This window comes from Pituophis catenifer, unplaced genomic scaffold (assembly GCF_029215685.1).
Source record: "Pituophis catenifer annectens isolate HBS135680 unplaced genomic scaffold, rPitCat1.0.hap2 SCAF_1, whole genome shotgun sequence".
NCBI lineage: Eukaryota > Metazoa > Chordata > Lepidosauria > Squamata > Colubridae > Pituophis > Pituophis catenifer.
The window spans coordinates 30,103,497-30,175,585 of NW_027256881.1; positions in this window are offsets into that span (position 1 = coordinate 30,103,497).

The following is a 72,089-nucleotide window of genomic DNA, read 5'->3' on the forward strand; positions in this document are numbered from 1 at the left end:
TCTTGGTCTTCACTAAGGTTTTAGGGCTAGGATATTAATGGAGCTTGGTCTGTGTTTGGTTTGGCTTCATTGAGGAATTATTTCCTGGTGTTGTTATTATTATTTTATTGTTTACTCTGTATATATTTTAAAGCTTGTATTCCACCTGGAGTTGATTGCAAGATGGGCAGCCATATAAATTTGCATTATAAATAAATAAGCCACTGCATTTAGTGTCATTGGGTTTTCATTGTGCTGTACTTTAGGGGAAGATATACATGCTGTAGATTTGTCTGTAGATTTGGCCACACAATATTGAAATCCAGTAAATAAAACAAAATCTTTTCATTACCCTATACATATGCATGTGTTTCCATGTATAGATATGTGGATGCATGCTAAGAGGCACTGATAAATAGCTACAGTAGTTTATTTTTTAAAAAAATAAACACAGGTTGGCATATCTTTCAGCAGTACATCTGGCATAATTGGATGGTATTTCCCAGGAAATAGTCCAATGATAGGATGCCAAAACACTAACAGAAGAAGTACTTGTGTTTTATGTCAATCATTTATTACCAGACAGTTCAATCAACATTGTTTTTGTGATGGGTTTCAACCAGATCAGTGCCAGAGACGGATATCAGTAAGGCTTCCACACAGTATTTGAAAAGAGAGATCTGCAACTCCAATATGGATGCTGCCAAGTGTTGCTTAGCAATGTGCTGTTCGTAGGCCAGAGCCAAGCCACAAAGGGAATGACATTCACACCTTCATTGAAAAGGCTTCATTCAGTCAATTAGGAGCTACAGCAAGAACAAGGCTGGGGTTGCCAGAAACTCAGTGTGCATCTTCCAGCTTTTAAATAATCGCTCTTCAGCCATCGTTTTATCCTGAAGCACAATATAAAGAAGATATTCAGATGAGTGTGGTCCAGGGTTTTCTTTGTAGATGTGAACTTTGAAAACCTGCTGATCAGGTTGTTCATAAGAAAATTCAGACTGTGTTCTTTTTCAGCTGGTGTGAAAAATGAGAAAACCAGCCCATCTGGAGAGCCTCAGATTAGGGAAGTTGATATACCGGTAATATAAAGAGCTGTAGTGCTGCAATATTTAGAATACAGTATTGCATACTAATTATGCTGACTGCCATGAGTTCAATTCTGACCGGCTCAGGGTTGACTCAGCCTTCCATCCTTCCAAGATCAGTAAAATGAGGACCCAGATTGTTAGGGGCAATATGCTGACTCTGTAAGCCACTTAGAGCGGGCCGTAAAGCACTATGAAGCAGTAAATAAGTCTAGGTGCTATTGCTATTACTATAATCAGATCATACAGTATATCAGAGGGGTTCCCAGCCCCCAGTCCATGGACTGGCACTGGTCCATGGCATGCCAGAAACCAGTCCATGCAAACAGACGAAGCTACATTTAATATGTTTTAAATTGTTTTTAAGTTTATGGATATATGTTGTTTGATTGTAGCTGTGCACCGCCCTGAGTCCTTTGGGAGAAGGGCGGTATAAAAATTTAAATAATAAATAATAATCCGAGGGATGCAGGCAGCACACAAAACCATGCCCTGTCTGGTCCTTGGAAAAACCTCTCTCCATGGAACTAGTCCCTGGTTGTTGTGGCTCCGACCCCCGAACCCATCTTATCGGAGGAAGAAGGCTCCAAACGTGAAGGAGAGGAGCCGGCCAGGCCTCCCTCTCCAGGCCCCTCCTCTCTGGCAATGCCTCAGGTGTCTGCTGAGGGAGAGGAGATTGACCAGGAGCCAGGTGTCTCCGATGACAGCGATGAGGGTGATAAGTTGTTCCTGGATCCACGCCAACGAAGGCGAGATAAACGTTTGCAGCAGATGAGGAGGCATGCCAGGGATTAAGCTGAGTCACTGGACCACACCCCACAGGCTATATAAGAGAGTGTGGTGGCCATTTAGACTCTGTGATGGACAAAGCTAACTTCTGGCTAGTCACTTTGTACAATGCCGAATCTGCTGAAGGTTTCATGTTTGAGCTGGACTGTTTTGAAAACTGTGTGTATTCGTTGGTGTTATCTGGTGGAGGAACACTCCCTCTTCTTGTAGTAAAGCACTTGGCAGACGGTTATCGTATTGCTGCCAAGTTCCTGATAACGAACCTTGTGTGTGCCAAGTACTTCTTTAACCTCCGGCTGGCTGTTTGTGTGTGTGGGGGGACAGGGACAGAACACTGGTGCCCAAAAGGTTGGGGGCCACTGATGTATCACATTGCCTTCGGCTCATATATTCCACCCAGCAAATCACATCTCTGTCTGTCTGTCTCATCATTCAACCAATTAACTATATGACTGCCCACTTACCAAGTGACTTTGAATGGCTAATAAGAGTTAAAAACAATGCAGCGTGAAACAAAACATATAATTAAAATTGGCTTATACATCATCCTGGTCCTGTGCCTTCAAGAAAAAACAGGTTTTCTGGGACCTTTCAAAGGCTAGCAGGGGTTGTTTGAAGTCTTGGGATGGGGGAAATTCTGTTCTATAGGCAGGCACTGCAACAGAAGGGCATATCTGCTGGTTCCATGATATGACATTGTTCACAAGATGGGACTTGGAACATCTTGGAAGTTGTAGAATGAGCAAAAATAATCAGAGACAAACTGTCTTGCAAATATCCTGGGACTCTTCCATGTATTGGTGATCACTAACACTTTGAATTACACATTAGAGCATACCAGTAGTTCATACCCAATTTTACCCATAGCTCTTCCCACTAACATGTTCTGAGCCTTTTGTATGATCTTCAAAGGCATCCAATGTAAAACAAATTGCAATAGTCCAAATGAGAGGTAACTAAGGTATATGTGATTAGAACAGGGTCTCTTAATCCAGAAATGAGCACAACAGACACATAAAATAATTTTATGCAAATCTCCTCTTAGTCACACTCCAACTCTTTAAGCAGTGGGATTTAAGAAACCTGGAAATTGCACAACAGTTCTCTCTGGGGAAGTATAGCCTTATCTAGAACTAGTGTTGAAAAATCTGATAAATAGATATAAGGAAAAATTGATAAATAGATATAAGGCATACCACTCACGATAATTTTACACAGAATAGCACAAAAGACTGATTTCTACGAGTCAAATCAGTTCCTGTTTTCACGTCTTTGCTATTTGCCTCTTTACTTTTCAGTTATTTTGCCATGGGGTGGTTCCAAGGTAACAAATACATTAAACTAATGAAAGATAATATATAATAATCTAATATAATGTAGGGTTAATACAATCCCATATATATAATAGTTTTGAACCTTACTAAATGGTTATAAAAACTACTACTGCTGCTGCTGCTGCTACTACTACTACTTTCATCACGGTAACCTGTATAGTCTTGTGGTACTCTCTTTAGGAATTCTGAGGAGCAGACCCCCAGGTCTTGGTGAGGAATATATATTATCTTCCAACCTCAGATTATGTATTTGGGCAAAATATGATGATAACACAAACTACTGCAGGAGAAACATTTTCTTGGCAAATTTAACTTGTTCCATTCTGTAAATAAGGAGGAAGGAAGACAGATCAATTGGTTGTCTGTTGATAGATAATTTCAAAGTTCCACAGCATCACCTGAAGATTCCTATTTTTGAAGCTACATAGGTCTCAATCCACACTGGGTGGAAGGGAATTGGCCAAGTTCAAATCTAAGTAGCTACTAATCCTGATGATGACTATGATGATATCTAAGGCATAGGTAGCTATGAATAGAGGCATAGGTGTAAGCATGCATGGAGTATGCTTTCCTCATTTGTTTGGGCCTTCCCAGAGATGTTCAGTTGCCCAGTTTGGCAAACAAGGTGCTTGATCTTGTAAATTTTTATTTCAATTTAACAGGATTTTTCCATGGTGGTTTTTTTTTTTTTTTGGTAGTTCTGATTATTTTTTTATTGCCTTGATTTCTGTCATAGAGAGAAAATGGTATACAAGTGTAATAAAGTGTTCACTTGCTGATGGACTAAGCTTATTTACATGCACACAAGGTGGAAGTTAAAGACACAGAAGTTCAAATACATCAACATTCCAATATCTGCTTATGAAGGTATTCCACAGAGAAAGGGCTGTGAATTCCATCTGTGCATTAGAGCCCTGCCTTGTTAATTGGCATTACCTCAGATTCCCAGCTTCATTCTAAGAATGGACTTCAGGAATTTTAAAATCATTACGTGGGTGAGGGACTTAAAACAAATCCTTAAGGCCTAGAAGTGACAGAGAGGGAATAACTGTAAGAGAAGCCCTGGTTTCCAGCCAATTGGATAAAAGAGAAACATTTGACTGAGGAAGGCTCACCAGGAAAGGTCAGTAATGGAGCTCTGGGTGCCTCTGCCTGTGAACATTATGAATCTCATAAAATACAGTTAGAGCAATTTAATTTAACAGCTCTGATTAGTGATGAGCTGCTCATAGGAGCCTTCTAGTTGCGCTACTGCAAAGCACAGAAGAAAAAGGCAGATTGAGGGCCAGTTTTGAAGAAATAAGTAGATTGTACTTTGATTGTACAGAATAGAATACAGGTAAAACCTGTAACATGGCAAGTAGATTTACATCATTGAACCGTGAGGGACTTGCCAAAATCCATTGCTGTTCTCTTGACCAGCATTACATGTTTTTATTGTGTTTTGTGCAATTTTAGTACAATATCCTGATGGAAGAATAAAGAATAAGTTACAGCTATTAATAAACACAACAGAAAAATAACAAAGGAAAGCAAATAAGTAAATTATGGTGCAGAGAGATCAAACTAGAATTTGATCAAATTACAAACACCGAGTGCCCCTAAGATATAAATTCTGTTCTGGGAAATGTTGGATTTAGAGAAAGGCACCTTAAATTACTTGAGAAAATGGGATATGAATCTAACAAATATATAAGTAAACCTGCTGAATAATCTGCCTAAATGAAGCATACTTTTCTTTTCTCCAGTGGTCTTGTTTATTTGGATATCTTGAATCCAAGGAAGCTGTAATTCAGTGCTACAACACTTGATTTCTTTTTTTTTTATTTAAAAAGTTTTACAAATACATTTTCTCCCCAATTTCCCCCCCCAACCCTCCCTTACCCTCCCTAATCCTCCCCCCATGACTTCCTCAGAATATAGTCCAAATCAAAATCACATTTTATAAAACTTGAACCCTTCCATCCCCTGTATATTATTCAAATCTTCATAAAAATTCAATTATTCTATCCCTATATAGTACATTCAGTTAAAAGCTATCTGATATTTCCTAGTTTGATATTTATTCTGCACATAATCTATCCATTTTTTCCACTCCCATACATAAGTCTCTTGAGTCCGATCTTTTAGATATGCTGAGATCTTCGCCATTTCTGCAAAACTGGCTATCTTCATAATCCATTCTTCAATAGTAGGCATAACATCATTTTTCCAATATTGACCTATCAATAATCTCGCTGCTGTCACCATATACAGTATGAACTTTGTTTCATCCAATGTGAAACCCTTAACTATACCCAATAAAAACAATTGTGGAGAAAACTGTAGTTTTTTCTTCAAAACATTTTGCATAACCCACCAAATTTTTATCCAAAAAGCCTTCACTTTCTTACAAGTCCACCACATATGGTAATATGTGGCATCTAAGCAGTCACATCTCCAGCATTTTGGTTGAACATTAGGATACATACACGATAATTTCTTAGGATCTAAGTGCCACCTATAAAACATTTTATAAAAATTTTGCCTCAAATTCTGCGACTGTGTAAATTTAACATTCTGGACCCATATTTTTTCCCATGTTTCCAACATCACTGGCTCTGCAAAATTTTGCGCCCACTTTATTATACAATCTTTAACCAATTCATTTTCCGAATCTCTTTCTAACAAGACATTATAAACCCTCTTAATATGCATTGGACCTTTCTCTTTTATATGTCTAACCAATTCTTCTTCATGCATCATTATATCGGTTTTTTGGTCTTCTTTCCATCTCAGTTGAAGTTGATTATACTGTAAACAAGTTAAATTAGTCCCTTCTTCCAACAGTGTTTCTAATGTCTTTAATTGCCATCTGCCCCCATCCATAAAAATAACTTCTTTATATAAAACCCCCCCGAGTGACATTATATTTATATTCCACATGATATGACCAAGATCCAGCCATAACGGTATTTTATAATCCCACTTGATTTCTTGATTTGAGTCTCTGAAACTAAGTTTCTACAGTCTTTATTTCAGGGCTAAAACAACGATAAAGGGTAATATTATTTTTTCTTCTTTTCCTACTTTCATTGTGTATTCCTATCACCAGAAAGACAATTTGCTTCTTCAAATTATTTTTTTCTAGAACTGCAGCTGATAAATTAATCCTTATCAATGCCCTACTCCATAATGGATGGAAAGTTTTAATATTTTACTATAACATGCTTATTTTATTAGGACATATTCTACACATATAAATATACACACTGAAAATATCTATCAAAAAGGAAGCTCTAAATAATTCCAATTGATGATTGGTTCTGTAGTCTCCATTTGGAATAAAAATAATCTATACATAACATAACCTTTCATTTTTATATCATCCTATTCTAAAGGTGGTATAGTCATACTTCTATATCAGTGGAGTCCATATGAAAATTCATTTCCTGAACATTTCTTATGTGTTTATTTTTATGTACTTTTAAAGTGTGCATTTTTATAAGTGGTTTTTCACAATGTAATGTGCTTTATGCATGCTTATCATAATATACACACTCTTTTGTATGCACTCAAATTCTATCTCAAAAGCCAAAATAGCTCTTTACCATTCCTGGTTATCTGAAGGTATAATCTATCTGAAAGGTTGTGCAGTTCAAATCGAGATGAATGTTAAAACAAAAACAAACTAGAAAGAGAATATAGCGGTTGTACTTTAATTTCATGTTGTACTTCAAGAATTAGCATTGGACAGCAGACAGAGCAGATGTACACATCTTCTGAGTTCCAGAGATGTATTTCAATTCTATTTAAAGTATGCCAATTACTTCTAAAGACATATATACATCCAAATTAGCATAGGAACATTTTCTGAAAATCTGTGTCCTCTTTTATCCTCTTCCTTGGTGAGTTATTTCTTCTTTTTCTGTAATGTGTAAATGGCCTCTCTAAGTACAGCAATTTGACAAAACAAGCATGTAAATAAATTACTAAAATTTTGTTCTCTTTTCCTGCAATATATAGTGAAAAATCTACTGCAGTCTTCTGTATGAACTTATTCTTGTGAACTCATAATATATCTAAAAAGAGGAGAGAAAAAGCAAAGTTTCATTACTGTCTTTGATTCATACTGCAGAGATATTTATGCCCATTTGAGTCGAATACAAATATTCATGGTCAGATTCCATGATTTCAGGATATGGATCCTAAATTCACTCTGATCCATGTTTGGAACATCTATTTTAAATTGTGGATAGGACTTTTTTATAACTGTGATCCTAACCTTTCTTCAACATAGAATGTCTGAGAAATAGTTCATATATATTTGATACTCCATTATAGCACAAAAGTTCAGGCAGTAACCAAGAAGAATTACAAGTAATAAGAAAATGATTTGGAAATTTCATTTAATCCACAATGGATTCCAAAGTTACAAATTTGGTTCAGGTGATATCAGAATTAAGAATACTAATTTATCCATATATAAGCCACTTTAGTCTACAACAGGTGTGTCAAACTTTTGAGAGCTGGATCAGCATTGTAGTTCTCCTCCATGAGCTGGCTGGGGGGAGAGACAGGATGCAGCACCCTGCCGGCCAAAACGGGCAACGTGCACAGCCCCCCATGCCCTGTTTTGGCTGGCAGGATGCTGGAGGACATCCAGGCCAAAAATGGGGTGGGGGAACGTGTGTGGCGTGTGGCTCCCTTGTGCCCTGTTTTGGCTGCCAGAGGCACTGTGGGCTTGTTCTTTGCTATTTCCAGGCTGGCCCCATAGGCCAGATTTAAGCACCCTGTGGACCGGATGCAGCCCGCAAGCCTTGAGTTTGACACCCCTCATCTACAAAGTCTCCAAACAGTATAAATAACAGCAACATAGTATAGCAGAGTTCTCAAAACCTTTTTGGCTTTGTGGACTGGTGGTGTGGTGGAAAGGGGATGGTTCTGCACATGCAGTGGGCAAGCAGTGCACACATTCAACTTCATTTGCAAGGGTAGCGGGTGCTTACACCCACCGCTTGTGCAAATGAAGCACATTGTGCCTGCACTCACCCATTGTTCATGGGAGTGGGAATGTGCATGTGCTCGCCCACGACTTCCATGGTCTGGTTCTGAAAGATTCAAGACTGGGAAGTGGGCCGCAGCTGGGGTTTGGGGACCCCTGTAATAGAGTATCATAAAACTAAAAACACGATCAAAATCGTGTTTTTAAAAATACGATCAAAATATTTTAAATAACAATTACAAATTGTCAAATCATTAATTTAATTTAATTTAATTTAATTTCCAATTTATATACCGCCCTTCTCCCTGAGGACTCAGGGCGGTGTACAGCCAAGATAAAAAACATAGAATACAAATATTAAAACATTTAAAAATATATATAAATTTTGGCCCGAAAGTTAAGAATCACAAACTAATTAAAAGAATTTAAAAATTTCTTCTAAGCCAACCCGGCTTGCTGAAAAAGATGGGTTTTCAGGGAACGATGGAAAGCATTGAGGTCATGGATTCTTCTTATCTCCGGGGGCAACTGATTCCAGAGGGTGGGAGCCCCCACAGAGAAGGCCCTCCCCCTGGGGGCCACCAGCCTACATTGTTTGGCTGATGGCACCCTGAGGAGGCCCTCTCTGTGGGAGCGCACGGGTCGATGGGAGGTCGTCGGTAGCAGCAGGCGGTCTCGGAGATAGCTAGGCCCTATGCCATGGAGTGCTTTAAAGGTGATAACCAACACCTTGAAGCGCACTCGGAAGACCACCGGGAGCCAGTGCAGCTCGCGCAGGAGCGGTGTTACATGGGAGCGCCATGTTGCCCCCATCACTACCCGCGCTGCTGCATTCTGGACCAGCTGGAGCCTCCGGGTGCTCTTCAAGTGGAGCCCCATGTAGAGAGCGTTGCAGTAGTCAAGGCGAGAGGTGACGAGGGCGTGAGTGACTGTGCACAAGGAATCCCGATCAAGAAAGGGCCGCAACTGGCGAATCAGGCGAACCTGATAAAAGGTCCCCCTGGTAACAGCCGTTAGATGTTCCTCCAAAGACAGCTGCCTATCCAGGAGGACTCCCAGATTGCGAGCCCTTTCTGTGGGGGCCAAAGACTCGCCCCCAATAGTCAGCGATGGAGTCAACTGACTATATCGGGATGCCCGGAGCCACAGCCACTCAGTCTTGGAAGGGTTGAGCCTGAGCCTGTTCCTCCCCATCCATATCCACACAGCCTCCAGGCACTGGGACATCACTTCAAGGGCATCGTTGGGGTGGCCTGGGGTGGAGATGTACAGCTGGGTGTCATCAGCGTACTGGTGGTATCTCACTCCAAAGCCACGGATGATCTCGCCCAGCGGCTTCACATAAATGTTGAACAGAAGGGGCAAGAGGACCGATCCCTGCGGCACTCCACAGATGAGAGGCCTCAAGGCCGACCTCTGCCCCCCTGCCAACACAAACTGCGACTGGTCGGAGAGAAAGGAGGAGAACCACCGCAACACAGTGCCTCCCACCCCCAACTCTTCCAGCTGGTGCAGCATGATACCATGGTCGATGGTATCAAAAGCCGCTGAGAGATCTAATAGGACCAGAACAGAGGAATAACCCCTGTCCCGAGCCCTCCAGAGATCATCCACCAACGCGACCAATGCCGTTTCCGTGCTGTGCCCAGACCTGAAACCCGACTGGAACGGATCTAGATAGGGTGTTTCCTCCAGGAATTGCGGAAACTGTTGTGCGACCACACTCTCAACAACCTTCGCAATGAAGCGAAGGTTGGAAACAGGACGATAGTTGGCCAATATTGCTGGATCCAGGGACGGCTTCTTGAGGAGAGGCCTCACCACCGCCTCTTTCAGGGCAGCGGGGAAGTGACCCTCACTCAACGAAGCATTAATGACGCCCTGGAGCCAGCCTCGTGTAACCTCCCGGGAAGCCAGTACCAACCAGGAGGGACACGGGTCCAGTAAACATGTGGCCGCACTAAGTCTCCCCAAAATCCTGTCCACATCATCGGGAGTCACAGCATCAAACTCTTCCCAGATAACATTCTCAAGACTGTTCCTCGTCACCCTGCCCTGATCTACCCAGTCAGAGTCCAGATCCCCCCGGGATCTGAGCGATTTTGTCATACAGGTATTGTCCAAAATCCTCCGCCCTGCCTTCTAAGGGATCCTCCCGCACTCCTTGATGGAGCAGGGCGCAGGTCACCCTAAACAGGGCGGCCGGACGATTCCCTGATGACGCAATAGAGGCGGAAAAGTAGTTAGACTTTGCCGTCTTTATCCCCACTAGGTAGGCCTTAATATGCGACCTTACCAGTGTTCGATCAGATTCAGCGAGACTGGCCCTCCAACCGCTCTCCAGGCGTCTTTTCCGGTGCTTCATTTCCCTCAGCTCCTCAGTAAACCAAGGAGCCACACGAGATCGGCATCGGGTCAGAGGCCGCAAAGGCACAACTCGGTCCAAGGCCCCACCAGCCGCCCGATCCCAGGCGGCTACCAGGTCCTCGGCCGAGTCATGTGCTAGATCCTCAGGAAATGGCCCAAGCTCCGTCTGGAACCTATCAGGATCCATCAGGCGCCTGGGGCGGATCCATCTAATTGGGTCCGCCTCCCTGCGGCGAGGGGTCGCGGTTCGAAGATCTAGGCGAAGGAGTGAGTGGTCAGTCCATGACAAGGGTTCCATGTCTATATCCCCTATAACAAGACCACTCAACCACTGGCCAGAGACAAAAATCAAATCCAGAGTGTGACCTCCCCTGTGAGTAGGGCCATGAACTAACTGGGTCAGGTCCATGGCCGTCATGGAAGCCATGAACTCCCGAGCCACCTCGGACGTTTCACCAATGGATGGCAAGTTGAAATCACCCATGACTAAAAGCCTGGGTGTATCTACTGCCACCGTGGCTATCACGTCGAGTAGCTCGGGTAGGGCTGTTGCCACGTGGCAGGGAGCCAGGTACGTAAGCAACAAGCCCATCTGAACCCCACGGCCCCACCTCACAAGGAGGGACTCACATCTGGCTATCTGAGGCACAGTGGTCTCCCTCGGACCCAGATCCTCGTTAATAATAACCGCCACCCCCCCGCCCCTCCCCTGGGCCCTCGGTTGATGGAATGCTCTGAAGCCTGGTGGGCACATTTCAACCAGAGGGACGCCACCCTCCGGGCCCAACCAGGTCTCTGTAATACCTGCCAGGTCCGCTCCTCCCTCTTGTATAAGATGGTGAATGAGGGAGGCCTTATTGACCACGGACCTGGCATTGCACAGCATCAGCCGAAGGCCCAGCTCCTGAGTATCTAAGCCACCTAGTATCCGAGCAGAGCCTCGGGGACCGGGGCAAGCAATTGCTCTCAGATAGCAAGTGCGAGCCCCCAACACCTGATGTGGTCCCCTGCTCCCGCCATATCTGCCCCTATTCAGATAATTAATTATTTATTTGGGTTTTTGTGTTCTTTGAGTTTTATTATTTTCTTGAAGATATTTAATTACTTGTCTAGAGAATGTGGTTTGTTGACTGCTTAAGGAATCTTGTGCATCCAGTCTTGATGGGGGTATGGCTTCATCCTATCATTTCTTGATTAGAATGTTGTTTCTTGATTATCTGGATATTGGATCCTGAAGGGATGTATTCTAGACTGTTTCCTCCCTTTCTAGGGTTTTAATTGTGTCTTTAAAATGCTATGTAAATAGGATTTATCTCCATGAGTCTACTGATGGCTTATTTGTCTGAATGCCAGGCATCCAAAAATTCCCTAGTATTTTTCAATTTGGTCTGATCTAAAATGTTGTTTGCCAGTTGAAACAATGGCTGACTCTATTCATATATTATGAGATTAAATAATTTTTATCATATCTTTTGACCAATTGTTGTTTTTTTTTTTGGATGCAGACTGTTAGTTTTCTACCTGATTGTCCTACATAGAGCTTGTTACTAACTTTACCTTATATATTGTGGATGTCTCCTGTTTTCTCTTTAGTTACTGGGTTTGCTTAAAATGTTTTGGGAGGATTTTGAAGATGGACAGTTTGTATTCCAACCATTGGAGAAGGCAGATGTTTCAATTCCACTTTAAATATTCTTCAGGGCTAGTTTTGGAACAGAATCACAGAGTTCATAAAAGCATGCTCCAATTGAGAGATAATCTTTTAAAGCATCATTTTTCCATTTTAAGCTTCATTTGATAAACCAATTGTTATATAGAAATGACTTTAATTTTCACTTCTATATAATTTAATTAAAGCAAGAGAAGAATTTCATGGCTTAACTTTGGACAAATGCTTTACTATTTTTTCCCCCAACCAATAATTATGCAGAATTTGACAGCCAATGCCAATAAGAACCTTGACTCCAAAAGAGTTCACCAGTCTCTTACTATTATTCCCATTCATTATGGTGGAGCCAAGTCAGTTTAGTACATCATAGATCCAATTATGAGACAGGTATAGGATCGGGAAGCAGGGTTTTTTCAACTTTTGAGGTTCAGTCCCCATAGTATCTTTTCTGACTTCCATAAATTCCTTTTAAATCCTTGGATTGACTGAAAATTTCATTTTTTTCAAAGATATCTTGATGGGCTTCAGAGCACAACTATGAGACTATGAGAAGTTGTGCCTTATACTTAGAGATATGTTCAAGTAATATCCTGAGGATAAGAGACTTCTAAGGCACATGTTACATCCTCACCTGAGAGTTGTAACATTGAGCTAAACTCCCAAATGAGATGAATGGGGAACTTTACTGTCACTTCTACAGGATTTCTTGAAAGGTCCCTTTCAGAGAAAAATCAAACTCTTGTCCTCATTACCACCACCCCTTTTAAGGCTATTTTGCAGAATGTTCTACAAATATTTGCTGTTATTTTCTGCAAAGTAGAAATGTCTTCCTCACAATAAACAAAGGCATTGAGGTTTTATGCAAAATGCAAAATGGTGGTCAGTAGATATGTACTAAATTATAGCAACAATGAATATATATCATATTTTTTGGACTATAAGATACTCCAGACTATAAGATGCACTTAGATTTTGGGGAGGAAAAAAAAAATCTGCCACTGCCTCCCAGCATCCATCCGGTATTCATATGGTCCATTTGCTGCTGCCTGTTTGCCACTGCCCATTTGCTGTCACAGCCTGTTCGCCACTGTGGCCCATTTGCCGCCACAGCCTGTTCACCCCCGCAGTCTGTCCACCCCATGACCTGTTTGCCCTCACGGCCCATTCACCAGGGCCCGTTTGCCATGGCCCGTTTGCCGCCATAGCCCATTCTAGAACAGCTGATCAGTCCCGCACCAACCCTCTCCCCCCACCACAATATTCACTGTATAAGACGCACAGACATTTCCACCCATTTTTTTTGGGCAGGGGAAGTAAAAAATATGGTGTTTGTAAGGAGATCGGTTAATGTCCAGTAGAATTAAGAAACTCAGTCTGCACATTTCATGGAAGATGTAGCTGCCTATTTTCTTTTTTAATCATTTAGTTTTAAATCTCTCCCCTCAACCCCTCCCATTTCTGTTTCCCACTTCAGTGGGAAAAAAGCAACGAATGGGTAAAATACTGTAGTACAGTTTGATTTATTTCTGCTATTTCACAAACATTATTTACAATAAGAAATCAGATATACTGGAACCTTCTCATTGCCACAAATGAATGACACAAAAGTTTGGGCTGAAAAATTAGCTCACAAGAATCATACAGTATAATGAAAATCTATCATTATGTTTCTTTCAGAGAGGAAAAAAAAGATAGTTTTGTTTAGCATTTGGGCTGAAAATGATATATGAGTACATCATAAAACACTTATATTAAAAACAAAAAGAACCCCTTTCTTTGAATGCAACATATATATTGTATTGTCTTATCATTCAGACATTTTATAGTGAATGTTAAATATCCATTGTGCGATACTAGTCTAGGATTTCATATCAAATTGCTGATATATTCTTCTAATAATTTTATTTAAAAGACCTATTATTCAGCACTGTATATCAAGCTACTCATTTTACTACTGAAAATGGAAATGTTTCAAGTAGATTTGGTTCTTCTATGGGTATATGCACTTTGCTAATAATTTAAGTCCAAAGAAAAAAGGAACTCATAATAGTTTAATCCTCTTCTTTCTTATGGATATGGCCCAAGTCTCCAATGAAACTTTGTTTTGCTCTCATGTTAGTTAAAAGTTCCTTCAAACTCTTTTGTCACATCCTGATTTAAGCATCCTTTACTGGCAGACACTTCATCTGACAACATTCTAATATCTTTTGCCCTTATTTACAGGGGCGTTCAAGAAAATTCAGAGAGGATACTGAACTTCGCAATTATTGACAGCATATCTTAAATACCATTTGATATGTGTAACAACTATAGAAAAATCTCCACCTTGTGATATATCTGGTTGTGGACTGTGTTACATAGGATAGTGGATAGGATCCAGGAAGATTCTTATATTTTTAATAGTGTGAGCAGACATATTTTCATATGTTTTCTATATTCATTTTTGTTTAATGATTACAATTTTGCAGTGCAATATCCCAAAGCAATTGAACTAGATGTGGAGCATAGTGGAGATGCAAACTCTGTCAGACACATGTACAGATAAATGAAACTTTGCTTTGCCTAGTGCTTATGACAATTTCCTCCCACACTTGAACTACTGGAAAATTGTTTCACTCAACATTTCTTTGCCTATAAACAGGGTGAAAAACTGAAAGATGGCCTTGTTACCCAGGTTTAACCTGCAAAGAAACAGCAAGAGGAATAGGTTCTTGAAATTTAGATTTTGCAGGTTTTGTTTTAGCATTTTTTTTAAAAAAATATGTATTTGTAAGTATTGTAAACTATCCAGAGTTTTTCTAAAGTTTGTGTGTGGGTGTCTCAAAATCAAATCAAATCAAATCAAATCAAATCAAATCAAATCAAATCAAATCAAATCAAATCAATCAATCAATCATAGAATTACTTGAAAGGGTTTTTGAACTGAATATTTTTCCAAATATATAAACAGAGGTGGACAACTTTCCAATAGATGAATGCTCAAATGGACACAGCAGGCAAGGCAGAGGGAACAAATAACAAAAGAAACCTGAAAAAAGAAAGAAATGCAAAGGTTTTTTTTAACATTAAAGAATCAGTAAGATTGTAGTATGCTTCAGTCCAGACTCTTCTGGAATGGGCAGCCATAGTGAATCGAATACATTAAATTAATTTAAATTTCCAATTCTTCGTTGTGAGCATAGGGGATCCTAGGTAAACGACTGCATGTGACCTATGAGTGACCATTTATTCATGCTTAAATAAAGCATGTGATGCTATGTGATAGACTTTTTGTATACCCAATGCTGTGCTGCATCAGTAGGAATGAAATAGGAATTGATCACCTCCAGCGCTCTCTGCTTGGAACCTTTCTAGAAGAATCTGGTTTGCTATTATTGGAAACCAAATGCTTGATTGGATGCCATGCTATTTTGCCATGGCCACTTCTTACACTCTTACTTGCAGATTAGATGCATCTAACCAGCATCTAATAAGAGAATTTCAAGAAAACTGGATGCTAATGGAGACTCTCAGGCTTTGTTCAAATACTATAGTTAGAACAGACAAATATTAAGATTTACTATTTAGGGTTTAGGTCAAGAATGAGTTCTATTTAGATAGTTATTTGTTTGATGATATCACTTCTTTTTCAGAGGTGGCTACCTTCAGGTGGTCCAGACTATAAAAATTAAAAGACAGTCATTTAGGGGAAGTAGTGTACAAGTAAGTTCTTCTCCAGTTACTGATTATTTCTTTAATGTGAACATGCTGTTATTTGTGTGATGTGATTGAGCGAATAGAATAAAAATAGAATTCATCTATTTTTCCCCACCATCACAAATCCATTCAAGTTGAAGGGCTTGCAAAGTGAATAGAAGACAAGGAACAATGAAGCTACATCTGGAATGTCACCCTTTGCATACTTTCTTCATTGTGAATAAGTTATTTGTGACCATAAGAGTTCATATTCCAGGTGTTCGGTTTCAAGGTTGCAGGCATGCATACAGTTAGTCAGAAGTTGAGGTATTTAGGCAGATAACAGCAGACAAGATCATAATCCAAACACCTAGTTAAGAGTACATGCCTGAAAAGTGCCAATTACAATCCAAGAAGCAAAAAGAGTAGTCCAAATATGGCCCAATAGTCACAGAATGCTAAATCAGGTAGTCAGCTTGTCAAAGGGTCACAAATAAAAGAACAAGAGTTATGAGTTGGAATACCAAGCACTGTTTCAGGCTGAAGGCAAAGCAGCTATATAATATCTCTCAGGAGGCAACAGGAAATTGGCTTTCATTCTAAGAGATAGCCTTGCCAAGCCTGGTCTCATGGAATGGCAAAGAAGATACTCATGACCTCATGGTCAAGGAAACATAAGAACAAGGAAGAAAAGGTATGTTGTAATGGTGATTCCCTACTGAGAAGAACAGTTATTTCAAGGTGCAGATTTGATGTGTCGTTGCTAGAAATGTTTATTTTTACAGATGCCATTGCCAGGATGTGATTTATAGGCTGCTAATACCTATCTTCAGCCCTCCCATGACTGATGTCAGGTCACCTTGCTCCAGGTACAGTGGTATCTGATGAGCTATCTGGAAAGGTCTCCTGGACAGTCTCCATCGGCTATTCTAGAACACACACATACACACACATACCCAAACTGATTCACTGCCTAATTTGCTGGGTACACATCCCACCTCTGCCCAGGTTCCTGGCATTTCTGTCAATAAATACATATGACAAATAAGAAAACCATGTACATGCATGAATGTGAATGTGCAGCATCTTTTTTTTTTTTTTTACTTAAGGCCTTATTAGTGGAAATAGAGGGTCTAGCCATTGCTTTGATAGCAATCTCAATTATGTGACTCCCTTCTTAGGGAGGTTGAATTAGCCCCTGCCCCTTTCATTGCTCATCTTCCACTGGGCAATAATAACATTGCTGTTCTGCTTAACCTTTGATAGTTTGTAATTAGAAGCTAATGTTGGTTTACTTTATTACATACTGAAATTTTGTTGACCTGTTTTTAACTGGATGGATACTAGAAAAATATTTCAGTATTTATTTTATATACTATCTTAATGGCTGAATATCTGAAGAACACAAATATTACAATGAAACAAGATAAAAATAATATCTTAATAAACCATTCAGAGTCACTGTGAATGGCAAGATGCAGCAAATAGATTTGATAATAATAAAAATGATGATAATAGTAAGTACCCAAATAATAAACAGAATTGTAGAAGGATTTTCTGCTATTAACTATAATTGAATTATCACTTTACTAAGAGTGTCATTTATTATGTGCAGAATGAAACAATAAATCTCATTTTCAATAGAAATAAGGTAAAACTTGGCCAATTCCAAGAATGGGGAAGAGATACCATGAGACTGTACACAGTAATGTACAATCTGATATATTTGAATGAAAAGGGGGTAAGAAGAAAAACATTCCAGCTCTTTGAAGATCATTCCACATTGGAAAGCTGGTCAACCTATGGTGATTTAGTAAGGATTCAAGACATCAAACAAACCAACAGGAAAATCTTGTTTATATGCATTTAGAGTTTTAAGAATTTATTTTTTTATGCACAAAAGATTCTGCCACATAACAACAGTTTTCATAAAGCTCAATATAAGTTCTGGATTGGACGAGCCTGCACTTATTCAATATTTCAGAATCCAGACTAGGAACAATGAATCAATCTGTGATGAACACCAGGCCAAAGAAAATAAAGATCAGCCGGATGCTTTTTTGAAAACACACACATACCAGAAAATAATGAATTCATAGTATTTTGAAAGATGAAATTACCCGAACTATAGATTTCAGACATTATATTTTCCACATTGATCTTTGGGGACATGCTGGGGAAAAAAAATGTTCTGCTCTTTTTTTTTTCTCCCAGAATGTTGCCAAGAAATACTGACACTGAAGTTTTAGGAGGTTAATGATAGACTCAATTGATAATGAAGATATTCCACTCTAATTATCTTCTACCAATGAGGAAATTGGATCAGCAGGTTTGAACTGATGTCAGGATATACCAGATAATGGGAATATTTTTACCTTGGTACTGCCCCACTGAAATACAGTTTCTTTAATTAAATATTCTAAAAATTTCACTTCATACTAGATCAACACTCACAGCCCAAGCTGTTTTCCAAAATACTGTCCTACAGTTACTGTGTAATCTTAAAAGAACCACAACGCTAATGGGAAAACATGTACACACGCCAAAATAACGAACATGCTAGATTATACTGGCTCATCATTACCCTAATATATCAAACAATATGAGCTTAGCTTAATTATTCCCTGTGAGAGTTACAAAAACTAAGCACAACCTTCAATTTACAGCTGCTTGGTGCCGGGAACCTGAATTATTATTTAAAGAGGGGGTGGAAGGATGAGGGAAGAAGAGAAAAAAAAGTTTATTTATTGTGACCTACACTCCGTTTTTATTCATCATGGAAAATCTGTATATTCACAAATGAGGGCTATTCATCTACAGACTGCTGCATTCTTTAGCTGTCCCGGGTTGTATCAGCTTCACTTCTTCAGCTTTTGTCTTCATTGCGAAGCCTCTTCATCCAAATTGTTCATCATCTTGATGGAACAGCTTTATCTTGTTCGGATGCAGCTGCATTCTGCTTATCCATAGTGCTAAGAAATACAGGGAAGAGCGAGAAAGAGAAAGGGGAAAAAAAAACAGAACAGAAGGAAAAGAGAAGGGGAGGGAGGGAGGGAAGGAAGGAAGGAATGGCCAGTACTCATACAAGGATAATTTGTAGTTTCTCAATAATAATAAAAAAAGGAGGACAAGCTAATTACTGGCTTAACTAGGGCAGCCTGTGGATCCTCCATGTCAAAAGGACTAGAGTAATTATTTGCTATCAAAGCACATTCACATTATGGCATGAAAGAGAAGGGCCTTGCACAAATGGATCTTGCTAATAAACAGGGCTGAGAGGAGCATTATGTCTCTCCCTGGATGCAAGCACATTAACAAAGTGACATGGGAGTATAACTCTGAGCCTGGAAAGAAGATTGGGGGGAGAGAATGATAATTACCCCCATCTCCTTCTCACCCTTTCTCAGCCTGTCTTCCACTCTTTTTTCTTCCTTTGTACAGGACTAGAAATCCAAACGTGACCCTTTTGAAGGCCCAAAGCAGGCTATTAGTGACCTCTCTTCCATTGACAAGGTGGCTACATTCTTAAAAGCCCCATCTCTGATGTCAGGCAGGTCACATGAGCCAGCCAGAGTAGCTTTAAATGGTCCAGGAAACACTTCAACCTTAAAGACACCTGGAAGGTCATGACCAGTTTAATTCAGACGACTCTATCCTAAGGAGCATTTTTTTTTTTTAAAAAAAAGACATATCTTGGCCAAAAGTATTTTCCTTTACATGTTGCTTCCTGTTCTTATTGTACTCCCACTGGATTGTTGTTGGGTTGATGTTTTTTTTTCATTTTAAGTCCTAACATTTTTGGTAAGAGAGAGAGAAAAAAGACGAAGGTCAAACTATATTCAGAAATCTACACAAATTGAAATGATTTTTTAATTCAAAATAAACTTGGATAACAATGAAATATAGACTGGAAATGTGGATTATTATTTAAAAATAATAATAGGCCATCCAAGGCTAAAAAAAAAAAGCAAGCATATGTGAAACAGATAGGATAAGCTAAAACAGGAAAGAGAGAGAGAAGGAATCAAACACAATATAATAATAAATTGTGAGGCAATAACTCAAATTAAAAAAATACCATTTGGATCCCCTGAATAGTGCCTGGCTGCTTCAAGCCAAAGAAGGTTTACTTTCATTGTCTTCTAGTGGCAATTGCAAGAATTATGGACTTTCTTAGATATTTCAGTACAGATGTTTGCTAGTAAAAATGGTAGCACCTTGAACTCAGCCCACCAACAAAGGGCAGATATAACAGTACAGATTGATAGACCTGATATAGTTGATAATGCCCCCCCCCCCCAAAAAAAAGCAGCAGCAATATGAATAAAGGATAATTCCGTCTATTCATCTCTCTGCAAAAATTACAGTTAGGGCACTGAATGTTGCTAATGTAATAGCTTTTTTGTTTGAAGGGGAAAGTCTCTTTTAAAAAGTAATTTGGAATAATGTGGGGATTATAATAAACATTCCCTGGAGCATAATTCAGAGCCTTAGATTTGTCAATATGTAGATCAAGATTGAAAACATATTGTACAATTTCAGAGATAACATTCTCCTATCATTGTCAGCACCTGGACTGAGAGGCTTTACTAGGAAAGATCATTAGCCACAACTTTCTTTTAGGAAGAATTACACATTTCTGCAGAAATGAATTGGGCCAAACAATTATTCCCAAAGTTTGGTTTCATCCAATAACATAGGTTGCAAATTCTCACACAGGTAGCTACGGAAGGAGAGATCTTAATTTAAGTCTTGATAAAGTGTTAAGGTTAGATTGAAGTGTATGGAAAATAAGTCTCAAAAAGCTATATGAAACAACCTCTTGAGATGGTATGTCTTTATACGGGTACTTATACAACAATAGAGTAGAAGCAAAATTATTCTGTATCTAAATATTGATCAGCCACTGGGACAAAAGAGTAAATTGTTGTCCTTATGGTTAATATATTTATATTTGAAACCCTCTGTGAATAAGATGAAATTTCCTTAATTTATTCTTTCTTTGTAGGGGATTAGTGGAAAGATACCTAAGAAGTACTTGGTTTATATACATGCAGTTGCAGCATCTTTTAGTAAATAATGTTCAATTTTAAAATGAAAAATACATTTTCATTTTTAAAATTTTAAATAATTATGAGGTATTTATTCTTAGCATAAGCTGGCTAATGCTTGAAAACTTCTATGAAGTAACAACATCCTTAGCACAGAATAATATATAATGCAACATTACTTTATAAGGGGCTGCCACAAAGAAGAGGGAGTCAAGCTATTCTCCAAAGCATCTGAGGGTAGGACAAGAAGCAATGGGTGGAAACTAATCAAGGAGAGAAGCAACTTAGAACTAAGGAGAAATTTCCTTGACAGTTAGAACAATTAATCCGTGGAACAACTTGTCTCCAGAAATTGTGAATGCTCCAACACTGGAAGTTTTTAAGAAGATGTTGGATAACCATTTGTATGAAGTGGCATATGGTTTCCTGCCTGGGCAGGACTAGAAGATCTCCAAGGTTCCTTCCAACTGTTATTCTATTCTATTCTATTCTATTCTATTCTATTCTATTCTATTCTATTCTATTCTATTCTATTCTATTCTATTCTATTCTATTCTATTCTATTCTATTCTATTCTATTCTATTCTAATGGTCCCGTATGCTAACTTTGGGGGAATGAAATAAATTACTTGATAGAGCTTATAATGTTAAAATAAAGTTAGACAGTTGGATAGAGTAATATTCTCATGGACTAATATTTGATCTTATATCCAGATTTAGAATGCCATTTATTCTTTTTAATCCTGTTGAAATAAATTAAATCTAAATCACGTCAGTATACATTCAAACATAAATCTGTTCTATCATTTTTTCAGCAATTTATTTTTTCAAATGTACACAGAAATATCTGATGACGATTCTTTAACATATGTGGTTTGTATATATCTTCCCCTACTCTTTACATCTGTATCCACAACTTTCTGTAATGTACACATGATGGTTTCAGTTTTTGAGATGTAAATCCATGATGGATTTATTTTACATCTTTGTATATATTATTTTATTTTTGGTGTAGCATTAAAGAGTGAACCCTGCTGCATTTGGGTACCATCTGCTCATTTTGGTGAGTTGGTTATTTTGGTTTGCACTGGAAAATCTCCTGATAATCCACTAGGTGTTAGTGATCACTTGTAATGAAAGAGATCTTAAAATGAGTCCTGAGTAAGAGCTTGAAAAATAGAAAAATAAGGAGACCAAAGATCAAGAAATATCATTTAGAAACAAAGAATATTGAAGAAGCATTAGAAATAATAAAGCAGTAAAGAACAGCTACAGCCAAGAAGATCAGCAGATATAAGTCTTGAATTACACAGTATAGGCAGAAACTCAAATCAGAGATGTTTCTACAACCCATCAATAGAAAGGCTGCAATGAATGAGCCAACACCTGAAAAGAAGCAGCAGCACAGTTCTGGGCCCAGGTATGAACTAACCCCATGAAATAAAACAAGAACACATTTTGGAGAAAGGAGGTGGAGAGAAAGGAAAAAAGAAGCTGGAATGGGGAAAAAATGTAATAGCAGCAGAAATGGTAGAGGCAAGAATTGGTCAGCACCAGGTGAAGAGGAACTGTGTTGTCTCCAGAGTCTGGATGAGGAGCACTACAAATACCTGGACATCCTGTCAAGCGGCAATATCAAGCACACTGAGGACAAGAAGATTAAAAATCCAAAGTCAATGAAGTAAATACCATGAAGGCAATTAACACCTGAGCAATTGCAGTCCGAAGAAGCTAAAGTACCTTGGGATTTTAGAATTCAAACAGACAAGCACCCACCACATACCACCCAAGACCACCCAAGACTTAACAATTGTTTAATAAAAAGGACAAGAAAGTTTGGATTGTGACTGTTGCAGCACTTGAAGACAGCAGAATAAATGAAATGGAGAAAATCAAAAGGTACAAAGACTAGCAAATAGAAGTAGAATGATTATGGTAAAAGAAAGCAAAGATAGTACCAATAGTAATATGTGTCTTGGGTGAAATTTCAAAATATCTGGAATACCATTTGAACACCATTGGCATTGACAAAATTACCACCAGTTAGTTGCAAAAGGTTTACTTGGGATAGCTTACATCTTGTGATAATACCTTTAACACCATCAAACAAAAACACCTGCCTACCTGAGGTCCCTATATGTGGATAAAAATGATAAATTTGGTCTAAAATCTGGCTGATGGTGTAACCTGTCAGCTCCAGTGTGCTGTTGGCATGGAGCTGCCATTCGTGGGGGGAGGAATGCATAAACCTCGTTTCAGCCCAGCATCTGCTTTGTCGAGCTTCCCAGGAACTGACAGGATTGACGGGAGGGAATAGCTGGGGGATGACATCATCATGGCCAGCCGGAAATAACAAGGGGATTAACTGTTTAGATGCTGGTTGCAAATACTCAAGGGGATTAACTGTTTAGATGCTGGTTGTAAATACTCAAGTGAATTAAGTGTTTAGATGCTGGTTGTAAATACTCAAGAATTAAACATAAACCAACTTCTGGGTCACATGTGAGGGAGCAGCGTGCGTGATTGGTTGGGTGGTGATAACTAATGGATAAATGGTGGTGGGAAGCACAGGGCAGTAGCCCTAACAAGATTTTCATCTGTGATTGTCAGTGAGTGCCAAGAACTGATTAAACTAAGGTAGCAGCCATCCAGGTTTGTCTCCTTTTATTCCCTTCTGTTTGGAACCTGACATAACCAACAATAACAACAACAATAATAAGGAGAGACCAAACTGGCCTACAAGAAAGGGCAAATGAAGAACAGAAAAGACACATGGAAAGACAAAGCATTATATGGCCAGTACATTTTTTAAAAAAAAATAGCAGAGGAAACAGATAATAACAAGACCTGGTAATGACTAAGAGCAGGAAAGTTGAAAAAAGAGACAGAGGAACTTAAGTCTAGCTGCACAAGACCAGGCCTTAAGAACAAATGCATACAAAGTCAGAATTGAGAAGGAAGCAACAGACAGCATGTGCTGTCTCTGCAAAGAAGCTGAAGAAAGAGTGGATCACCTGATTAGCTTCTGCAAGAAGATTGCACAGACTGACTACAAACAACAACATGACAAAGTAGGAACAATGGGGCATTGGAAGATCTGCAAGAAATACCATTTGCCTGCAAACAAGAACTGGTGGGACATAAAATAGAGAAATAGAATAATAGAATAATAGAAAATAAAGAAGCTAAAGTGCTCTGGGACTTCAGGATTCATATCGACAGACACCTGCCACATAATAACCCAGACTCAACAATTATTGACAAGAAAGACAAACAAATATGGATAGTGGATGGATGACGCACGGTCACTCATGCCCTTGTCACCTCCCGCCTGGACTATTGCAATGCTCTCTACATGGGGCTCCCCTTGAGGAGCACCCGGAGGCTACAACTGGCGCAGAGTGCGGCTGTGCGGGTGGTAATGGGAGCGACATGGCGTTCCCATGTAACACCCCTCCTGCGCGAGCTGCACTGGCTCCCGGTGGTCTTCCGGGTGAGCTTCAAGGTTTTGGTTACCACCTTTAAAGCGCTCCATGGCTCAGGACCTAGGTACTTGCGGGACTGCCTACTACCACCAATAGCTTCCCACCGGCCGGTACGCTCCCATAGAGAGGGGCTCCTCCGGGTGCCGTCGGCCAAACAATGCCGACTGGCGGCCCCCAGGGGGAGAGCCTTCTCTGTGGGGGCACCTACTATCTGGAACGAGCTCCCCCCGGAGATACGGAGGATCCCGGATCTGTGCACCTTCCGCCGCACTCTAAAGACTTTATTATTTCACCAAGTGGGCCTGGCCTAATTTTCTCCCTCTTTTATAAAAGATTTTTAATTTTTTAATATCTTTTAGTATTTTATATATTTAAATTTTAAATTGGTTTTAAATAGTTCGGGGTTTTAATTTGTCTGGGCCAAAACTATTTAATTTGATTTTAATTCTACTTTTAAATTTTGTATGTATGTGTTTTATTGTTTGGCTGTGCACCGCCCTGAGTCCTTCGGGAGTAGGGCGGTATAGAAATCAAATCAAATAAATAAATAAAAATAAATAAATAGTGGACGTGGCAAAATCTGGATGCAGCCAAATAGAAGAGAAAGAACTAGAGAAGATACAGAATACAAAGAAAGCAAAGGTCTACCAATGCTATAACAGATGCCTTGAGTGCAATCCCAAAACAATTGGAGCATCACTTGAATGCCACTGGCATTGACACATTTACCATCAGTCAATTGCAAAACACAGCTTTATTTGGAACAGCTTATATCCTACAATGATATCTGTAACACCATCAAACATCCACATCTGCCTATCTCAACTCTTTTGGAAGGACTTGATAGGCGGACCAAAAATGCCAAATCTGAAGACTGAAGAATCATAATAATATAATTTTTAATAGAATTGCTCAAGTTGAGTACTGTACATCATTCCAGATGACACCTGTGTATCTTTCTTCCCATTCAGTTAATACTAGCACTTGCTTATTCCATTAAAGAGTATCAACAATGAGGTTCAGTATATCAACTCAACATGATTTAATTCTGAAGTTTTACTTTCAGATAAATCTGTACACCAGGAGTGGGTAACCTGCTGCCTTGGGGTCACAGGGCCTCAATGCTTCCTCATCATTGTCAGGGTCAGAAACGTGTAAATGTTGTATTATAGATTCTGTCTGAGCTACAGAAAAGAAAAGCTTTGCCAAACAAAAGAAAATAGAATATTCAGATAATACCCACATGTATGATCTGAATCCATCTGTTTTCCATTAACATCCTGCCTATTTGAACTCTTACCTATTGCCAATTCCTAAAATGTATAGTAGCTATTTTGCCTTCTTCTAGTCTTCCTTACTCAACTGACAGTTGTAATTGTAATCCTTATGAAAAGTTCAGATTTGGGAAGATTGGCTTGATATTTTTCCATCTAAAGAATGCAACTGGAAAAAAGCAAGGACTTTTCCGCCAGCAGTCTTGTAAAGTAATTCTAAACAGTAAACTGGAAATAGTGATTACTGCACTTGTTTATGCTGACATTAAGAAAGTCGTTAACCATCTTCCCACTGGATTATATTCCTGCAGTCAGTATGGCAGTGAAAGGTGGTAGCATTATTTTTTTTTAACGATTCAACATTACATCGAAATGTCACAAGAGTGGTGACATTAAAGACCCAATACACAGGGTAAAATTTCGGTCTTAATATATGTTGCTGGCACAGAGATACAACAAAGCTGCTGAAGCTCACAGACTGCCTTGCGTTGATGTATCTGCTACCACAAAATCACTATTTATTGTTAAGATTATTAACCTTCCCTACCTTTCAAAACAAGGGGCTCACAGCAATAGTTTCAAACTATAACAACACTACTAACATAGATTAAAATATGACTTTGCCATTGAAAACATTGGAAAGAGAACATGTCATTAATTGCGATAATTATGCTTATATCTGCCTCTTCTTCTGAGAAGCTAAGAATAATTTACAAGAAGCTCACATGCAGCCTACACACCAAGCTTGTTATTTAACAAGGCAGCAGCATTTATTTGGCTTGTTGAACACCGTTCTCAAGTCTTATTTTCAAATGTTAAAAGTTTTCAGGGACACAGTAAAACTTTTGCCTCACAATTGAGTTCTGGTAAGCAATCAAGAGCTGTCTTAGACTAATTTGGCTTTCGTTGGAGTTTTTGGCCAGAAGAATTCAGGCACTTGGATCTGAACTCTCATCGGCCACAGCCAGCATAGACAAAGCAAGAGGGAATAGAAGTTGTAGGTCAAAGTGTCTGAAGAGCGCTAACTTTGCCTGTTCCTGCCATACAGTGTATTTGCTATTTGGAGAGAATGAAGAAAGAGGAAGTAGACTGTTATTTTTTTCTTTAAAAACATGGAAAAGTTTTTGAATGATTCCAGGCAAACTAAGAGGGAAAATACAAAAGCGCAGTTTGATGCCGGCCTTCCCCTATGTAGCTTTCCAGTTTTAAAGCCCCAAGCCCAGTGTCTTAGTCTTTTTGAGGTTAGCTGTGGGAAAAGCAATTTGGTGAATGTTTGCTGAGGTTTCAGTAACATCCTGTGCTGAGCAACCTTAAACCCCAGGTAATATTTCAGAGGAAATGGCTAGCACAGACTGAAAATTAACCGCAGCAGACCCTGAGCTCAAATAAGTTCCAAGAGCTATTCTTTGAATCAAGAGTACTCCCTAGTCTTTATTTGGACACTTGCCTGAACTTTTTAATAAGTGTAGCAGCAGGCCCAACCGAAAGGGGAGATTGGGGAACAGGCGAAGGAATAAAATAAAATAAACACAGAGAATGCTACCATAATTTTATTAAACTGCTGGTTTTCCAACTTTTATTTTCAGGGAACCCCTTCTACATTAATCTGTATCACAGTATCCTAAAAAGTTACACAGGATTCCAGGGAATTGTTCTAAAATGCCCGTTCAGCTCCCATAAATATATGAGGGGCTAAACTCATGTCTGAATGTGATGTATTTCTTGTAAAATGCTTTAAAGCAAAACAAACAACTATTCACATCTGTCTGTCTATTCTGTCTGTCTGTCTCATCTGTCTCATCTATTTCAGCTTTGTCTAGGTTGATCAGAATGGAATTCAACAGCATCTTGGGATCATTTCTATATGAATCATCTCCATTTCCAGATTCACATTATCTGTTGGAGTGGTGATCAATTCTGTTAAGACTTTGGGGAAGTGGGCATACAGAGCTGGAATATGCCTGAAAGAGTCCTTGGGTCTCTTGGCTAAGGACTGATCAGCTGCTTGTTAGAATGTATTGAAGATTTCATTGTTTTGTTTTCCCACTATGTCTTTGGGAACTTTACATAGTGTTGCTCATAGTGGGAAATTAAAAATGGCACTTCTGAATGGCCAATGTGCCAAACATAAGATTGCTAAACTTGGTAGCAGCTACCTGAAGGTTTTGGATGCTAAATTGGAATGAGTCTGTATGAATGGAAAATATCTGAGAGTAAATCCATCTTTCTGGTATGACAGTTTCATATTTGAAGAAAAGATGGTGGGGAATTGTTCTATAATAGCTCTCCGAGGCACCTTTGTGGGCTTTTGAGGAAACCCAGGTTTCCTTCCACCAATGCATACAAATAATCCCACTCATGAAAAAAAAAACAAAAATCCTGCTTAAAAATTGTCCTTAAAAATGGCTGGATGTGAAGCTTTAGCTTTAAGAGTGTTCTTGCTCTGTTCCCAGCATGGATACTCTCCCTTTTCCTGAGGTAATTTAACTAGGTAACATTCTCTCTAGATGGCTGTAGCTATCTAATGGGAAGTTGTGTTCACGACTGAGGCCAAACACAGGCATTAATTACAATGAAAAATCAGTTTAGGGCAGGCCACAACTAAATTGGAAGCCAGGTCCTCTAGGTAAAACAAAGAGATGAAACAGAAACTTTAGATTTGATTACAGGGCAGTATAAGAAAAATGTGCTGTATGTTCCCTATTATTAAAGCTGCTTTTGGAGCTGTGTGTTTGCCTGCCTAAGGGATTTTAATAAATATTAGTAATAGCCAGCTGGCTTGCAAGGACTTTTTGGTGCTTTTAGTCTCCCTCCTCCTTCTCCTCTTCCTTCTCCTCTGTAGGATAAAGGAAAGGTGCAGCTAAATGGTTCATCCTATAATAGTAGAAGCAAAAAATTTGAAAGGTCTGGTGTTAGCAAAATCCATGAAGCCCCCATTTGAAAAGACTTATTTCCTTGTTACAGGCTTTGTTTTCAATTTAAAAAAAGACTAGGAAAAGAAGGAAGGAAAAAATCGCAATGGCAAAGCTCTACTATTCATTGTTTTTGATTATTTTTATCAATGCTAAAAATATAAACCCTATTGCATTGTGCTGAGGCAGTCGGAAAACGTTCAATAATATTAAAAAATATTTATGAACAAATTTCTCCATTTTTCCAGGAAATATTAACTCTAGCTGCTTATATTATTAATTTTGTATTGGCTGTCTGTCAGTTTCTTTGATGGCTGCATTTTTGTTATTGTTTTTTATATTAATATGACTATTGATGATCATTCTCATTAAGCATTGCCTGGGTATTTGAAAGGGGGGCAGTTTATGATATTATTACATAGAAAAATAAATAATTGTAAATAAAGGCCAATTCTCAACCACTCTGGTTTCTGTTTCACATGTACCTGTCTGAGTTCTGCCCCAAAAAACCAGAACATCCACATTGGTTTTTATCACTCTGAACAGCACACTAATCATATAGAAATATTTGGAGATGGAGTTATATCATCAAATGTTACCGTACTTTAGGGGAAGCATGTTCTAGGTTCCCATCTAGAATGGGGAAGTTTATGGGTGCCATCTTTAAACCTTCATGGTTTAAAGCCTACTTCTCTGAGGAATTGCCTTTCTCCAATTGTTTCTGCCTACACAGTATTTTGGGGCAGAGTAGTAGTGCTCCATATTCATTCAATTTCATGCCATCTTGCAGGAGTGAAGTAAAATGCCTTCTCTGTTGTGGATTTCAATCTTTGGAATAGCATTCCCCAGACATTTGGAAGGCACCTCTCTCTTGAGGCTCCAGAAAGCCCTTAAGATTCCTGTATTCTCAATCCTGGGGTTAATGTTAATTTACTGGTCAAGTTCCTATTGTATTGTTTTCGTATTGCCAATTGTTCTAGTTATTTTAATCTAAACTGACTGTTTTTGTGATTTTAACTTTTTAAATTGTTTTACTCTTTTTATGGATGTTGTAAGAATATTCTGAAGTGAGCAGCCATATTAAATCAATGCATGAAATTAATTACAGCAAAATGTTCAACTTGAAGATTTCATTGAAGCATACCCCAATAGTCTGTAGACTAGAGACTGCAAGAGATAAAATTAAGCAGTAAAACATCCTTTGGTAACTTTAACCAAGCATAATATGCCGTATTCCATGCATGGGAATTTCTTCAAAGAGTTCATGACTTTTGAAGGACATTCTGAAAGCAACATTTCTCTCAAAAAGTTCTTTGAAAATGTATAAAATAATATTGGAGAATGTATTTGCCTAAACAAAATTAATCCTGCATTTCATCTTGTTTCGGCCTTTGGTATTAGCTCCACTGATGCTTTTGTATTTATGTAGCTGAGAATATGGGACACAAAGAAAAAGGAATGAAATGCAGGATTTATTCCACTTAGAGAGGTACTATACATTTTGTGCTACCCCTTGCAAGCAGCATCATTCTAAAGGGAATTTTATTTAAACTACTGCCACCAGGATGAGACAAAATCTGGCAGCAACTCATCTAAGAGGTATTTTATTTTTTGCTCCTTCAGATTTTCTTTTCTTTTTTTTAAAGAAAAGAATCTTGATTCAGCTTTGCTACAAATTCAGCTGCCAAAATTCAAAAAGTTAGCTAAATTAGCTGGGACTAATTTAAGTTTCATTCATTTCAATAGAGTTTTGACATGGCTAGCTTTCTTTGGATTTGGGCCACTACTTTCCATATTAGTTATTTCACACATCCAGTCAAAATGAATTGGTTTGGACCATAGCCAAGGCCAACACATGAGAGAGAGATGTATACACAGCTCTTCCCCGCCCATCCATCATACTCTCACATCCCTGTCATTTTCACATTAACACTATTAATTCCAAACTGTTCATTCAAATTGGAGGATCACAGAGCTCAAAAGTCATTTAGACCAAAGTTCTGTTGAAGCAGGAAATCTGTGACAACAACTTTCCTAATGGATGGCTATCTAGATATTCTTTCACATTGTCCTTCCCCTTTTATATATATTTTTGGGTACCAGTTGGATTATCTTTTTCTGTATGTAGTGGGGGACCTCAGAGATGGCAGATGAAGGATGGAATGTGATGGGAAGAAGTCATGCTTACCTCTATACTGGCCCCATCTGTAGAAAAATTTAGTGTAATAACATGTGGTATACAGATGTATGTGTGAATCAAACCCAAAGATTGATAAGTGATGTTAACTGGCTAATAGAAGGAAGTTAAACTCAGCCATAGTTTACTGTAGATATTAAGATCCTCTGAGTTGACCTCAATTTCTAGTGACTTGATGGATAACTCATGCAGGACTTTTTGGCAGCATTAACAAGTGGTTTACTGCTGTCTTTTCTTTCTTTTTTTTAATTAAACCCTCTCCAAACTACCCTACATCTCTGGGTTTCCTGATGTTCTCTCACCCAAATGCCAACCAGGTCCTCTTCCTATTTAGCTATCTGGGATCAGGCAGCAACAGTTAGGAAGTTGCACCTGCTGTAGTCTTTAGATTACATAACATAGTACAATGATGCCAGCAAGAGAATAAAACATGCAAACTGAGCAACTTGCTAAATAATAATAAATTGCACAGATTTTCTTATTGTGAGTACAGAATGGGGTGATGAGATGGGGTGGTTAGAATTCAGAATTACTTTAGTATAAAATTTTGACAGAGAGAAAAAATAATGAAAGTGTTGTGGAATTTTTTGAAAAAGACTAGATGTTTAGTTGATTTCAAAAGTAACTGTCTATATTTGGTTCTGTTCAAGTTTAGTTTATATATTTTATCTTTCAAGGGTATTTCATTATTTTTGCAGCAAAAATCATTTATGAAATGTACTGTCTTTCTTTTTGGATCCATTCTGTAATGTATCTATCAACCCTACAACATAATATGCAGAAAAATGAATTTCCACCCAGCACAAATAAATCTCCAGGTAGGCTGATACATTAAGTAATACTGGCAGCACAAAATATTTTACAGGTTTGAAAGCAAGCTTTGGACTTTTGCCACTAGCTCAGCTGAACTCAGTCATGTAACAGTGGAAAAGGAATTTTAGTATAAAAAAAGAGAGGCATCAAGCAGTTATTCATTTAAAACAGAGATGGTGGACAAATGTATTTAGTACATAATTTAATACACATTTTACACTGAATTTCCTAAACTTGCTTCCCTTCCCAGGGGTGAAATCCAGCAGGTTCTGACAGGTTCTGGAGGACCGGTAGCGGAAATTTTGAGTAGTTCAGAGAACTGGCAAATACCACGTCTGGCTGGTCCCAGAGTGAGGTGGGAATGGAGATTTTGCAATATCCTTCCCCCAGGAGTGGGGAGGGAATGGGGATTTTGCAGTATCCTTCCCCTGGAGTGGGGTGGGAATGGAGATTTTGCAGTATCCTTCCCCTGTCATGCCCACCAAGCCACGCCCACAGAACCGGTAGTAAAAAAAAATTGGATTTCACCACTGCCCACCCACCCCCCATCTATATATGAATTAGAATGCAGTTATTTACCAATACCCATTAGGAGATGTGTGGACTGAAATACATAGACATTGTGCTGAAGTAAAAGAGGAATGAAATGAACTCAAGATTGGAAAAATGAAAAACTAGGTAGTATCAGACTTGCTACATTTGCAAAGGCAAGTTGCTGTGATTACTGGTGCTCTGCTAGAGCACTATTGCACCAGTGATTTCACAGTTAGTGTTTTGTAAAGCTCTTGTGATTCACCTATGTCAGACTGATTACTGATGAATTCTTTTGCAGACATTGCTATGTGCCTGACTTCATCACTAACCTCCAACACTACCTACATCTCTTCACTTCCCAAAACAAAATGGTGCAGCTATCACTATTTATATATAACTCAAAATCTTGCTCCTATCCCAAACAATGTGTCTGTCTCTCTGTTATCTCTCTATATCTATCTATCTATCTATCTATCTATCTATCTATCTATCTATCTATCTATCTATCATCTATCTATCTTATATGTTCTTCTATGAGATGGACACTGTAGGAGGAGGGAAAATCAACAGTACCTCTGATTCATACTGATAGGAGAAAAAAAAAGAGAGAGAAAAGCCAGATATCTAAATGGAATAATTTCAAACTAAAAACTGAGATAATTTTAAAGCAGCAGAAAAGGAACTAAGAATAGTAAACAAGCTGCTGGCTTTGAAAAGTTTGAAATATGTACACTATCAAGTTAAGAAATCAGGAAAGTAATCTCCCACTTAAAGATATTTTCTGCATTGTATCCTACATGAATTAAACTACTCATAAGCTAACTTGTGGGTAAACGGAGCCCATCAAGCATGTATGGCTAATTTTCTATGACAGAGAAAATATTTAGTTAATAGGTGGAGGGCCAGGATTTGATTCAAGAGCAGTTGAGAATTGATAACCCTGCGGAGGCTTAAAAGTCAGTACCTAATAGTATAAACACATTTTAGGCATTAGAGGATAAAGCCTGACGAAGTGATATGTCACAATATGAAATGTAGTGGACATGGATAACAGGGAATTTCCCCCCAACCCCTATAAAACAGCTTTCAGTTTTGTATGGTGCATACAAACTGAAATTGCTGAATATCATACATCTACAGTCAATTTGCTGTTATTATTTTATTTAAGGCTATAGATGGTTTCCCCCCACACACACACACCTTTTTAAATGGAAAGCAGGCTAATTTCTTGGTTACCAATAATACGGATCCTGGTTTATTTGCGGATCATTCTTAAGAGTTGTTTTAAAACTGAAAATTATGAAGATATGGCAACTCAGAGTAATAAGGTATGTTAAAATGTCTTGTATTACAAAGACTGCAGAAATGATGAATATATGTGCTTTAAGGCATCCCCATGCTGCTTAGATGGTAAAAGGCATTCAAAATTTTATGAGTCACAAGTTTTACAGATTTGTGTTTCATTAAGGCTTTGCAAACTATGACTATGGGAATCTGCATGAGTGAAAAAAAAACATGGAAAAACATTTAGAAGAATGTAACCTTTTCCAAGAAAAAAAAAGGATCCTTTTTTCTGTTATAACAAATGTGTTTTGCCCATTTGTTTCTTAGTTTGCACCTTACGAACTGTCAGTGTTGCTGTGGTAGTAAAGGAAAAGTGTTTGAGTAGTTATCCAAACCAATTACATTTTTCTCTCACCCTCCCCTCCCTGACAAATTTCAAACCAAAGGTTTTCACTTGAGAATGTTTGGCTTAGGAGTAATCTTGGTACAAAATTACCGATGGGAAGAAAAACCATCTTTCTGCTCCTATCTCTAATGATGGATATATATTTGGGTAAAGTGCTAGAGGTGACCTTGAGAGCTTATCCAAGTAGCCCTCCTCTTTCACTGATTGAAGCTAACCCAATCTAATTTTGTCCAACCTTCAATTAGGGGCTTCCATCAAGGCTATGAGAAGCCTAGGCAATCTGTTCTTCACTTCTTCATTCTTACAACTATAAACATTATTTCTATTATTCACCCTGTATTCCTATAATTGCCCAAGGTGACTGATCCCGCAGACACCTAGGAGAAAATGATTAGCTGCCTGTGGTGTCTAATTGCTCAGAATAAAGAGGAAGTAGGAAACAGTTGCTGTTCCTTAATCTTTTGACTCCCTGATCAGAGGATTTTTTCCCCTTTGCCTTGCAGACCCCAGATTCCCTACCACTAGTCAACTTTTCTGGTGACATATCCATATTCTTCCCAATGACTGCCTTAATGTACAGTCCTCCAGTCCTTGATTTAGCTCAAAAGTATGCTAGCATAGATTATAGTGCCCCAAAGGCCACATTCTAATTTGATTCAAAAACGAGGCTTGCAAGCGGTCCTATTATTGACAGCTTCAGTGCAGGATGATTTAAGGGCAAAGAATGGTGGATTCACCTGGCTTTGCTTCTCTCTCACTCAGCATCAGAAACTTCCCATGGGACAAACTATCACTGATTACATTTCTTAACAATGTTACATTTACTTGAACAAAAAGTTTGAGTGAGTATGGAAGAATCCATGAGATAAGGGCCTTAGCCACTTTTTAAGTTGTCCTTGAAAGAGGTCACTTAGAACCCTGTCTAAAAATACCTGACTGACAAGGAAGGGATGTAGAGGGAAGCAGGAGGAAAGGACTCTGTGTTGGTGCACTGAGAGAGCCCCTTCAGCTTTATCCTAGGCCTGTACTTTGCCTACTAGCCAAACTGTTGGATTCTGGTTTATTGGTCTTCCAGAACAGGGATACATTTGTGTTCAATGTAAGAACCCAAGTGAGAACTGGTGACCTGTGCCTCAGCCTAGAAGGGGAAACTTGCTGAAGTCTTACCACTTTCACCTGATTTCCCAAATATCCCAAACTCTTTAATGCGGCAAGAAAGCAGCAATAAATACAGATAATAAGTGGCTGTGGCCAGCTTTACGAGGAAGTCTCCCCTTTCCCTGATTTGCACCTTCAAGTCAGTGGTGGTGGCACCTTAAATTGTCTATGAAGTTTTCTTGACAAAACCTTGAATGTGGTTTGCCATTACCTTCTTTCCATGGCTAAGAGAGACTCACTAGCCCAGGGGTGTCAAACTCAAGACCCACAGGACAGATCTGGCCAGTAGGGCCATCCTGGTCTACCCAATGCAAAGAGGAAAGATCGGGCCAGCATGGCTTTGGCCCGGTCAACCCAGTGCAAAGAGGAAAGATCAGGCCAACGTAGCTTAAGCCCAGTCTACCAAGTGAGAAGAAGAAAGATCAGACCAGCATAGCTTCTACCCAATGTGAAGAAGAAACATGCCAGCAGTTTTGGGAGTGGTGTCAATCTGACCATGCCCACCCAGTCAGCCACACCCACTCAGTCAGCCATGCCGCCCCCCAAGGTCAACCACAGCCCATGATGCGGCTTTCAATGAAATTGAGTTTGATACCCCTGCACTAGCCTGATTTATGGATTTGCTGGTTAAAAAGATTTGATTATGTAGAGAAGAGAATCATGCCGTAATTTTAAAGAAAATTAATTTGCTGTAACTGCCATAAACAACACTGGAAACTGCTTCTATATATACACATCAGTTAGATTATTTAGAACAGTTAGAACAGTTAATCAGTGGAACAACTTGCCTCCAGAAGTTGAGGGTGCTCCAACACTAGAAGTTTTTAAGAAGAGATTGGACAACCATTTGTCTGAAATGATATAGGGCTTCCTGCCTGAGCACTTAGTATGCTAGTAATATTTTTTTAAAAAAAACTTAGGTCTACCGTTCTTTCAAAGGAACCACTAATTTACCGTTAAAAACAGTTCTAGGATATTTCCAGAGCAGTGCTTGACCTGTGTATGTAAGGTGAGGTGTCTACCCTGTGTTTCTATAAAAGAGAGGTTGCTTGATTTTTCCTCTAGTTCATGCAGATATGGTCCAACAGAGTAGTTCCCAACAAATGGAAGGGAGGGGGCATCTCTTCAGCAGCCAATGGGAGTTGGACAGATTTAATGAGGTGTCACTTCAGAACTGGAGGAGCTCAAAGCTAACAAATTACTGTTGCAGAGAGATAGGGATAAGATAAGGATAGATCACGAGGACACAGTAAGTAGGGGCATCTTTAGGCCATGGTTGGTGAGATATGAGAATGAGCCCTCAATGTAAGGTAACCATGGCTTGAAAATTATGTATTTTAATATCAATTATAGATCCAATAAGTGGCAATAATTGAATCAAAGGCCTTGACTCTTTAAATTAATTTTGATTAATTGATTATGAATTTTCTCTGGGTATGAAGGAGAAATCCCTAAGAAATAAAATGACATTTCAAACCTTTGGAACTTATGAAGCTACATTAAGAAATAAAGAACATATGTATTAGTAAAAACTTTGTTTTTAAAAAGAAGGCAAAATAGATAGTAAATTAGAAAACTAGTATCAAGGAAGAAAGTATGTCATCTAATTTATTCTGAAAATTTATTCTTGTTTTGGTGCTATTATCTTTGCTTGAAACACCTCGTAACTGGTCTAAGGTATAAGTGTGTGTGTGTGTGTGTGTGTGTGCATACACACCTTGAGCATACAGCGGTCATTTGTTTTTATTGAAAAAATAAAGGTACTAATTACTTATAGACTTACTTAGCACAAACAGATATGCTTCAAAATGAAAAAAAAATTCACAGTTTATGATAATTATGTTCTCTGCTTTGTTTTCAGAGACTGATAATTTGAGGCTTTAAAATCACCAGGAAGCCATTAATTGGAATTCTTCAATAAAAAATAAATTACATAGAAGTTCATGAAGAGTTGTAAAAGCACAGATTTTATTGTAGTGAGTGCCACTGAGTCACTGTGTTTATAGGGTAGTACAGATAGTTGGGATGCAGAAGATCCAGTGACCAGATTGGAGATCCGGATATATAAACATCTGCTTAAACCTGTGTCATGAACTTTGCCTGTAATCGTCACATTGTACAAAAGCAAAATATTTTGTAGATGGCAGAAGTGCTACAGAAGGAGTTGGGAGGGAGAGATGATGAAAACAGTTGTACGCTGTTGTGATGCAAGCTTAAGAAAGACATATTTTGAGCAGCAAAAGGCAGGAGATGACTGGAGAGGTGTGAAGTTCTATGCCATCAACCCAGGCTTGAAGGAGGGCAAATGATGAAAATAGCTTAATGCTGCCGTAATGCCAGCTCTCCCCTTTTTTACATGCATTGTGACACACATGGCTGTGTGAAAGGGCCAGAGCTTGCTTTGCCTTCAATTTTATGGATGCCTCTGCTTGTGGACCTGAGGCTCCATATCTTCTGCATCCCAATTTTTTTATGCCTCGTGGAGTTCCATAAATTGCCTTGTCAAAATATAGCCTCAGGTCACTGATTTGTACAAGCTTAATATTGCTTTAAAAAATCCCAGTAAAATAAATACGTTAAATATGTTTATTTATAAAGAGATATAAGGTGGTGGTTCAGCCACACCTCTTTGAAGTATGTCACTGAATCATTATCATGTGCTCTTCAGAAGCTTAATAAACCAATATTAGCTCTTGTCCTCCCCCTTCCTCTTCTGCTACTAGTGCAGCATTACAGACTTCCAGAAAATTGTTCTATTGTACTTTTTCTCAAGGAAAATTGACCTATGCAGAGTTTTTAGTGAGAAGGCCCAATCAAAATTTAATAGAAGGATTACAGATTTCTGGAACAGAGATATGTCCTATGGGGAGTTTTTTTCTGTCTGAAACCATTTTTTTTCCCTCAGTGAATTAGTACAGGACCCCAACTCATCAAAAGGCATGATCTGTTGACAAGAAATAGGTGCTACCATGCTGCCCATGTCCAAATGAGGAGAATACGGAGAACCAAGCTATATCACCAAAGGTAATGTTTTATACCAGTAAGCCAGAGTAGAAGATGTTTTACCCAGAGCACAAATAAATGTCAGTGCTGATTAGTGATTCAAATTCAATTATTCATGGATTATGCTAGGACATTTGGTCGTTGATTAAACTATACAGGCATCATTTGATTCAAAGTCCTGGTCATCTTCCTAAATCCTGGTTTTGAATACATAGATGGAGGGATAAGTGGATGGTTGGGTAGATAGATGAGTGGATGGATAGACGGACAGACAGATGAACAGACAGACAAACAAATATGCAATTGAATATGCAATCTGCATTTTAATTTTGAATCCACTTTATATTGATTTTCTAGAAGGGAACTGAAGAAAGATCATTTTCTGCTTTGTAGCAATTTGTATAATATAATTAATTCACTGTGTCTAAGGAAACCTTCTGAACCTGCAGAATTAGCCATGCTCTAGTTTGTATCATTCCAACGACCTGCAGCAAACATGTGACCTAAATAAGAAAGTTTGTTGTCCATTTACAGAAATATGAAGCTGTATATAAAAAGCAAAAGTAGCAGTTGGGAAGAGAAATAAAATTAAAAGTGTTATCCATGGTAACAATACATAAAGATTTTTTCTTTCTCTTTAGATACTGAAAGACATTTAGAAACCGCACAGGAACGCCTAAGGATATTGCTATTAATTCAGTTTATCCTGAAGTATGTAAATATAATAAATATAATATAATATAATATAATATAATATAATATAATATAATATAATATAATATAATATAATATAATATAATATAATTAATATAATAATATAATATAATATAATAATATAATAATATACACTACACTACACTATACTGATTACAGTATATATATATATATATATATATATATATATATATATATATATATATATATATATATATATATATATATATATATATATATATATTTGTTTTCTCAGGTTTTCGCGGGAGGGCCTTGCCATTTTCTTGTTCTTGCTCCTCCCATACATAAAAGGCACCACAGACAGAATAAGCAAAATCCTCCACAAACATAACATCAAGACAGCATTCTGCACAAACCAAAAAATATCCACCACCCTAAGGAACCCCAAAGACAAAATTGAGTTAGAAAATCAAGGAGTATATGAAATCCCATGCACCGCCTGCCCCACCACATACATCGGACAAACCAACAGACGAATAAGTGCACGCATAGAAGAACACAAGAACTCAGTCAGAAAAGAGGAACCAACTTCTTCCCTGGTCCAACACCTTAAAGCCACAGGACATGATATTGACTTTAAAAAGACCAGAACTATCGCCAAAACTGAACACTTTAACAACAGAATAATCAGAGAAGCCATCGAGATAGAAAAACGCCCACACAGCATGAACAAACGAGACGATACCTCCCGCCTACCAGCCATTTGGAAACCCGCCCTTATTGACAAACGAGTCCCTAACACGACGAATGACACCAGACCCACACTCACGAGTGCCACACCTGATGTCACCATCACACATCCACGCAGAAAGCAGACTCAAACCCACACTGATAATGAGCCACGACCAAGGACCAGAAGCCAGACCGCAGCTGCATCATTAGCCACTTTAAACCCCTCCAATCCATACATGAAGCAGACTGACACCCACCATGAAGAGCTCGCACAGCCACAAACACGAAGCCAAACAACAACAACGCAGCTCACCAGCTCAAATCCCCCTGCAACTCAGACTAAGCTGAGCACAACCAAGCCCCCACCCAAACAGAACACACCCCCAGCCAATCAGAGCACAGCCAAGCCCCTAACCAATCAGAACACACCTCCACCCAATCAGAACACAGCCAAGTTCCCACCCAATCAGCTCACACCCCCACTAGCAGTTAAAAGGAAGAGACAGCTGCGATCTCACATTGCTCCTGGAAGCACGAAGCCGAGAACACCAGCCTGAAGATGACGAATGAGACTTCGTCGAAACGTCGCCAAGACACTTCCAATTTTACATGGGAGAAGACCCGAATAACCAAAGACCTATATATATATATATATATATATATATATATATTTTCTCAGGTTTTCGCGGGTGTTTGTATGTAGGTCTTTGGTTATTCGGGTCTTCTCCCACGTAAAATTGAAGGTTTCTTGGCGACGTTTCGACGAAGTCTCATTCGTCATCTTCAGGCTGGTGTTCTCGGCTTCGTGCTTCCAGGAGCAATGTGAGATCGCAGCTGTCTCTTCCTTTTAACTGCTAGTGGGGGTGTGAGCTGATTGGGTGGGGACTTGGCTGTGCTCTGATTGGATGGGGGGTTGGTTGTGCTCTGATTGGCTGGGTGTGTGTTCTGTTTGGGTGGGGGCTTGGTTGTGCTCAGCTTAGTCTGAGTTGCAGGGGGATTTGAGCTGGTGAGCTGCGTTGTTCTTGTTTGGCTTCGTGTTTGTGGCCGTGCGAGCTCTTCATGGTGGGTGTCAGTCTGCTTCATGTATGGATTGGAGGGGTTTAAAGTGGCTAATGATGCAGCTGCGGTCTGGCTTCTGGTCCTTGGTCGTGGCTCATTATCAGTGTGGGTTTGAGTCTGCTTTCTGCGTGGATGTGTGGTGGTGACATCCTGTGTGGCTCTCGTGAGTGTGGGTCTGGTGTCATTTGTCGTGTTAGGGACTCGTTTGTCAATAAGGGCGGGTTTCCAAATGGCTGGTAGGCGGGAGGTATCGTCTCATTTGTTCATGCTGTGTGGGCGTTTTTCTATCTCGATGGCTTCTCTGATTATTCTGTTGTTGAAGTGTTCAGTTTTGGTGATAGTTCTGGTCTTTTTAAAGTCAATATCATGTCCTGTGGCTTTAAGGTGTTGGACCAGGGAAGAAGTTGGTTCCTCTTTTCTGACTGAGTTCTTGTGTTCTTCTATGCGTGCACTTATTCGTCTGTTGGTTTGTCCGATGTATGTGGTGGGGCAGGCGGTGCATGGGATTTCATATACTCCTTGATTTTCTAACTCAATTTTGTCTTTGGGGTTCCTTAGGATGGTGGATATTTTTCGGTTTGTGCAGAATGCTGTCTTGATGTTATGTTTGTGGAGGATTTTGCTTATTCTGTCTGTGGTGCCTTTTATGTATGGGAGGAGGGCCTTGCCGTTTTCTTGTTCTCTGTCTTGGATTTTAGTGGGGGTTTCTTTTTGGATTAGGTTGGTGATCTTATTTCTTTGGAATCCATTGGATGTTAGTACGTTAGTGAGAGTGTGTAGTTCGGTTTTTAGGTGTTGTTCGTCAGCTAAGCGTTTTGTTCTGGAAATGAGTGTCTTGGCTACAGAGTTGATCTGGGCAGGGTGGTGGTGTGAGAGTGCGTGCAGATAGCGGTTTGTTTGTGTTTTCTTCTGGTAGATAGTGTGTCCTAGGGAGCCATTGGATTTTCTGTAGACTAAGACATCCAGGAAGGGAAGTTGGTTGTTCGCTTCTGTTTCCATGGTGAACTGTATTTTGGGGTGTAGGCTGTTGAGGTGTGTGAGGAAGTTGTCCAGTTTTTCTTTCCCATGTGGCCAGATTATGAAGGTGTCGTCTACATATCTGAGCCAGAGTTTGGGTTTGTGATCAGATTTTTCTAGAGCTTGGGTTTCAAAGTATTCCATATAGAGGTTGGCAATGACAGGTGAGAGGGGTGATCCCATGGGTGCTCCTTCTGTTTGTTTGTATTTCTGTCCATTATAGATGAAGTATGTGTTGGATAGGCAGTGGTTGGTCAGATCTAAGATGTGCTTGGGGGGGTTATATTTGTTTTGGATAACTGTCAAGGCTTCTTTGATTGGTACTTGGGTGAAGAGGGATATGACATCGAAGCTCATGAGTAGGTCACTGGGCTGTAAGTTTTGTTGCTTTATGATGTCTATGAACTGGAATGAGTTTTTTACATATGAGGTGATGGATTCTGCATAGGGCTGTAGTTGTTTGGCGAGAAATTTGGCTAGGTTTTGTAGAGGTGAGCCTATGGAGCTGACTATGGGTCTAAGTGGGGTTCCTTCTTTGTGTATCTTGGGGAGACCATAAAGCTTAGGGCATCTGGATGATTTCTCTCTGGGAATGATTCTTTGCTGAATCTCTTCGCTGATGGGGGAGGCTTTTATTTTGGATCTGGTGGTTTTTTCCAGGTAGGTGGTGGGGTCTGTGTTTAGGGGTTTGTATATGGAGTCTTGGAGTAGGTTGGTTAATTTGGTTTGGTAGTCAGATGTGTTCATAACCACCGTGGCATTGCCCTTGTCTGCTGGTAGGATTATTATGCTGGTGTCTTCTTTCAGGTTAAGTAGTGCTGTCTGTTCCTCTTTGGGTAAGTTACTTTTGGGTGGCTTGCTGGTGCAGAGGATGTTGGTGATTTCGAGTCTGATTCTATTTGTGTCATCGGGGTTGATTTTGGTCAGGCTGGTTTCAACTCCGCATATAATGGTTTCAGTGGGGATGCTTTTGGGAGCGACTGCAAAGTTGAATCCTTTGGAAAGGACATTGGTTTCGGCTTTGGTGAGGATCCTATCTGAGATGTTTAGCCACTTTAAACCCCTCCAATCCATACATGAAGCAGACTGACACCCACCATGAAGAGCTCGCACGGCCACAAACATGAAGCCAAACAACAACAACTCAACTCACCAGCTCAAATCCCCCTGCAACTCAGACTAAGCTGAGCACAACCAAGCCCCCACCCAAACAGAACATACCCCCAGCCAATCAGAGCACAACCAACCCCCCATCCAATCAGAGCACAGCCAAGCCCCTAACCAATCAGAACACACCTCCACCCAATCAGAACACAGCCAAGTTCCCACCCAATCAGCTCACACCCCCACTAGCAGTTAAAAGGAAGAGACAGCTGCGATCTCACATTGCTCCTGGAAGCACGAAGCCGAGAACACCAGCCTGAAGATGACGAATGAGACTTCATCGAAACGTCGCCAAGACACTTCCAATTTTACGTGGGAGAAGACCCGAATAACCAAAGACCTACATACATACAAACACCTGCGAAAACCTGAGAAAATATATATATATATTTGTTTTTCTTCTATATATATATATATGTTTTTCTTCTATATATATATTCTAATGATAGGAGAAGCAGAAGAATATTACAGGTTGTCATGGTTTAGCAGACAGCTGGGCTGTTGTAAATCAATTAAAGAAGGAACATAGTCACTTTCAGGCAAAATGGGTGGCTTATAAGTTAAATAAATAATACTCATTTCATCACTGACACTGATAATGTTTTATGAAGGCAGATCAAGACCCTTAGGATGTAATTTTCCTTATGTATTTCTTCTCTTGAGAAACTCATCCCATAGTTTCTCATCCCATAGGAAAGATGAACTTTAGATTCAAATATTCAATACCCAAGTTGTTTCAAAGAATGATATGTAGATGGTACAAACAGTCAGTGAGGAATCCATCCAAGGGATACTGTAGAAGGGATGTTTAGAAACCCATTGGGGGGAAAAAGGACAATCATAATAAAATTATTTTGGCTTTTCCCCAGATTCTTCAGATGTTTTTCATGATATAGAATATCCAAATTCGCTTTCATTTTCATCATTCATTTTTGTAGCTTAAACATCAGCTGTTGTTGAGAGCAGTTAAGTAAATACATGTATATTTTTGGTATTAATCTTCATCCAAATTACTTAAGAAATTAGCAGGATATTTTGGTACATGGCATATACAGAGTTATCTAACCATTTATACAAATTATTTATGACTTTGTTTTCAATACCCCCCCACACGTGTGTGTGTGTGTGTGTGTGTGTGTGTGTGTGTGTGTGTGTGTGTATGCATATTTCTCTTTGCTATTTCTTTAAAATTGAAGACTTTACATAAAGGATTAACCTTTTATTACCCATCATTCCTTTCTTTTTATTATCATGGATTCCATCCAGTAGCATTCCAGTAAGCCTATTGGTTTGTAGAGATTGTTCTTAAAATACAGTATGGAAAATAAGCAGGCAAATTTGTTGCCTTGGTATCCCATGGGGAAAAGCTACAGTTTAGATGCAGATGATGGAAAGAAATATAATATCACAGAAAGACGGCTTTCTCAGAGAGTGTCAGTAGCATTAATGTCATGAGCAAAGCACCTGTCTGTGACAACTCCATAGACCTTTCAATGGAAAATTGCACTTAATACATTTTAAAGTATGAGATGGTAATTTGGGGATTTGCTATATTTGAACTGAAGGATTGCATTTTTGCATGGGAATTTTGTTTAATTTTCTGGAATTACATAAAGAAAAAGAAAGGAAGGGGGAAAAAACCCCATACCACCTAGCACCAGAAACACTATGGCCTAGAGCCAACTGTCAACAAAAATCAACACTAATAGCATATCGCCTGTCACTGATTTATGTCATGATGTGGTAATCTTCTCAATTTAGTTGGATATTTTTTTCCCTCACACAAAAATTGCCAAAAGTCTCACTAGACGTTTTATAAATGTTGGGAGGTGCTATTAGGATGGTAATGGGGCGATATTAAAGAAGTGTTCACTAGTTCAAAGTGCCAGTTAAAGAAATGGGGGAAAATGGAAAGATGTATACAAGGCCCTTTCAAAGTCTATAAGTAAATTATTTAATATTTCAGGTGTGCGTAAGATTTGAAGATGACATATGGAGTTTCCTAAAGACTGGATGGTTACAATAAAAGTGGTATTTACTTTGTCTCCTGGGAGAGGCACTTTTATTAATTGGTTAGAATGAAGGCATATGGCTTTTGGCTCTACAATCCAAGTAAAGACATAATGAGGCTTTCAAGTTACTGTTGAACTCCAGTTCCCATCAGCTTTAATGCTGAGGTTTGATGATAGCTGTATCTGATTATTTTTATTTTTATATTTATTTTCTTATTCTTATTTTCTCCTTATTTTTATTTTATTTATATTATTTATTACCTTGTTCTATTTTATTTATTATTAATTTTATTATCTTAGTTTTTACTTATTAAATATTTTTATCTTAGTATCGGTATTATTTTCTTATTCCTCTTATTTTATTTAAGCATATTTCTATGCTGCTACAATGATGTAGAAGTCATCTTTACTTACGTATGTTTGTGTTAACTTCAACAGTTTTGAAATGCAGTTGTTTATCTCCAATTTTTTTTTGCCAGAATATACACCAAAAAGGAACTTCTTCATTTAAGTTTCTCATTTCTGGAAGAGCTAACATAGCATTATGCAGGATTTAATTTTGGCTACCACTCGCTACAGTTGGTCATCTCTCATGATATATCATTGTGTATTGTGCCAGGAATTCTGAAAGTATCAGCTCTGTCCAGACTCTTCCATGTCCATGTTGGGTTATATCAGGGGTGGGGAACGATGGACCTTTTATGACTTGTGGATTTCAACTCCCAGAATTCTGGGAGTCCAGGCTGGGAGAGGAGTCATGTATTAAATGTCTCTCACAGCAAACTGGACTGGAAGGAAATAAATAAAAGGAATAAGTGACTCTGTTCTCAGATTAGTAATGTATATTAGTAATAAAATCAAAGTAACAAAAGAATTAAATCATTCTTTAAGAATTCTTTCAAAAATAAAAAAGATCAAAGTAACACAAGAATTCTCATGAGTACCATTTACTTTCAAATAAGAATTCATAGTATGTTATTTTTTCCTTCCTTCCTTCCTTCCTTCCTTCCTTCCTTCCTTCCTTCCTTCCTTCCTTCCTTCCTTCCTTCCTCCCTCCCTCCCTCCCTCCCTCCCTCCCTCTCTCCCTCCCTCTCTCCCTCCCTCTTTGGAGGGAAGCCAGCTTGCAGTTACAAAATGTTTGGCCAATTGTCATTTTATAATGAGGTGTCCTTGGTGTTCTCTGGGCATGCTTGTTTTCTTGCAAACATTTCATTACCCTAACTAGGTAACATCATCAGTGCTAGTAAAGAGTGCTGTTTGCTGTCAGTTTATATTCTGATGTCTTGCCTGTTTGTGTGGGTGGGAGTGGTCTAAAGAGATTCTTTGGATGGGCTGTTTACTGATGGCTGTTTGGCAGTTTCTTGATATTTCTTACTTGATATGTATTTCTTACTTGATTGTTGGTCTGAAATTAACCTTGGAGTTACTCTATCTATCTATCTATCTATCTATCTATCTATCTATCTATCTATTTATTTATTTATTTATTTATTTATTTATTTATTTATTTTAGTCAGATTTATATGCCGCCCTTCTCCCATAAGACTCGGGGCGGCTCACAGCAATAGAACAACCCGACAATAAGTGAAAATTAAATAATATTAAAACCAATTTAAAATCCCCAAGTCCCCAAGTTAAAATCTGTGGCAAATCAGAGAAGTTGGTGGAAGAGCCATGTCTTTAGGTCAGCGCGGAAGGTGCGGAGGTCGGGGGCCATCCGGAGCTCGGTGGGCGTGTTGAGGGTAAAACTGCCCTCTGCAAAGTGGTGCAACGGACCAGACAGCGAATAGATATGTTGCTTAGCAAAACACACAGATACTCACAGACCCTGAACATTTAAAGAAAAATAAACAGTCTTTACTTGTAGTAAAAAAAAAAAAACTTGGCTTCTCAAAACAAAGATAACACTTCTTCAAATAATCACGGTTCAACACAAAAACATAGTTTGCTTACAATTCCAGTTCCAGTTCTTCAGTAACACAGACACAGTTCCTTTCAGCAGTTCAACCTTCTAATAGCAGGAGCAGAAGTGAATGAACTTCCTGCCTTCTTTTATGTCTGCCTAGCACAGCCAATTAGTCATCTTGTAGCAGTTAAAGTTACAGAACATAGTTTTCTATATATTATCTACCCAACCATAGGATAATCATCCAACAGGGCAACCCATTCTAGAGGGTTGGTGCAGCCACAGAGAACACCCTCATCCTGGGGACCGCCAGCCGACACTGTCTAGCTGAAGGAACCTGGAGGAGGGCAGCCCTATGTGAGTGCACTGGGCAGTGGGAGGACCGTGCCATGAAGGGCTTTATAGGTGAGTACCAACACCTTGAAGCGGACCCAGAGAACCACCGGTAACCAGTGCAGCTCGCACTATAGTGGTGTTATATGGGAGTAGTGGGACATACCCGTAACTACTCGCGCGGCCGCATTCTGAACCAGTTGGAGCCTCCGGGTACACCCCAAGGGCAGCCCCATGCTGATCTGAGTGCTGATTACTGGTGGAGAAGTGCTGAAGTCTTTTTCTCTTTTGGACTAGTTGATTGTCTCTTTTGCATAGTCTATAGATGTTGTTAATGTCTATGTGTCTATTGATGGCTGATTTGTCAGAGTGCCAGGCTTCTAGACCATTTTATAATGATCAAAATGGATAGGCCCCATGAGTAGCCATTAAGAATACTAGAGATGATGTGAACCTGCTGTCCGATGACTAGTGGGTGAAAGAAGTCCCATCTATTGAATTGTTCAGGAAAAATGCCAGGCTCAGTGCATGGTAGTTACCACACTATGTAGACTATAGTTCCATAGCTTGATTCATTTAATAGCTAATAGAGAAGGAAGAGATGAGACAGTAATATGATGCCATTGATTATTAAGTGATAATAACTAATTCCTACCTTTGTGATAGACTTAGACATAGAATAACTTTATTGTCACTTTGAATGTATACTAATCAGTATACATTAAAATGAAATTTCATTGCATACAGCTCTCGAAGGGTCACCACCTCCAATATACACTACATAAACATTACTAAATAAATACAAAATTATGCATATACTCACATATATTATTTGACCTGGAGAAACAACACAGTCTAGTTCAGATGCATACATATAGTATACATGGTGAGCAAAATGAATCTTGCAAATTTACCAGATGGATGGCATACGAAACAAAGCTGTTACAGAATCAGATAGTCCTGCTAGAAATACTTCGAAACCTCCCCCCCCCCAGAGGGGAGCAACAGAAATAGACTGTGAAGTGGATGTGTGAGGTCTCTAATAATGCTTTGACCTCTAAGCACATAGCGCTTATAAGCAGTACCTGAATAATGACAACCAAACTTCCTATAATCTTCTCAGCTGTTCTTACCACTCTCTGAATGGACTTTCTATCTGAGGCACTGCAGCCACCAAACCAAACGGTGGTTTGGTTTGGGAGTTATACACTCTCAATTGTGCCTCTGTAAAAAGTGGCCAGGACAGAAGGAGAAAGATATGCTCTCCTCATCTGACGTAGGAAATGCAGATGCTGGTTTGCATGCTTCACTAAGGATGACGTGTGGAGAGACCAGTTCAGATTGTTAGATATCTGCACCCCCAGATACGTAATACTGTTGATCACCTCTACAACTGCATCCTTGATATTGAGTGGAGTATGACCACGCTGGCTGTTTCTAAAATCTATGATTATCTCCTTTGTTTTATTAACATTTAGAACCAGGTTACTTTTATTGCACCAGTCCACCAGAGCCTTCACCTCTTCCCTATAAACATCTTCATTGTTGTCCTGAATAATACCCACCACTGCTATGTCATCTGCATACTTCACAATATGATTTGTAACAGATTTGGCACAGCAATCGTGGGCTGTCCAGGTGAATAGTAGCGGACTCAAGACACAACCCTGTGGGGAACCTGTACTCAAGGAGATGGAGTTGGAAACTTTTCTTCCAACTTGCACAAACTGGGGCCTAAGATGATTGCTTTTGTTAGCAAAATCAAAACCAGAAGTAAAGTTTGCTAGGATCTGACATGGCAAGCTCTTGAAGAACTTAAACTCTTTAATAGTTTTACCCCCAAAAGAAAGAAGCACCAACTTATTGTGAAGCTGCCCAAATGAAATAATGAAATGATTTTGCACAGTGGCCGGCTTCCAAGAGATGAACCTCACCACAAGATGCCAATCCAATGCCTGCATAAGCAAAAGCAGCATCACGGTAGAGCACAGACATGGGAATTCAGCACACTCCAACTTGCAATTATGAAGCAACAGAATTTATTGGGCATAGAAAATACTGTCACTAAACAGCTCAACGGTCCTCGGGAGTCCTTTCTGGCTTCCAAACATGCTGTTGCAGGCAGACAATTTCTTTTCTTCCAGGCTTTTATTAAAAACCAATTCGGGCAAATGCCGTCAGTCTAGTCAGCAAGAAAACCTGTAGAGCCACAGCTCCATAACTTCCCACGAGGTTCCTCCATGACATTTTAAGTTGTTAATAGCATGACAAAATGCTGCATTTCAACACTTTGTAACAAAAAAGGACCCTCTTAAGAGCAGAAACACACAGTCAGGCGAATCATGTGATATAGTTCTTGGTAGGCAGTTCCACCTCTGAGAACAGGTGGTGGTACCTCCATATTCCCTCTAATACATGGAAATAAAAATCCTAGCATGTGTAAAAATTTCATGCCAAAGAGAAAGCATTCTGGTTTAGGTTTTTTTTTTTTCATGATATTCTAATATTCTGGCTGCAGGAAGGATATGCATAGGAATATTTCAAATATATTTTCGTAGTGGCATTCTCAAGTTAAGGTGTCATGTTCTCAAACTTTTTGATAGCCTTAAGAATTAAATATAGATTAAGGATGGGGAATCAGAGGCCCTCGAAATATTTTTAAACTTCAGGTTTCAGCAACCCTCATTGGCTATTCTGGTTTGGGATTTTGGTACTATAGTTCAGCAATGTTTCAATTATGCTGCATTCAGCAATTTTTTTCTTTCATCCATATCAACATGGAGGTTAACTTAATATGTTACAATCATTTCCCAATTAGTATGGGAGGGTGGGGGAGGAAGCTTTCCAAGAATTTATAGAGGGAAAAGTATTCTTGGAGGGAAATATCAATATTAGGAAGAGACATATGAACATTCAAATTAGTTGTAAGCCACTTTATACTTCGGACTCTACTGATTATATCACTGGTGTGTCTAATGTAATCAGAGTATCCCATGACTCTTAATATAAGCATTGGGGACAAGAGATGCTGCAGAAGGACATATTTATATTATTGAGAGATCTCTGGGACCTGAGGTAAGTCATGTGTTTGTTTTCTAATTCATATCTATTTGAGATCCACAGCAGATCTCAGGTATGAGCAGGTTTTGTTGATTTGTGTCACAAAACCAAAATTTTTAGCTTCACTTCTTCATGAGCTATCAACGTTTTGCCTTCCCTTGTTTAATAGTCCCTCTTCACCCTCATGTTCTGTCCTGTTTTATACACATATACATCTATCAAAAACTGTTCTAAATCCTTCCATAGCTTACATTTACATGGGCAGGTTCCTTGCTTCAGACCATCTCATCCTTCTTCTGCATGAAAGTTATAGAACCTGGTTCTATTTTGTTTCTAAAGCAGAGAAGGTGAATGCTAGTTGCAATTATTTATCTGTACTACACTGAATGTGCATGTGGGCGGAGGGGGGGGGGAGGAAGAAATGCATTCATGGACATGGTTTCCCATGTGCACAGAGAGCCTATGATCATATAAATAGTATATAACCATGCAGACTATATGGATATAGTGCAGAATTCATAAGCACTTCCCCATCATCCTCTTTGAGAACTCAGCATGTGCAAATTAATGTGTATCCAAGGTTGATTTATAATCTGGAGGTCTTCTCTTTGATTTTTTCTATACTCATACAAGAATTTGCACCTCACAGTAAGAAAATATTCATTTCTAATCCACTGGAAAAAAAAAAAGGTCCGGGTACTTTTTGTATATGAGCATGTAAATCTGTGAAATATAGTTGCTATGGTCCATTGGAAGATGAGCTTGTATTGGAAATGGCAAAATAGTAATGTTGAATATACTGAGGCCAGTGGGGTGTGATTTTTTTTTTTGCATACATATTTTTCTCCCTTGACCTATGCCATTCTCCTGCATATATTGGTAGGAGAAGGTGGGGAGGAAAGAATGAAGCTCTGTGTTACATTGAAATGCGATGTCCTTTTCTGCCAGAGGCTGTTTCTGTTTTAAATGAGGAAAAGGCAGAATGCATGAAGAAGGAAAATTAAAGTATATTCATTTTGTAAATTAGATACAGTGTCAGGAAACTGGAAATAGCACAGTTTGAACACAGCACCAAGCAACATGACAGTTCATTGAACTATTGACCACCATTTATCCCAGGAAAGTGTTTGAGACTTGGAGGAAGCCAAGAACATTTTTCAGTACTTAATCATGGATGGTATCTTTTAACTTCATTTATCATTTTCTCCCTTCTTCTTCTTTCCTTCCATTATAAATTATGTCAATTAAAGATGGGCTAAAATTTTCCCAATATTTTTATATTCTCTCCCCCCCACTCTCTCTTAATTTTGGTGCTATGCACTCTCCTCTTAGTATATATGTGCCTCCCTTCAAACATTGGGAAGAATTTTTCTGAATTTCAGAAAGAGGAAACTGCTGCTTATCTTAAGAACGTAGGAATTGCTGCATTAGAGCCAAAAACTACAATATGGGGTAACTGGATCAACAACTTGCTTAGGGAAAGCTCAAAAAATACAGTAGAAGTGCAGCAATATTTTCTTATTGGATTCCCATCGAATAGCATTTAAAGATATCAGTAGTGGTGTATTCCTATGATGACCATTAGCATGAATCACTTTACATTCTGCACAAAATCTATCTGGTAGTGTTCAAGTGTCCTTTGCTGCATCTAATGGGAATAAGTCAGATCTCTGAAGAATTTCTTCATTTTCAAGAATCTTTTGATGTTGACTTTAAAATCCCTAAAATTATTTATGGGTAGCCTCAATAGTCCTATTATACATCTCACCTATATTTCAGCTACATGAACAAGCAGTTTAGAGAAACATAATTTTCTTGATGAAGGCATCAAGACAGTCTTAAATTTACAGTATTTCCTGCATCCTACAATCTTAAATGTGAGGATTTATGGAAGAAGAAGAAGGGAAATCAAGAAGAATTAACATGTTTCAGATTGTGACATGTTAAACTATATTTCCAAGAAAATAATCTGTTTTCTGGGTTCACACAATATATTGAGCCAGGAACTAACAAGTTGAGTCATAGAAAGGTAAGCAAGTTCAAAATAATCTTAGTGTGTTATGCAGATGCAGCTGGTAGATCTTTAACTTGGCTAAATGTGTTACCTGTAAACTAGTTTACCTTCTTCCACTACTAGTATAGCCAATTCTGTTACTTTTGAGAGTTCAACAAAGGGTCATTAACCTGGATTTTATAAGGTAGTCAATCCTGGCCAGAAAATCATTGGGCAGTCTTTTTGTATTAGAGTGCATAGTAGCTTTGTATTCTGTAGCATTATAAAATAGTGTTGTCATAGTTAAAGGGATTATAATGGAGTTTAATAAAACTGGAAAGCCAGGTAGAACCATCCTAATATTGCATTGAAGGTTACAAAGCCTCAGATCATTTCCTGGAGCTAATACTCATATCCACATTGTTTGACTTTAGAGATGAAATGTAGGCAAAAGAAATAGAGGTCAAAGAGCCCATCATTTTGGTAGTTATTGCTCTTTTTGTAGCAATAATCAGGATGTCTTGGACTATGTATTGCTTTCATGCTATTTCAATTCTCAGCATTCTGCCTGCTACAATAGTTCTAAAATAATCGGACTGGGATTGAGAAGGCTTGGATTCAAATTCTTGTTTTATAATGAAACACTTTGAGTAACTTGTGGCATATAACTATCTTGCCCTAATCTAATTCATTGAGGTGTTGCAAAATAAAAGCAGGATACTCTAATATTCAACATTCTAAGAAATAATCTTTTAAACTTCAATACATCAGATGTGTGAACAAGGCAGCTTGTGGTCCCTAAGAGTTGGTTTAGGCCCATGACCTCCTTGGAAAAGTCATCACCAAATTACCAAATTAAATTTACAGAAGGATGCCTGCACATTTGCTCAAGGTGGTTCCCAGGCAGATCTCCATTTTGTCCCCACAACAGAGATATCCACAACAGGGCAGTATGAGGGCCAAAATAGGAAGAAAAATCATGGTTCAAAGTCTTTCAATATGTGTCCAGAAGGATAGCATAACTGAAGGTATTGAAAGTTGCTGAGATATGGATGCACCACCCCACTTTAAGCCATCCAAAGGTTATCAATCATTGAAACCAATGGTATTTTTGTGCTATGGTGTCTCCACATCAATTTTGCACATTCATTGCTCAGTGTGAACTGTTTATGGCAGACAAGCTGGTGACTTTTGCGCTAAGCTTAGTGAAGGAAGCAGCAGCTAACTGGGCAATTAAGAGAAACAATCCAGTGCTAGACTTCATGTGAAAATTCAAAGTACACTTTGGATACACATAATCACAGCTAGTTGAGAGATCTGGAAGGTCAAGCAGAGACAGAGGACAGTAAAGTCAAATTCAATCTTTAAATTACCTGCTGACAATGTAGGGTGGAATACTTGATCCTGATTGACCAGTTCAGAAAATGGCTGACTAAGATCCTAAGAGACGAGAGTGACGCAAGGTATGCCAAAGAGCCTTGATGGTACAGTGGTTAATGAACCCTGTTATTAACACAGCTGCCTGCAATTTCTGCTGGTTCGAATCTCTCCAAGGCTCAAGGTTGACTCAGCCTTCCATCCTTTCTAAGGTAGGTGAAATGAGGACCCAGTTTGTGGGGGCAATAAGCTGACTTTGTATAAAAAATATACAAAAGAATGAAGGCTATTGCTTAACGCATTGTAAGCCGCCCTGAGTCTCCGGAGAAGGGCGGCATATAAATCAAATTAAAAAAAAAAAATACCTTGGAAGAATTCTATCAGCTTTGTGTAATGTGTAATGATGGACACCTGACTGGCAGATAGAAGGAAAAGTAAAGAAAAAAAAACACATTCTACATTCACAAAGAGCACCCCAACTTCCATTCTAGTAAGCAGGGAGAAAAGGTATGAGGCAGAAGTGGTATCAGACCCCAGACATAGAAGTAAATGAGTCAAGTTCTTATACATTGGAAAAGTTACCCAGAGTCAGAAAGGTCATAGAAGGTAGCAACATATATGCATGCACCACAATTAGTATGTTGCTTTCATGACCAATACTCCAACAAACCCTATCCCCAGCAACTACCAGCTTTGTGGGAGTCAGGCACTGACCAACATTAGCCAGGAGAGTTATTTTGTGGGGTGGGAGAGCCTTGGGAATAACAAGAGACCACATGGGGAAATATTAATCAGCTCTTCATCAGCATACAGGACATGTGGGGAAGGAGGCAACAGATTCTCAAGGGAGAGACAACTGTCACCTTAACTGGAATAAATGATTTATGCCATGGGATGCTTTGTGTGATCTTGGGGAGTTATCCAGAGAAGAGGAGAGCAACACAGCTACCTTTCATTTTCACAGCCTCCAACCTATTTTCCCCAGGGCACTTGTGAGGGGGCAATGATTCTGAAGGGGAGAATGTTGTACTGGTCTGTGCGAATGACTTTGAGATATGAGGGAAGAGATGGGCAGAGAAGGAAACTAAGAAAGGGTTTTTTCTAATTTATCAGGCTGTAAAAAGAGACAGTAGGAGATTCTTCCTTATAGACTTGCACGACTCCATTGATGTATCCTTACAATAAAGTAAATTCAGTTTTTCTGGTCTGTTTCGAAAGGGTGACATCTCAAAACAGGGTGAAATGTAAAATTTGTTACTACCGGTTCTGTGGGCATGGCTTGGGGGGGGAGGGGTAATGTGACTGGGTGGGCATGGCCAACATTTATTTTTAACTTTTCAAAGCATTTTTTCTAATGCTTTGAAAAGCCTTTGCCAATCAGGTAACTCAGCTGGGATCAGAGAGGCTTTTAAAAAAATGCCTCTTTGCCGATCAGGCAACTCAGCTGGGATCGTCAGAGACTTTTCAAAGCATTTTTTTTAGCACCTCTTTGGCCAAGAGGTTGCAAAAAAAAAAAAAAAATGCTTTGAAAAGCCTCTGACAATCCCAGCTGAGCGGCGCGATCATCAGAGGCTTTTTTTAAAAAACTTTTAAAAGCATTTTTTCGTCGTAAGAGGTTGTAGAAAAAATGCTTTTAAAAGTAAAAAAAAAAAGCCTCTGATGATCATGTGGCTCAGCTGAGCATGGTGGGGGGGCACAGGGATTTTTGCTATCAGTTCTCTGAACCACCCGCTGCCATCGCTACCGGATTGGGCGATCCGGTCCGAACCGGGAGCATTTCACCCCTGCCTCAAAAGATCTGCCCAGCCAGAGTCCAACTCCAACAGAAGTTGAGCAATTTTATCATACATAAATTAAATCTGAAATACTTTTTATCTTGGTCGGATCCATGTTTTTAATCTTATCTCCTCAGATTTTGTGGGCTACCATTCAAGGTCAACTGGCCCTAATGCTGGAAACACTACAAATCCTTATTTTAGGTCCATGTCAAGACATCCATGAAATGTCCCTTGCAAACTGGATCAAATGGATGAAAGTTCTCTCTCTTTATTTTTCTGTCCCCATCCATCCAAAGAGCTGTGCACGTTTACACTCTCATACATACAGTATGGGTGTGCATGTGTATATGCACACACAAAGAGATTGGGAAAGCAATTTATAATAAGTTGCAGGCAGCAATTTATTCTAGTCTCTCTTCATGGATGAGGGAGGTGGAGTTTGGAGCAGCTTGTTAAATAGAAGAGCTTGGCCCCTAGCCTTCCACGGCTGTTTAATGATCCACTTCTCATGTGCCACCTCTCTAATCTGCAGAGAGTGAGAGAGGTACAAATTGTATCTATAATGTTATATTACTTAGCATAGTAACGTATTATAAATCAGGGAACTGCAATCCAGCCTTGTAATTGGCGAGACATGTTCGGCGCAGAGTCCCCTAATTCAATACTGAGTGGCTGCTCTTATGTAGAACTGCCTGCCTGATACGGCCACCTAAGAGATAGGAATAGACTTAAAACTTAACAAAACCACACACAAAGAGAAATAAAAGGGAAGAGTGAAGCTGAACAATATAAGCCTCTTGGCCTCAACTCTATTCATAATAAGTCGCTACCTGCTTAGTATTTCTTCTTTTCTCCTGCAGCAGCTCTTAATTCCTACCTTGCATGTACACAATGCATCAGACAGTTCAAACCCCTGCATTGTGTGCATGAAGGATGTATATAAATGCAGATCTTCACTGTTTGCTAGGGAAAGTAAGAACATCCTCTGACTCTGATGAGATTAGTGTGTCTGTGCTTTTACTGGACCAAGAAGTAGGTATTTTTCTATACAATGATGTACTTTTCAAAAATGATTTGGAAGAAGTACTTCAAATCTTATTTGAGCACACCATTCTTCTGTTGTTTATTAAAGGACACCCCCCCCCTTTTTTAGATCCCGTGAAACCTGAAAAAAAACCTCTGTTCCTGTTTTAATTTTAAGGTTGTTTAAAAAAAATGTATCTTTTTTCAAGCATGCACAGAACCCTGGAAAATGTTGGGGTTCCCTCAGAGCTTCATTTGCACTCAGATCAGTTTTGAAGCATTTCTTCTGAAATAGTTTCAAAGCCCTACTTTTTCTTCTTCTAGTATTTAATTTAAAAAGTCAGCAATGGGTGCCCCAAAGTTAAATCTGTAGTCTTCTAGCAAGCAGCCTGGTTCATCCAGTTCCCAGCCCAGGAATAAAAACAGGCTTGGGTGGGTGGGGGAGGGGAATTAGCAGTGATATCTGGATTTGGGATGAAAAATGCTATTTGGAGCCAACATATCAATCATTCATTGGCCAACTACCCAATATTCAAATATTTCTCAAAGTGATAACCATGCTTGCTTGGGCTAAATGCCAATGCCTTTCATGTGGTCATGAAATAAGCCACTCCAAAATACAACTGCATGGAGGAATCTGAGTAAAACTGTATGCCAGTGAAAACATGTTCCAATGTGCCCTTGGCCACATTAGAATTTGGTCCCATTAACACACATACCAAACAACAACAACAAAAATTGGATGAGGGTGAAGCGGGGAAATGCTCTTATAAAGTACTTAAGATGCAACAGAGAAAGGATCTTAGAATAGAATAACAGAGTTGGAAGGGACCTTGAAGGTCTTCTAGTCCAACCCCCCGCCCAGGCAGGAAGCCCTACACCACTTCAGACAAATGGTTATCCAACATCTTCTTAAAAATTTCCAGTGTTGGGGCATTCACAACTTCTGCAGGCAAGTTGTTCCACTGATTAATTGTTCTAACTGTCAGGAAATTTCTCCTTAGTTCTAAATTGCTTCTCTCCTTGATTAGTTTCCACCCATTGCTTCTTGTTCTACCCTCAGGTGCTTTGAAGAATAGTTTGACTCCCTCTTCTTTGTGGCAACCCCTGAGATTTCCAGAAACAGTATTAAAATATTGTTGATAAAATATAATCATTAAGTTCAGAATCTAAAATTACTTCTGGATCACTAAGGACCATTCTTATTATCTATCCTTCCATATAAATTCTTTCTAAAGGCAATAAATGTTTCAGATTGGAAAGGGAAGAGAATAGAGGGGACAAAAGATGTAGTATGGGATTATTACAACTATTTTGTGATGGTTACTTACAGGGGCGGGTTTCAAAGCCTGTTGCTACTGGTTTGCTCGTAGGCGCTTGCACACTCGTGTGTGCATATGATGCTTCTGCGCATGCGCAGAAGTGTCTGGGCAGGTGGGTGGAGCTTCCCGCCGCTACTGGTTCGCCCAATTGGGGTGAACCGGTAGCAACTGATTACTTACGATCACAATTGAGCCCAGAATTTATGTTGCTAAGTGAGAATTTTGCTAAGTGAGTTTTGTCCCATTTTACGACTTTTCTTGCTACATTTGTTAAGTGAATCACCGTAGTTGTTAAATTAGTAACATGGTTGTTAAGTGAATCTGGATTCCCCATGGACTTTGCTTATCAGAAGGTTGCAAAAGGTGATCATATAGATCTTAGGACACAGCAACCATCATAAATATGAAGTATCTGAATGTAAATCACGTGATCATGGGGATGGTGTGATGGTCATATGTGTGAAAAACTGTCATAAGTCACTTTTTTCAGTGCCGTTGTAACTTCAAATGGTCACTAAATGAACTGTTGTAAGTTGAGGACTACCTGTATATGATATATACTTCATGGTTGCCGGTTGACAATGCAACAAGATTTAGTAATAATGTGGGAAGCCTCTTTTTTGGTATAGTTGGTATCTTGGATACCAGGTACTTATTGTGTCAATGGTAATTATCCACCCATGACTATGGAGTTGTTTTCTGCTGCTCAAGATGGCAGAATTATAACCAGAGGGTAGAAACAGGCATGAGTAGATTCATGTCAAATAATAGAGGAATTTCCTGATATTAATAGCTATCAGTGAATGGAATAGGCTGTTTCATGATATTCCCTTTCATCTCAAAGTCTTCAAAGAGAGTTTGGATAGTCATTTGTCTGAAATGCTTTAACAGATCTTTCATCAAGCAGGGGTTGGACTAGATATTCTCTGAGATCCCTTCCAAATCTATGCATCTTTTAAAATACTCTTAATTATTAATTATTAATTAAAATTAATTATTAAAAATTAAAGTTAAAAATAATTAAAATATAAAATACATAATTGTTTCATTATTTTGTTATTCTATTTCATTTTATGTAAACCATCCACATTCTTGAGAATGCCATAGGTGATCTGTTTTAGTAAACACATAAATAGAAGATAGAGGGAAGAAAAAGGTTATAAATATCATTTTATGCTGATGATACTCAGCTGTATGTCTCGGCCCGTGGTGAGTTAAGTGATGCCGTGTCCTCCCTCTCGCAGTCCCTGGAGGCTGTTAGGGGCTGGATGGGGAGTAATGGGTTGAAACTAAACCCTGGCAAGACTGAGTGGCTCTGGGTTTGGGATTCATTGGCTCAGGGAGAATTGCCACCTTTGGTCGTGGATGGGGTGGCACTACCCCAAACAGACCCTGTGCATAATCTGGGGGTTCTCCTGGACTCACAAACCCTGCTCCTGTGGTTGTGGCCAGGAGGGCCTTTGTGCAACTGCAGGTTACTTCCAGTTACTCTCTTTCCTGGACCAACAATCCCTACTCACAGTCATTCATGCCCTAGTCACTTCCCAACTTGACTATTGCAACACACTCTACATGAGGCTGCCCTTGAAGAGTATCCGGAAGCTCCAGTTGGTGCAAAATGCAGCAGCCCGCATGGTTTTGTGCAGATCCCAGTGTGCACATGTATCACCTCTCCTGGGGGAGCTGCATTGGCTGCCAATTTTCTTCCAGGTGCAATTCAGGGTGCTGGTTGTCACCTTCAAAGCCCTTCATGGCTTGGGACCAGGTTATCCAAGGGACTGTCTCTTGCCGGTTACATCTACCCAACCCATCAGAGCAGGGAGGTAGGGAATGCTGCAGGTCCCCTCCCCGAGGGAGATGCACCTGGTGGACCCAGAACAAGGGCCTTCTCTGTGGTGGCTCCCTCTCTCTGGAACATCATTCCCCCAGAGATTAGAATGGGCCACACTCTCTTCTGGAAGGCGCTGAAGACCTGGTTCTATCAGAGGGAACCCAGAGTGGGATGGAGCTCATTAAATGGCTTGTGTGATCTGCTGTCATTGGGACAGGGAGTGGGGGTGATTTTATTATGATTTTATTACTATATTAATTTATTTGATTTTTAATTTAGTTTTATTTTTTAAATATGGTTTTTATATTCTGTAAGCCACCTTGAGTCGCCATGGGCAAATAGGCAGCAATATAAATTTAATAAATAAATAAATAAATAAATAAATAAATAAATAAATAAATAAATAAATAAATAAATAAATAAATAAATAAATAAATAAATAAATAAAAATAAAAGAGAATAAGAGAACTTTTATCTTTGCTCATCCACTTCATCTCTGTGGGCAATTTTAAATAGGAAGAATTACATCTATTTTACAAGCGTATAGAATAAGGGGAGAGAAAAGAAGTATGTATTCTATTCTGTTAAATTTTTAGCTGCTAATGCTTCTTTTAAACATGCATGAAAAGCTGCCATAATTACTAAGTCAATAAATACAGATTTCCACACAATTTCCCCCAACTGACACGTTCTTAAGATACTTGCATTCTACACTAGTGTTTCTCAACCTCAGCTGCATGCTGGCAGGGGGATTCTAGGAATTGAAGTCCACACATCTTAAAGTATATACAAAGATTGTATTACATTATTTTTAGCAATGGAACAATACCTCCAAAGCTTGCTTTGCTTGGAGAAGGATTCCCATCAGGCTCCTTTTTGAAGCTTCTGAGCTCTAAAGTCCTAGCTGGCCATTGATGCCAAGGGCCTTGATGAAGGAATCCTTTTGGCCTAAAGCACTTTATCAAGCCCTAGAACAGTCACCTTGTCCAGGTCTAGAAAATATTCAGTTCTGGAAGCAACTAATCTTTATTTTTATAGGTAGTCCCAAATACTTATTCAGCAATTCCTTTAGGTTACAATGGCATTGAACAAGCAGACTCAACAACCAGTTCTAAAAGTTATGGCTATTGCAGTGTCTTTGCAGTGATATGGTCACAATTTAGGCATTTGGCAACTGGTATGCATTTACAAGGGTCTCAGAATCCTGTGGTCACACCATCACCATTTGCAACCTTCATGGCCAGCTTATGACAAACCAAGTCAATGGAGAAGCTGGCAGGAAGTCATGTGACATTATACTTAATGACCCACAGTGATTCCCTCAACAACCACAGCCAGAATTGACAAACTGCTATTGTAAGTCATGTGCAGTCATATGATTGATCACTTTACAACCTCATTGCTTAGCGTTGGCACTACCAGTCCCAATTGCAGTCAATAACTGAGGACTATCTGTACTCTTTGGCAATTGGAAATTACACCCAATATTGATTGCATCGTATGACATCTTTCAACTGAGAGTCAGAGATGTTGGGGACCTCTGTGCAGCTTTACTGTCTGTCTGGGGGTGTATGTAAAGCTATTTCTTTTGAAAAGAAACCAGCTAAGATGCTCTGAGGGATTTCTGTTCCAGTTCCCTGCCTTTGCATCTCAGGAATTGTGTGTAATGAGCAGCTGTGAATGCAGTGAGTTTTCAACTCACTCCAGCAGCAGTCAAGTGTCCACTTGCAGTGTCTGCCCCCTTCTTTCCAAGGGAAGCAGCAAGAAAAGCTGAGGAAAGTCTGTGTAATAGGGCAAAATTCCACGTCTCCTTTAAGTCGCCTGCATGCTCTCGTAAATCAACCCTGACGCGACGTTCCTCCCTCCACCTCTTTATACATACCCGCATTCACCTTTTGATAAACTGGGCCCTAGTGAGCTGCAAGTGTAGTGCCTTGCCTACCTTCTCTGGTTTTATGGCAATATTTTGAAGGTAATATAAAGCAGATTCATTTGCTGGAATGTATCTTTTTCTCCCCACCCCCACCCCCTTCTTTCTTCCTATGGATGTCTGCATGAAAATAAGATTTAATGATTGTGAAGATTAAGCAGAATGGACAGAAATATTTTTCATACGGGGGTGAAAAAGCTATGTGGAATTCCCTCCCCCTGACCTTCCAAGACCTCTCCCGGTCTTGCTATTTTAACCTGGTGCATAGTATACAATGGCCATAAATCTTCAGGGTGAAAGATGTCTCTGATCCCACCCCCCATCCCCCACCCCGGCCTGCAGGGACAACATCTCATGTTTGGAGAAATCCAGGTTGTTTCCCACTGTCTTATCATTGACATGACTGCAGAGTGCTCTTTGGCTCCTTGTAAATCTTGAAACGGATCATCCTGCTGGGCTGCCTGAATGCTAATTTGAGGCCTTCTTCCAATATACCCCGACCTTATATTTAATAATCATAATAAAAAGTCTGTATGCAGGCATGGCTGGTACTTGAGAAGGGTCAGAGGGTGGGGTGGAAAATCCAAATGGAGAAGAATTCACCTGGTTCAGAGGCAAAGTGGAGAAAGAATGGGGAGACCTGCCATTTTTCACAAGCATTTGAAGAATAAATAGTAATAGCACTTAGACTTATATACTGCTTTACAGTGCTTTACAGCCTCTAAGTGGCTTACAGAGTCAGCATATTTTTTTTCTTATTTAATTTATATACCGCCCTTTTCCCGAAGGACTCAGGGCGGTGAACAGCCATAATAAAAACAATGTACAAAATAGAATTCAAAAGCAGATTAAAATAATTAAATCATAGGCAGAATTTAAAGCTCTTATTTTAAAACCAATTTTAAAACCCCATTAAAACCAAATTAAAATCATTTATCCCATCAGAGCGGCTTGCTGGAATAAGAGGGTCTTCACTGCACGACGGAAGGCGCAGAGGTTGGGAATCCTCCGTATGTCTGGGGGCAATTCATTCCAGAGGGCAGGGGCCCCCACAGAGAAGACTCTCCCCCTGGGGGTCGCCAGTCTACATTGTTTGGCTGACGGCACCCTGAGGAGGCCCTCTCTGTGTGAGCGTACCGGTCGGTGGGAGGCAATTGGTGGCAGAATGCGGTCTTGTAGATAGCCCCCAACAATCTGGGTTTTTACTCATTTTGCCCACCTCAGAAGGATGGAAGGCTGAATCAACCTTGAGCCAGTGAGAATCAAACTGCCGAACTGCTGGCAATCGGCAGCCAGCAGAATTAGCCTGCAATACTGCATTTTAACCACAGCACCACCACGGCTCTTGCTATCACCCAAGAATAAATATAACTGTCATAAGGGAAAGGTTTGAAGTCAAAGTGCTGGCCATATTTGATATTGATTTATGAGAAATTAGAAGAATTAGGGATGGCTTATGCATGTTCGCTTGTGAGAAAAAGTTAAGCAGGGTTAAGAGTGAGTTCAAATACTTAGCTGAGTGATATGCAATAAAGCTCATTACTTTAAACTGCAAGGGTCAGAACTCACAGCCAAATGCTACTTTCTACTGTGTAAAACCTACACTTGGAAAACTAGTGTATCAATAAGATATATTGTAGTCTATAACACTCTTTTGGGAATGGTGTCTTTTTTTTCTGATGGAGTATAACTCCCCTAGCAGATTACTACTTTCACATGGTTCTCAGTAGCTTCAATGATCTTTACATGAGTGAGATATCCTGGGAGAATAGACATGGGTGATAGCAAGTGAGATCTATGAGGCAGGGGTGAAATCCATTTACCTTCGCTACCAGTTCACAAATGTGAGCGTGCGCGCCTCCTCCATGCATGTGCAGAGCCTTCTGCGCATGTGCAAAGGGTCAAAAACGGGCAGGTGATGTCCGGGAGGGTGGGGCAGAGCCTCCTGCCCCCAGCACTACCAGTTTGGCCGAGCCGGATAGAACTGGCTGAATTTTACCACTGGTACGAGGCTAGGTGAAGAAAGATCAAAATAAAACCCAGTAAAAGGCAATAGAAAACCTCTGTCATATTGTTGCCAAGAAAAATTGACCTAACGTGGTTGAAATATTTAGACAAATTTAGACTGCAGAGCCATCCTTCTAGCTACTGGGAAAAATGCCAAATTTTCATGAGTAGTTCTGCAGGTAATGGGACTACCATTCAAAGCCACAAGGAAATCTGGTCACTGATGGTGCCAGTATTGAAATATGTGGCGTGGTGTTTTTTTTTTTTTTTTTTTTTTTTTAGAAAGACACATATGAATACAGGATATATGAACTGATGAAAACTTTGCAAAAAGGAAATGAATAGTAATAAATTGAATGTTTTAAAAATAAGTTAACTTTGGTGGTCCAGAATAGGCTAAATGATTACATGATATTCAGAGCAGTGAAGGAATACAGTAGAAGTGATATTCAAAAAGGTATTACTAAATAGATATCACCCTGCTAAATAGATATAGCTCAACTATAATCCAATAAATGAAAAGTTGTGTCTGTTTGAATTAGCAGATGCCTAGTAAGCATTAATTGTACAGAACTATATGCATCTACTGCAATTACAAGAGTGAAAGGCATTGAGGAATTCTATGGTAAACTGCAATTATGTATCTGGACAAAAGTAAGAGCTTTTATTTCTACTCTGATGAAATAAAGACCATGAAATGTAATTACTTGTTGCATCTGTAGAATGGCAGCCAGCTACACTGTTCAGAGTGTCCTTTGGGAAAGTTGGCCCACAAGATCCAATAAGTTGTTATAGCCTGGCTGATCACTTCACGGATAAAATCATTCACATTTGCTCCAAGCTGAAGCTGGATGAACAGAATCTATCAGAATGACAGAAACATTGTCTTTTGAATCTGTAGTTCCTGGGGAAGTAAAAGTGTCTGTGATCTTAGCTCTGCTACTTGTGGATTATATTTTTGCCCCTCTTGGCTAATAAAAGTGGTCAGAAATGGGAATGAGAATTGGATAAGACATTCGTAGTCTTTTGACTGGAGGCTTATAGAAGCTATAATAAAATAAATAAAATGGAATGGAACAGAATGGAACAGATGACTAGACTAGGAAAGAATAGAAAATACAGGAATTTTTGCAATAGGTAAATGCAGGAGATAGATTATCAAAGTTTTACAAAAAGAAGTCTTTGTTTATGCCTGTAGTTGTTTCAAGCAACGTAAATGCAGATTCTAGATATCACCATGCACATCATGGCAATCAAATCAAATGCAAAATAGAAAACAAAATATGCGGAATTCTATGTGGATAGATCGTGAAGTTTGTTGTGAAACATATACAGATTATTACTTTTACTTCCGTTCAATTGTGCTTGATTCTTGGAGACTGCATGGCCAGGTCCCTGAAGCATTCTTGGCAAGGTGGGTTTTCATAGTGGTTTCCTTCCTAGGGCTTAGAAAAAATGATTGGCCAGAGTTGAAAATACTATACTGAATCCCATTATAAAAGATTTTGTAGAATGATAGAAACATTTGTAGAGAAGACTATAGCTAGTCTTTGACCTATAACCAGGGGTGAAATGCTACTGGTTCGGACCGGTTCTTCTGAACTGGTAGTAAAAAATGCTACTAGTTCGGGAGAACTGATATTTCTGACGATCAGCTGGGTGATGATCAGATGACGTGTGATTTATATTAGCTAGAATCGTCAGATTTCCTGCTTTCTAGCTAATCTAAATCGTGTGGCACAGTGGATTCCCCCCTTTGCTTTTCTACTTACCTTTGCAGACTCGGAAGGCTTCAAAATGTTTCTTTTTTAGTGCTGCGCATGCAGACTTCAGAGGATTTCACTGCTGCCTATAACCATAATGGAGACTTGCTTTACAATTCCCACTCCATGCTCCCTTATGTGGTCTTTTAATAGGTTGTTAAATAGAGTATCGGGTGCCTTAGGCTTGAGGAAGGCTATGGGAGATCTAGTGCAGGCCCAGGCCTACTTGCCCCAGAACTCCCAAGGTGTTGTGGTCCACCAACAGCCTGCGGAGCTGGCAGCAGAGTCATACAGTGAGGAGGCTGGGGAGGACCATGGGCCAGTCCTGGAGTCTGGGGAAGGCTCGGATGAGGGCTCTGCATCAGAGGCAGAGAAAGGGCCATCTGGGAGGTATGTGCTGCTTCCGGAGCTTCCAGAGTAGAACCTCAGCGAGACAGAGAAACAGGGGGAGCCTGTTCCCAGTGCACTCATACGCAGAGCTGCCAGAAGGCAAGAACAGCTAAAACAAAAGGGACAACTCGAGAGTAGGGCTGGGAGATGATTGGTCCCTCCCATAAGACTTAAAAGAGGAGCAAAGGCACGTGGGCCTTTGCAGGAAGCAACATTTGTTCATTCGGTTCAGCTTAAAGCCTGAAGCTCTATTTGATTCTGGACTCCGTGTGACTTTGCCAAGTAAGTCTTTGGCAGCGTGTCAAGGGAAATAAAGGTGGGTGATTATCCGGAAGGATTTCTCCTGAAGGACTCTTTATAACTAATTGGGACTCATCTGTGAATGAACATAATTCACATCTGTTGCAATAAAAGAGGTTTTTGGGACTACTTGTGTGTTTTAATGACTCAGGAAGCCTAGGTCAGAACACAAGGCTTCTCCTAACCCTTGAGACAACCTGTGTCCACTTCTCACCCCTTGAAGTCCCCACAGCCCTTGCATATGATTTCCCCTCCTTCTTGGTCCCCACAGTACTTGGGCTGCTTCCCAACTCCTGTCACCTATCTTGCACTTACCTTTTGAAGATCTCCAGAGTTCTGGACCTCATATGGAAGGAGGGCAGGCCACTATGTCCCTCAGCATTCCTGGGCCATGAGGTCATATCACAAAAGTGACCACAATTTCGGTTCATTTCAGTGAACAGCAACTCTGAAATGGTGGCTGCTTGTACAAAGCAGTCGTGCAGCCCAGGGATGAAGCGATCTGCTCTGCTTCTGTGCTGTCACGTGGCTTTGAAACAGAGTTTTAAGTACCTGTGGGAGATCTGTCATAACTTTGAAAAATTGCTAAGCAACTGGTTGTAAGTTGAGGACTACCTATATATTCAAGAACTAGCTCCAAAGAGACATGACAGCCAGCGATCTGATAGAAAACTCCTATGTATAGATAAAATCCCTATTGCAATGCTTAAAACTCAAAGAGAAGAGGTAGTTGAAGTGCTAACAGCCCTTTGTCAACAAATATGAAACTGTCAACAAATATGTAACTGTGAACAAATATGGAATAAATATGGAACTGTGACCTAGAGAGAGTGAGAGACTGAGAGACTGAAGAAGGGAGATGCAAGAAAATGCACAAATTATCAGATTACGATATTTCTCTAATTAGTCATGTGAGCTAAATTCAATTTAGGATCTTATCTATAAATTATATACGGAAAAATGCCAAATCAATGAATGAATCTAATGGGATTTACTATTGCTTTATTTACTACAGCAGTTGTGTAGACCATGTCAGAATGTGGAATATGTTTAGGTTAATATGTCTAGAATAGAATAGAATAGAATAGAATAGAATAGAATAGAATAGAATAGAATAGAATAGAATAGAATAGAATAGAATAGAATAGAATAGAATAGAATAGAATAGAATAGAATAGAATAACAGAGTTGGAAGGGACCTTGGAGGTCTTCTAGTCCAACCACCTGCTTAAGCAGGAAACCCTATACCATTTCAGCAAAAGGTTATCCAATCTGATACCTGATTATTCTTCTGATGAACCTTTACAATGAACAAGAAGCTGCTGTTAGAATTCATTTTGAGAAAGAGAATGCTCCAGAAGAAGAAAGAGAGATAACTAATAATGCATATTTTTCTCATATTTATTTAGCTGGGTTGGATAGCCCCTAAATTTAATAAACTATTATTATTTTTATTACTGTTATTATTTAACAAATACATTACAAGAACAGCAGGGTTGGAAGAGGGGTAAATGTGGGGATGTAGATGAGTTGCATGTTTTACTTTTATCCTGTGAATTGAATGATAAGGATGACTTTAGTTTCATAAAATCTGCAAAATGCACTTTCTTCTCTTGGAGAGCAGAATTGCAAAAGGGCCTTAATGGCCCAAAGTCTACAACTCCTGATTTTCCACTCATTCTTAATGATCGCTAAAAGGAATAAATATGTGCAAGAAAAATGTGAGCCAATTTGCTTCTAGACTCAATTCAGCTGCTTGTTTATTACCTTTAAAACTTTGCATGTATTAGGAAATATTTGTTCCCATATGTGCTGTTTGCCCTCTCAGATGATGGGAGAAGGTTCAAGAATCTGCTTTTGCCTCTTTTACAGAAAGTGAGTCAGGACTCACTTTTCCATGTTATGCCTTGTATCCTCTAGATGTTTTTGCAAAAATAAAAAATAAAATAAAATAAAATAAAATACCATAATTTCTCCTTACTGATTACTTTCCAATCCAAGTCCAAGCTGTTATATTCTCAAAGTCCATCCCGCCTGCAACAAATTGATTATTAATTGGTACTTTAGAATTCAACTACCTTCTTACTTTTTACTTCTGTTTTTACACAAATTTCATGTTTTGGTATTGACTTTTGATTCACATACATTTTTCTTTTGCTTGGATGTTATTGCTCTCACTGCCCTCAGTGTGGATGTCCATAAAAAACCTCTCAGTTCTTGTTTAAGATTTGACACTGTTTAACAAGATAGGATAAAATAGCATGCAAAGTCTCAGTTTCAGATTCCAACTCCATAACTGGTATCATTGTCTGAGAATTCTGGGCATTCAAGTTCAATACATCTAGAAGGCATTACATTAAAAAGGCAACACCCAGCAAAAAGAAAAATGACCACACCTATTAAAAATCCATGCACAACAGATACTGTAGATTCTAAACATAGGAAAATAAATAAAAATGTCTTTCAGTAGGTTGGAAGGACATAATAGAAACTCCCTGCAAAGCATAGGCTTCTGGTAGGTTTTGATGAAAGGGATTCATCTTCTTATATATTTCGTCCAATATCAGATGATGGAAGGGTTTGTGGGATAGATATGATAACCTGTTTGATAGAGAGTGGTTATCTGCCTATTCTACCTACCTGTGCCATTTAGGACTTTGGGAATGAGCAGCAACTCATTTTTCAACAACATTAATTATTTCAACTTCTCAATTTTGTTTAATTAAATTCTGGAAGGTGATAGATCAGAACTTCTGTCCCACATACTGCAACCATTTTACTTCAAATCTTTGGCTTTGCACAGTGTTCTTAAAAACCAGTAATTTATATACTGCCAAAACTCTCATTGTGTTTATCTGTTTGTCTGTTTGTACCTCATCTCAAATGGTATATTATACTGCAACAGTTATTGAATCCAGGTACATAAAATCTGCAAATTTAGAGACTGCATAAAAAATCCATGAGCCATTACCCCTATGGAACTGAAATTTCCCTGGTGTTTAGACTAGTTTTATTCACAAAGTTGTGACTATTACAGCATCCCTGCAGTCATTTGATTCTGATTTCTAGCACTCCTTGCCAGCTTCCCACAAGCAATTGATTCAAAAAGTGCTAGGTAAAAACAACCAGACTCACACTTGAAAAGTTCAATTAGCTGTTTTATTGCTCAAACCTATACATAGGAATCTTCTCAGACTGACAATTTGCCCTGGGTGAGATTAGATAAGGTTCAAAAGGAGGGGGAAGGGGTTGGGCTTCTCTCTGTTGTACCCACTTAGAGATCCCAGACTAGTTCCCCATTTGACTCTTCCCCCTAGCTCAGCCAGTCTTTCCCCTACAAAAAGAGCTGCTTAATGCATATGTGTTCCTATACGGAAACACCTTTTTTGAGAATTTGCATAGCATCAGTGAGCAAGTTTCCATTCTTGTTCCTCTATGGATACATACAGCCCAGGAATATCTTTGTTTTGAATGTGATAATGATAAATATGTAGCTTCAGGTTTAGGCAATATGTATCTGTAAAACTTACAGAAAATAAAACAATAAATAGTAAGAGATCTGAACCTCCTTTCCAAGGTGGAAAGTTAAGAGCCCTCTTCCTCATCCAGGTCTCTTCTAGATGTTTTGGCCAACGGCTATGCTGGTTAAGATGTTTAGAACTGTTGCTTGGATTTTGGGGGAGTTTGCTTTAAAGTACATGTAGCATGTTCCAAAAGAAAAATGCACTGAATGTAGAAAACAAAGCAAGAGAGCTCACAGTTCTCATTTCTTAGCTTACATTGACATAGATTTCCACCCCAACTTCTATAGAAAGCTTAAAAGATCTGAGAAGGACATACACACAACTATGCCTCCATATTGCCTCTATATACGAAGACCAAAGACAAACCTGGTGGGATATTTAACTTGGAGGCTGACCTAGAAGATACAGTTTTCCTTTCCACTTCCAGGTCATTAATAGATGTGTGCAGTGGTGAAATCCATTTTTTTTACTACTGGTTCTGTGGGCGTGGCTTGGTGGGCGTGGTGTGGCTTGGTGGGCGTGGCTGGGTGGGCATGGCAGGGGAAGGATACTGCAAAATCTCCATTCCCACCACACTCTGGGGCCAGCCAGAGGTGGCATTTGCCAGTTCTCCAAACTACTCAAAATTTCTGCTACCGGTTCTCCAGAACCTGTCAGAACCTGCTGGATTTCACCCCTGGATGTATGGAAGAAATAAATAAATAAAAAAAAAAACCCGTAAAAGAGAATAACATTAGATATAACTTAATTAACTAATTTATCTTCTTAGGATCAATAGAGGAATGTGATTGACAATATATCTGGGACTGGTCAAAGGAAGCATTTTTGCTCCTGTGCAATTAATTTATGGAATCTTCCGTTGTATAATATGAGGACAGACACAAGCTTTGGTATCTATTTTTAAAATATGCATGGGAAATGGAAGTAACCACCAGAACAATTGGCTATGCTAGGTAAGTGGGTCCTCTGTACTCTCTATGATGAGTCACACAGTGGGTGATCTTTTTGTTTCCTGGACAAAATCTAGTCTATTATCCTATTCAGTCTTTAACTATGTGAGCTTGCCTTCCATCCTCCCTAGCCCATTCTACCAGTCCTGGTTCATTGTCGTTCCACATACTAGTAAAAAGAACTATTGAGCCACTGTCTACTGTCTACAATTCTTCGGTCTCTAGTTCCTTGACAGCAGAGGTTTTTAGAAAAGAGAGCATGAGAGAGTGGGAGAGGAAGAAAGAACAATGTGCAATCGGCATTGCATTAGAGATGGAAAAAGTACTTAACGCCAGCAACATTCATCAAGGCTGAATACATAAATGCCACAATTTTGAATAAGCCAAGCACAAGACAATGACAAAGGAAAGGCTCGTAGCTTTGGGAATCTCTATCATTTTCATTTGCTGCTGTCAGGAGCCTGTTTTTTTGCCTCTCACTCTATCAGCCATTATAGCATTAATGAAGTAACCTCACATAGTTATTGACTGGGTTGTCAGCCTCCCTGCCTGATCCTTTAATAGAAACCATTGGTCTTCAGTTAAAAATGGGGTGAGCCGGGAGGTGCTGTGGGCATGTGCTGAATTTCAAGTGCACTCCTGAGGTTATCAGAGAGCTGTGAAATGCAAATTATTATATTTTTTAAACACACAGGTTTAATGCACCCGAGCAGATAAAATTGACAAATACAGTACCTTATGCATTACTAATAATGCCTCTAAATATACACCACGTATGTCCCTTCTCTGGGAACTTGACGGTGGGATTTCAATAAGTCAAAATGAGCAGACAAAGCTCTAATTTGGCACATGAAACATTTTGCCTGGATGGGCAAGACTCCCTTTCACATATCTGACCTCTTTGTCTCATGCCCTGCTCATGCCCATTTCCTCCAAAATGAATGACATACAGCTGCCCTTGAAGGGCATTTGGAAGGTGCAGCTGTTGTAGAGTTAGGAGGCAAAGCCTCAAGCAGCACTTATTACACCTCTGGTCCATGAATTGCATTGGTGACCAGTGTGCTTCTGGGTGCAATTCAAGGCATTGGTAATGACCTATAAAGCCCTATATGGCACGGGACTGGGATATTTGACGGCCAACTCTCCCCCGTTATATCTACCCATCCCATCAGATCTGCTAGGAGGGGCATATTATGAATCCTTTCTACTAAGGAATGTCATCTGATGAGACCCAGGAAGAGACTCTTGTCTTCAGTGTGTCTGCTCTTTGGAACTCCATTTCCCTGGACCTTAGATTGGCATGTACCCTTCTGGCCTTTAGGAAGGGCCTGAAGATTTTGTTTTGCCATCTTACCTGGGGATCTTGTACTGATGGTCTGGAGCCTGCTAAATTGCTATATTGTTAGTGTATTGGACTGTACTCTCACATATTATTTCTAATCATTGTTGAGAATGTTATCTGGGAGGAGTTTGATCCTGTGACTCCCGAGGATGTGGACAGGGTTCTGGGTAAGATTAGTGCCGCCACGTGTTTATTGGACCCGTGTCCCTCCTGGTTGGTACTGGCCTCCCGGGAGGTTACACGAGGCTGGCTCCAGGGGATTATAGGTGCTTCTTTGGGTGAGGGTGCCTTTCCTGCTGCCTTGAAAGAGGCGGTAGTGAGGCCCCTCCTCAAGAAGCCTTCCCTGGACCCGGCTGAATTAGCCAACTATCGTCCAGTCTCCAACCTTCGTTTTGTGGCAAAGGTTGTTGAGAGCGTGGTGGCACGACAACTTCCCCGGCACCTGGATGAAGCTATCTATCTAGACCCGTACCAGTCGGGCTTCAGGCAGGGGTACAGCACAGAAACGGCATTGGTCGTGTTGGTGGATGATCTCTGGAGGGCTCGGGACAGGGGTTGCTCCTCTGTCCTAGTCCTATTAGATCTCTCAGCGGCTTTTG